General features: G+C 40.4%; 2 protein-coding genes and 1 pseudogene across 2 annotated transcripts; all 3 read left to right on the top strand.

Annotated features, from left to right (window-relative positions):
* The first annotated feature begins 11 nt into the window (after positions 1 to 11).
* On the top strand, positions 12 to 1,165 carry LOC119510582 (lactoylglutathione lyase-like). The gene has a single exon (XM_037804988.1). The coding sequence runs from the start codon at positions 15 to 17 to the stop codon at positions 564 to 566; it is 552 nt and encodes a 183-aa protein (XP_037660916.1). The 5' UTR covers positions 12 to 14; the 3' UTR covers positions 567 to 1,165.
* A 21,812-nt stretch (positions 1,166 to 22,977) lies between these two features.
* On the top strand, positions 22,978 to 43,019 carry LOC119509913 (annotated as a pseudogene).
* Positions 43,020 to 52,897: 9,878 nt separating this feature from the next.
* Positions 52,898 to 54,466, top strand: LOC119510339 (cytochrome b-c1 complex subunit 2, mitochondrial-like). Its single transcript, XM_037804620.1, has one exon. The coding sequence runs from the start codon at positions 52,922 to 52,924 to the stop codon at positions 54,281 to 54,283; it is 1,362 nt and encodes a 453-aa protein (XP_037660548.1). The 5' UTR covers positions 52,898 to 52,921; the 3' UTR covers positions 54,284 to 54,466.
* Positions 54,467 to 72,089: the final 17,623 nt, after the last annotated feature.

The raw sequence follows: 72,089 nt of genomic DNA, 5'->3' as shown, positions 1-72,089 counted from the left end.
ACAGCAGTGCGTCTATGGCAGAACCGCAGCCCGCAGCCGGCCTTACCGATGAGGCTGCCCTCAGTTGCTGCTCCGATGCGGACCCCAGCACCAAGGATTTTCTATTGCAGCAGACCATGCTACGAATTAAAGACCCTAAGAAGTCATTAGATTTTTATACAAGAATTCTTGGAATGACGCTACTTCAAAAATTAGATTTTCCCACTATGAAATTTTCACTCTATTTCTTGGCTTATGAGGATAAAAATGACATCCCTAACGATAAAGATGAAAAAACAGCATGGGTATTCTCCAGAAAAGCTACACTTGAGCTGACCCACAATTGGGGTACTGAAGATGATGCAACTCAGAATTACCAAAACGGCAATTCAGACCCTCGAGGATTTGGTCACATTGGAATTGCTGTTCCTGATGTACATGGTGCTTGTAAAAGATTTGAAGAACTGGGAATCAAATTTGTAAAGAAACCTGATGATGGTAAAATGAAAGGCCTGGCATTTATTCAAGATCCTGATGGCTACTGGATTGAAATTTTGAATCCTAACACAATGATAACTATTATTTAGTTCTATGAGACTACGTCTTTGTGATTTCAATGAAGACATTGTAGAGGACAAAAAGGAAACAATGTGGTTCAAGATAGTTATGTAACAAAAGCATTGAGGATCATTGTCCTAGTTCAAATTATTCTTAAATTCATTTCCTTTTCCTACTTCACCTAACTGTTCTGTAATTCTGGTTTTAAAATAGTGCTTTTATCTTATGCCCTTGAATGTAATTCTGTAACTTTACTTTTTGAAGTAATAATTAGAACAGTTCCCTTCAGACACTGCATTGGCCTTCATCTGTCTTCTAAATAAGACATCTTTTAAGCCTTTCTTTGAATCATCATTTTCAAAAAAACATTTAACATGTTTTTGTTGTGGATATCTTCTGAGGTTTCATTCCTCAGAAATAACTTTTCCCAATGAAAAGTAAGGAAAACACTGAACAAAAATGAAACCTCATGTGTACTTCAAACAGTATGAAGAATTGTGTTACAAAAGAAAGGTTCCTCTTGGAAGCAATTGAGAATCATGCTGACAAGGATGCTGATAGAAAAACCAATTTCTGTTCATTTATAAAGTACTTCCAAAGTTCAAGAACTAACTTCATTTTTTTAGGATGGAGAGGAGGAAGGGGATATTGTTTACTGGATACCCAGACACTGGACTTGGCTGTCACATGCTTTATCTCATTTAATCCTCACAACTATCCTATGAAAAAGGCTAAACATATAAAATAACTTTAATAAATTGAAGACAATATAAATAGGCTCAAGTCCTCAAGATCTCATCATCATGTTTAGTATTTAGATTGTGTCTCAAATATTAGTACCTCACAATACCTCCTTTGCTAATTTCCTGTAAAATCCTTGGACAAGTTTGAACATCATCCTCTCAGCTCTCAGGCCTGATTACCACAGTGAGGAGTAAGCAATGGAGGAGGTCTTTAGCACATAACTCTCCTGGGGACAGCCAGGTGACTCCTGCACAGGTGGTACTTACATTACTCCTGAAGAGTCTCTATCCCAAGGTCTGCATTATGCCATTAACCATTTATTATCAATTATATTCAGTGATAACATAACAGTTATCAGAAGTCAGCTAAATGATCTTCCCTGCTGTGACTCATATTTGATTGGTTTTAAAAATCAAAGTGATTTTGAAAATCTCTTATGGTCTTAGAATAAAAACATCTAGTTCATGGTTTAACTACATTTCAATTTTTTGCAAACTTTAATGAAAGATCTTTGGATAGGCCTTTCCAACTGTGCTAGCACTGCTAGAAGCTCTTTACATTTCCTTTCTAGATGGATTGGATTTATGAGACCAGTTCGAACAAATACCGGTACTTATAAAGTTAAATAAAATAAAATTGTAAATAAGTCTATGTTTAATTGCAAACTTCTGTCCAGCACATTCTTTCTAAAAAAGGCTGCTCTCAGGGAGTACTACAAGGATGTGAAAGGGCTTGCAGATTCATTCTGAACTGGGAATAATTTTAATTCTGTACTGCCTATAAAAAAGATAATTTCCGTGGATAAAGAAGTATAGACGAATGGGAAGAGGAAAGTAAATAAGGAATAAAGGATTGTGGTAGATAATGGGCAGAAGGAAGAAAGGCCAATTATGAAAAGGTGAGTTGTAGGAACTGAAGAAAACCAATTTCATGTATTGAGTACTAGAATTATCAAAATGGGGGGGGTGTAATTAGATTCATAAATTATCATATAAACCTTATTTCCAGCCTTCTCCCTTGCTTACTCCTTAAGTCCACTTGTATACCTCATGCATTGAAAAAAAAAAAAAAGGAGAGAGAATGTATTGTATTGTCAGGCCTTGCTAGGGATTGGAAACCTTATTTCCAAATTAACATACCTCACAAGTGGTGATATGAAAGGGTGAAATAAAGCACCAAAAATGTTTAAAAAAAAAAAAAAAAAGAATACCCAAAACATCCCATACCCTTACTATATATATATATATGGTGTGTGTGTTTATTTTATTACTCACCTACCCATACACTGGATAAAGAGAGTGTCCAACACAAGGTTTTCAAATCACACAGTCCCATGATAAAAGCTATATAGTTATACAATCATTATCAAGAATCAAGTCTACTGGATTACAGTTCAACAGATTCAGGAAATACCTTCTAGCTATTCTAATGCACTAGAAACTAAAATGGAATATCTATATAATGCATAAGAATAACCTCCACAATGACCTCGCAACTCTATTTGAAATCTCTCATCCACTGAAACTTTGTTTCATTTCCTTTCCCCTTTTTGGTCAAGAAGGCATTCTCAATCCCACAATGTCAGGGCCAGGATCATCCCTGGGAGTCATGTCCCACATAGTGGGAAAGGTAGTGAGTTTATTTGCAGAGTTGGCTGAGAGAGACAGGCCACATCCGAGCAACAAAAGAGGTTCTCTTGGGGTGACTCTAGTCATAATTATAAGTAGGCTTAGCTTCTCCTTTGCAGGGATAAGTTTCATAAGGGCAAGCCCCAAGATCGAGGGCTTGACTTATTAAATTGGGAGTCCCTAATGCTTGTGAGAATATCAGGAATTGGAAGATTAATATTTTCACATTTTTTCCAAGTCCCTCAAGTGAACTTTGCAAATACTTTATTTTCTGCCCAAAATACTCTGGGATGTATTGGGCTATTACATTAACCTGTACAAAATTACAAGATCTTATTCCCAATTCTAGGTTCCATGTAATTATGCTATTTAAATAAGCTGACCATACAGTTAAATTAGGTACTGTGCTACAGAAAATATAAATTTTATACCAAATGAACATCCCTTAAATAAGAGTTAAAACTCAGAAATAGATGTGGCTGCTGTAAGAGCTTACACTCTATGAACCTTTACAATAAGCCTTAATGAACATTCTGTACTCTTGCATCATCAATTGCCCAATCTTTGCCCATGTTCTATCCCCTGAAAACCGATACTCTTGATTTCAATTCTCAGCATCTGCTCATTATAGTTAGTTTATATTAGTAAGGCCTTACAATATTTGTCCTTTCATTTTTGGTGTATTTCACTCAACATAATGTCCTCAAGTTCATTCATCTAGCTACATGCCTCACAACTTCATTCCTTCTTGCAGCCACTCAATATTCCACTGTATGTATACATCAGAGTTCACCCTTCTGTTCCTCTCCCAATGTATCCTTTGGCCACCTCCATCCATTGCAAATCGTGAATATTGCCACCATAAACACCAGTGTGCAAATGCCTATTCACATCCCTTTTTTCAGTTCTTCCAAGTATATACCCAATAATGGGGTTGTAGGATCATATGGCAAACCCATACTTAGCCTCCTGTGGAACCACCACACTGTCCTCTAGAGAGGCTGCACTGTTCTACTTCCCCAACAGTGAATAGGTATCTCTCTCTTGCCACATCTTCTCCAGCACTTGTAGCTTTCTATTTTTTAAACAGTTTTATTCATACACCATACAATCCATCCTAAGTGAACAATCAATAGCTCCCAGTATAATCACTTAATTATGCATTCACCACCACAATCTATATGAGAACATTTCCATTTCTTCCACGAAGAAAGAAGGGGGAAAAAATTTTTTTTAAATAGAGAACAAAAAAAACAAAAAGGAAAGATAACCACATCAACAACAAGAATCCCATTCCCCTCCCTTATATTCCTCTCTATTGACATTTAGCTTTGGTATATAGCCTTTGTTACAATTAATGGAAGAATGTTACAATGTTACAGTTAACTGTAGATCCTACTTTGTATTGTCATGTGACTTTTGACCAGTTATTTACCCTTTCTGAGCCCCATTTCCTGAGCCAAAAAGTCAGAATTATAATATACACCTGTCAGGATTATAATAAGGTTAAGAAAATGGATATCCACTGCCTAGAAATTAAGAAGCCTTTCCCCTGTTATGCACCAGTAAAGTCAGTGTTATTTACAGTTTTCCTGTCAGTATAAATTGGTAAAAATATACATATATTCCACATGCTAATGTGATTTGAAAGGGTTAACATTTGAGTAAGTATTATTCTCAGAAAGACCAGTACTATTTAAATTCATCTAATTAAGACTGCCTTTGATTTTTTTTAAAGGACATCTATCCCCTGAAAACCTATACTCTTGATTTCAATTCTCAGCATTTGCTCATTATAGTTAGTTTATATTAGTAAGGCCTTACAATATTTGTCCTTTAATTTTTGGTGTATTTCACTCAACATAATGTCCTCAAGTTCATTCACCTAGCTACATGCCTCACAACAAAGGAAACAAAATAATCATCCCTGCTGATGGTAAATGCTAATTCTGAATATACTTCAAATCACAGTATATGCAGATCAATGGGACTTTAAAAACTGTCTGGTAACATGCTTTCTTTACAGATGATGAAAGTGAGTGATACAGGTAAAGTGACTTATACAATATCTAACATGTGACTGGCTCCTAGCAGAGCGAGTACTGATTCCTATTTCACTTCTCTTTCCTCTATATCATGATATCTCCTATGATTTTCCCAGGATCATGGGCTTAACAGTTTCCTGGAGCAATTATTTGTTTTAGAAATAACACTTATTTCATGTTTGAAGAGTTTCACAAGTAGCTGCTTTCCTATTTGGCTTCCTATTTCAACCAAAGTACAACTTAAGCTAAAACTTTCTCCTTTTTTAAAATCTGCAACATCATCTTGCAAAAGATTTTTTTAGAAGTCCTCACCAGTCTGGAGTCAAGAATCTCATTCCTCAAATAATACATTTTCCTATTTGAAACACATAGTATGTTTTAATCTAACAAAACAAGATTCATTGTATCTCAAATGATACAGTCCATGTGCACAATTTTATACTGGTATGTGCTGCAAATATTGCTTGAACAACAAGCAGTTCTCGAATAACCTTCTAAAATGCTCTGTAAATTCAACATCTGTCTTAGTTTGCCATGCTGCTAAAACAAATACTGCACAATGAATGGGTTGGATTCAACAATGGGAATTTATTGGCTCATCATTTTGAGGCTAGAAGTAGTCCAAAACTGAGGTGTCAGCAAAGTGTAACTTTCTCCCCAAAGTCCGTAACATTTTGGTGCTGGCTGCCAGTGATCCTTGGAGTGCCTTGGCTTGTATCCCTGCCACATGTCACACAGCGACATTCTCTCCTTTCATTTCCAGATTCTGCTGAATCCCAGCCCCAGCTCCTCCTCATGGCCTTCTCTGTCTATGCCTGAACTTCTTCAGCTTATAAAGGACTCCCACTTACCCAGATTAAGACCTACCCTTAATCAGTTGAGTTATGCCTTAACTAAGAAAACATCTTCAAGAGGTCATATTTACAATTGGTTCACACCCCCAGATATGCAGATTAAGATTAAGAACATGTCTAAATCAGGGTACATTATTCAATCTACCACAGTATTACGTGCATGTATGTTTTAATACTATTAAATAAAAGGAAGAAAAATTCAATTATAATTCATTTGGGGTGTCCTTAAGACAGCAATGCTCTAAGGAAAACATCTTTAAAGAGTCATATGCTGTAATAACTTTCTTCCAAAGTTTTTCCAATAAGAAATTAGCTCAGAAGTAACTTTATGCCTCAGGAGAAGCTACTGATAAGATCTAGTCAATCTCTTCCTCCCTTTTATGCTCTCCTCCAACAAAAAGGGTCAGGTCTCAAAAAGAGAACAAAAGCATCAAAATTTGATTTATTCTGACATAGAAGAAGCAGGAAGAACAGGAAGAGCACAGACTGTGGAGTTAAACAGAGCAGTGTGCAAATAGAGATTCCAGCCTATACTAGCCATGGGACCCAATCAGTAAAAACGGGAGATAACAGAAACTATCTGTAAATTGCAGTAAAGATTAAATGAGATAATGTATTTTTTAAAAAGACATGTAACTCTAGCACTTGACATGGAATATGCATTATTTCATGGAAGCAATTACTGATGAGATAATTAGGTTTCCAAACTGATTGAACTGTATGGTGGTCCAGAGGGAATTTTTATTACTGAATTTAGAAGAACAATAACTCAATCTTTCACCTTCAGCCTTGGAAAAAAAAAAAAAAAAAGCAGCTATCTTAAAGAAATAACAGCACACAATGCCCAGTTCCCATTTCATCCACCCTCTCTTGGATCTTCAGCTGGCCAAAGACACTTAAGTAAGTCCAAGGTGATTCACCTGCAGAAGGAGAAAGTACTTTCCTCCAAGTGCTTCATAGGAGACAAAGACCCACCTGTGTGTGAAATAAGGCAGACAGAAAAGAGATCCACTGACAGAGTGCATAGTAAGGGTCGGGAGCAGGGGCGGGGTTGTACAAGACAAATGGTGAAAGATACTCTGTCCTTATCCTCACACACCTTTTCTAGATTTCTGGTCTTGCCAGCCAGGTATTGACACTATGGAGCATCACACTGCTGATTACACAGCAAAACTCTTTTCTGTCCCTCTTTGCCTATAACAACATACTGGCTTTTGGGGGTCACTGAAGGTCAAAAGTTCCCCTAGTAAGGAACTGAACCTAAAAATGTAATCAGAACCTTGATGAGCTTCTTAACACCTCAAAACCTTGAGTTTTCCCAGCCACAAAAATAAGATATTATATAAAATACCTACTTGCACAAGATAAGTGCTGAATAAGTACTTAATAGTAGTATTACCACCCATACACAGCAGTTTTATGGGGATTATAGAAAAAAAAAAATCAGGAAAGTACCTAATAATACCTGGCACATAGTTGGCACAATTAATTGTCTCAGTTTTTGCAATAACTTAGTCATTAAGCTGTAAAGCTGTTCACTGAAAATATGGCTGCTTGCTGAATTAAGAATGGTTGAGGAGAGGATCTAAGATGGTGGCATAGAGAGGAGTGGAAGCTAAGTAGTCCCCCTGGAACAACTTAAAAAACTAGAAACAACTAGTTAATAATCCAGAATAACTGGGGGAGGGGGGACAAATGTGACTGTTCACTCATCATACACCAACCCGAATTGGGAGGAATGCCTGAGATCACATCCTAAAATCTGTAAGTAAAAACTGCAGATCCAAATTGGGAGATCCCTCCCCCACAGCCCAAGCTACGAAGCCTCGTGGTGCCAGAGAGAAGCCTTCTCCCAGCAAGCGAATATAGCTCAGCTGAGCTCCAGCTGGGGTTTTAATTAGCAAGTGTGAACTGCTCACTACGAGGTACAAATCCCCAACAAGCAGAGGCTTTGGGTGACGACTGACCTTGGAGAGCCAGAGGGTTGCCTCGGACTAGCTCTGAAGGGGACTCTCTGTTCCTTTTTGGGCTCAGTGGAGAAAGCCTCAGCCATTTTCAGTTTCCAGTTCTGTGACCCAGACCAGGGTGGAGACAGCACAGGCAGAGAGAGACCACTGAAATGCTAATAACCTCCCCCTAGGGGGTCTATATTCTCTAAGAGGAAAGGGGTGGGGCCCAGCTCTACTACTTGCCTTTCATTCAGAACTTGGGGAAAAAGAGCCACACCTCCTTACACCAGTCAAGAATTATAGGCTAACAGGCACCACCTGCTGGGCAGAAAAGCACAGTGACCGGAGGCATCAGAGGGTGTACCAATTTCTAAGACACACCCTCAAGGAAACCATATTTCTTCCTTCTGGGACCTAAGCCCATTCTGGCCTGGGGAGGCCTGATTGGGGTAACCAAGGAAACCATGCCTAGACAACAGAAAACTGCAGCCTACACCAAGAAAAATGAGGTTATGGCCTGGTCAGGGGAACAAACTTGCGGTTCAACTGTGATGCAGAAATTGAAACAACTAATAAGTCAATTCAAAAAGTTTAGGGAAGATATGGCAAAAGAGCTGAACCGTATAATGAAAACACAGGATGTACATAAGGTAGAAATTGAAAGTTCAAAAAACCAACTGGCAGAATCTATGGAAATGAAAGGCACAACACAAGAGATGAAAGACACAATGGAAACACACAACAGCAGATCTCAAGAGGCAGAAGAAAACACTCAGGAACTGGAGAACAAGGCACCTGAAAACCTACACACAAAAGAACAGATAGAGAAAAGAGTGGAAAAATATGAGCAACGTCTCCGGGAACTTAAAGACAAAATGAAAAGCAAGAATTTATGTGTCACTGGTGTCCCAGAAGGAGAAGAGAAGGGAAAAGGGGCAGAAGCAATAATAGAGGAAACAATCAATGAAAATTTCCCATCTCTTATGAAAGACATAAAATTACAGATCCAAGAAGCACAGTGTACCCCAAACAGAATAAATCTGAATAGGCCTCTGCTAAGACACTTAATAATCAGATTATCAAACATCAAAGATAAAGAGAGAATCCTGAAAGCAGCAAGAGAGAAGTGACCTATCACATGCAAAGGAAGCTTGATAAGACTACATGTGGATTTCTCAATAGAAACCATGGAGGCAAGAAGGAAGTGGGGTGATCTATTTAAGATACTGAAAGAGAAAAACCACCAACCAAGAATCCTATATCTGGCAAAACTATCCTTCAGATATGAGGGAAAGCTTAAAATATTCTCTGACAAACAGACAATGACAGAGTTTGTGAACAAGATACCTGCTCTACAGGAAACACTAAAGGAAGCACTGCAAACAGAAAGGAAAAGACAGGAGTGAGAGGTTTGAAAAACAATTTTGGAAGATAGTAGCACAGCAATGTAAGTACACTGAACAAAGATGACTGTGAATATGGTTGAAAGAGGAAGGCTGGGATCATGTGGGACACCAGAACAAAAGACAAATGATAATAACTGGGACTGTTTAACTCAGGGAAACCTAGGGTGCTCAATGATTGCAATAAAAGGTATAAATATGTTTTTTACATGAGGTAGAACAAATGAATGTCAACATTGCAAGGTGATAAAAATAGGGTGGGATTGGCGGGAAAATACAATCAATGCACACTAGAGGCTATAATTAACAGAAACATTGTATTATGGTTTCTTTAATGTAACAAAAGCAATATACCAAAGCTAAACGCATATGGGGGGGTGGGGAATAGGGAAAGGGTATGGGACTCCTGGCATTGATGATGTTGTCTGACTGTTTATTCAACTTTAGGTTAATGCTATCTTTCCTTTTGTCACTTTCTAGCTATCAAAGTTTTTTGTTTGTTTGTTTTTCTCTCTTTCTCTTGCCTTTTTCTTTTGCCTCTCTGCCTTCTTTGACTCTTCCTCCATCTTTATATAGAGAGAGTGGCGATGGTGCTCAGTACATAAATCGTGACTATAAAGGGAACCAACGATTGTTTACTTAGGACAGAATGTATACTGTTTGAACAAAACCATCTTAAAAGAAATGGGTTGATGAAGAAACCTTGAGGGCAGTATATAAAGTGAAAATAAGACAGACAAATAAAGGCAAATATTGCAGGGTCTCACTGATATGAACTAATTATAATATGTAAACTCATAGACATGAAATATAAGTTACCAGGATATAGAATGAGGCTAAAGAATGGGGAGCAGTTGCTTATTATGAGCAGAATGTTCAACTAGGGTGAACTTAAATATTTGGAAATGGACAGGGGTGATGGTAGAATGTAATGAGAATAACTAACAGTGCTAAAAGGTGTGTGAAAGTGGTGGAAAGGGTAAGCTGAGTCACACATGTCACCAGAAGGAAAGCTGGAGGTTAAAAGATGGGAATATATAAAACAGTGAATCTTGTGGTGGACAATGTCCGTGATTAACTATACAAATATTAGAAATCTCTCTCACAAACTAGAACAAATGTATGACACTATAACTAGAAGTTAATAATAGAGAGGCATATAGCAAAAAATATGTACCTATTGCTAACTATATACTACAGTTAGTAGTATTTTAACATGCTTTCATCAACAGCAACAAATGTACTATACCAAAACTATGAATCAATAATGGAGGGAGGGCGTTGTTGGGGTATGGGAGGATCTGAGTGTCCTTTTTTTTTGTCTTTATTTCTTTTCTGGAGTAGTGAAAATGTTCTAAAAATTGAAAAAAAAATAATTGTGTTGATGGAAGCACAGCTGTATGATGGTACTGTGGGCAACTGATTGTACACTTTGGATCTTTGGATAGTTCTATGGTATCTGAACAATCTCAATAAAATATATATATGTATATATAAAAATAAAAAAGAATGGTTGAGCAACATAAATCTCTCAGTTGCAGTACGAACTTCTTGGAGTGGTGCCATAAGGAATCTACTGAATAAAATGACCCTTGGGATATCAAGAACTCTCAGCAGAAACAAGAATCAACTATGCTGATTCAGGTCTTCAAATGGGTCTTCTAAAATGATTCTGCATTTCACCAACTTACTGTAGAGTCAGAATAATTAAATGTAAACAGACATTATACACAAAGGAAATGCTATTCCATTAATATTTCTATGCTTTAGTATGAATTTGATTACACAATACCAAATGTTTTCTTTTTTTTTATTTCTGAAGATAGAATTTCAAAACCATGACTTTATGATTCTGGGCAATGGGGAAACAGTTCAGTGCTGCAAAATTCTAATCAAGTCATCTGTATTAGAGTGCTTAAGCTTCAAATTTGAAGCCTTTAGCTCATCCCTTTCTCTTGTAACTTTATACAGCATATCTAAGAGCAACCAACCAACATCATTATACCTCTTAACTCTGCAAAACTCTGTTATGGTGTCAAAAACACTATCACCCAGAGCTTGCTTCGTGAAAGAGTATGATTAGGAGAATCAAATGGTGATATTTTGCACATCTCCATTGCCAACTCACGTCATGGACTGTCAGTGCCATCTTGATTACTGGAAATGGAGTCATTAGTGCCTTTGACTCTAATCAGAACAGAAAACTAATTGTAAAAGTCCATTTTAAGATTCTGTTTCTCAAGAACCATTCCCAGTACCAAGCTGTATTAGTTAGAGTTCTCTAGGGAAACAGAATCAACAAGAGATATCTATAAACATAAGATTTTATAAAAGTGTTTCCCACAACTGTGGGGATAGACGAGTCCAAATTCCATAGAGCAGCAAGCAAACTGGCAACTCCAATGAAGGTGTTCAATGAACTCCTCAGGCAGTGAATTGGCAACTCCAATGAAGGTGTTCAATGAACTCCTAGGAAATGCTTCGTTGGCTAACCGAAGAAGAAATGAAGGTCCTCTCTCTCTCTTCCTTAAAAGTCTTCAACTGATTGGATTAAATCCAGCTGATTGAATTCTCTCATTGCAGAAGACATGCCCTTCATTGATGTAATCAGTCACAGGTGCAGTCAATTGACTGATGATTTAATAAACCAGTCTTCTGGTTTATTAACCAGCAACAAATGTCCTTGCAGTAATGGTTAGGACAGTGCTTGCTTGACCAGACATCTGGACACCATCACCTAGCCAAGCTGACACATAAACCTAACTATCACATCATCTGATTTGGAATAAATTTTATTTTGAAAACTACAAAAGAAGAGATATTCTTACATATTTGGGAAGAAATGAGTGCTTTTATCTCTTTCAAAACAGAAAAAAAAATAGTGGCAGAAAATAACAATCTATTTCTGTGTCCTTGTCCTTTTTGCCTCCAGAATCATATCAAACTGGTTTTTAAGGTTAGTTTGGGAAAAGGGAGAGCTGCAGGATGATCTTTTAAAAGGAGTTGTATCATATTTGATCTGAATCCGTCTTTTTCACTGTTTGTCAGTGGTTAGCCTTCTGTCCCATTACACTGTCAAATCATTTTCTCAAGGTTCATGAAAACACCATGCACTGATTAACTAAGGAATGGGAATGCCCACCTCGCCTTCTTCTGTTTCATTTATTTAGAAGTGGATGGATTCTAGTTGTTGGGGAAGCTTTTTGATCATTCACAGACATTAGAAGTATTTGTTTGCTCCATACCCATTTTTTTCCCATTTTTTCTCACACTGCATCAGGCAGGAATGACCTCTATGCCTTTGCCAGCCACAAAAACTGAAGGCATCTCACACAAGAAATGCTCCCAATTTAGGAAGAGCAATGTTCCATCCCAACTCTCTCCGATCCAGCAGAAGTTTCCTCTTTTATTTCTCCTTACTGTGATGTAAGTCACCCAATGTATCAATAACCTCCAAGCAACAGTTTGATTACATGGTCTTAAAGGAATCTTATTGGAGGTAAGGTCATGAATAGGGTGTGAAGTAAGGTCATGAATAGGATGTGAGGGCTAGGAGTTGGGAAAGATATTGAACTGAGCATCAGACTCAGAATCATAATAACAAGGTTCCCCTCTCAGCCCTGGTCCAGATCTGCTGCGATCTCAAGTGAATTATTTACTTTTCTGTGTCTCTGGGTTCTCATCTGATGATTTTCATCTCTTCTGTACAGGTCTTAGAAATATAAGGAGGATCGATGAGGTCTTGCCAGCACTGCGTGTGATTTTTAATACACTAATCTAAACGAAGGTTCAATAAGTTATGATGCATCCATGAAAGAGAATACAATAGGACATCATTTTACATGACCTATACATTCCAAGACCCTTTGTGTAAGTTGAAAATTGTACATAATAGCAAACCCCATTATTTAATAAGTATTTCTTATACAAACACATCTATCACACATTTTTCTAGAAATAAGAACAATAAATGCTCTAGTAACAACAAACAAAATTAATCATAGTAATAATTTTTAAAAATTTTAATTCTCACTCTGTGCCTTTATTTTTTCAACTGCCAACCACATATACCTGAATCTGTGTGTTGAGTTCACATAAAACGAGGTTCTTCTGTATCATGTAGCCATATACAATGGTGTTATAGAAAGACACGAAAATTCTTAACAATGTAATAAAAGGGAAAAAATGAAAACAGAACCATTTTACCTTTATACAATAAATGTCTAAGGGGAAAGTACAAAAGTGTTAAATGTGGTTTTCTCTGGTCATTTGATTGTTTTCTTTATACTTTTCTATATTTTCTAAATCTTCCAAAATAAACAAGTAATTAAGGTGAAGAGTGGCTCCATCAAAAGTGAATGCAGAAGAAGGATTTTTCTTAGGCTGCTAGGCCATCTGCTCTCCAGCTTCATGCCTAGCAATAAACTCTTTCTCTCTTTGAAACCCTGTTTTCTCAGGAATTGGTAATTTGAGCAAATCAGGCAAAGAATCCATGGCCTTTGTCTGGCATCAGTTGGTGACTCTGGTGGGAGTAAGAAGCAAGGACGCCTACTGCCCGAGGTTCTGGGGCCCCAGTAGAACAGACTGTCCAAATACTAACCAGGCAATAATGAGGATGGAGAAGGAACCCAGATTCAAGTCTTGTCCACAATTTCCAGTCCCACCTATCATGTATACCCACAACTTCACTTGGAAGTACACCCCCAGCCCAACCAAGAGAAACAGGCAGTGTGCTCTAAGAGAAACAGAGAGTAGACTCTTATCTCCCAGACTCAAATGTAAGAAGGAATGTGATGCAGATTTGAGAACATCAATCTCACCAGGACCATGAGGAAACCACTTAGAGTGGCTCCTCCCACCTCTGACTCAGTTACTCTTTGATGGATGGCTCACTCAATAATTTGGTAGAGCAGAAGAAACCAACATGTTTCATCACACTTGTATTCCCTCTCCTGTCCCAATTCTATTTCTATGATTGAGGAGAAAAGGACTGAAGGGTCTTCACAGCTTTCCAGGATGGATCTCAGAGATGGTGAATGGAGCTTAATGACCATGCCCAATCAGGATCCCACAAAACCCCTGGTCATGAAGAGCTTTTTCCTGCAGTTTTAGGATCATTCCCTTTAGTGTTCAATGGGACCTACCATTTGATTCAACTATTTCAATGTGTTCTGGAAGGCTGCTAAGACTTGAAACCCAGAGTAGCTATCCAGGGTTCAAGTGTCCCAGCCTCATCAGCCTTCATCACTTTCCAGAAAAAGATATGGGCTAATAAGACAGTGTCCTGGCCCGCGGGACGATCAACGGAGGCTCTGATACCTGTAAGGGAGGAATGGTATGGGACAAGAGACACGAAGAATGACAGCAAGACAAGTGTTCTGATCAAGCTGCAAAACTTTATTGAGGAGGCTGAGCATATATACTCTAGGGTAGGACGGGGGTGGCTAGTAAGGACGGGTGGCGATCTAGGATTGGTTGCTGCTGTTGCTGGGGTGGATGGCCAATGGGCGGCTACTGTTTAGGCGCGAACTAGCTACTGCTTAGGCGGGAACTACTGTTACTTCCTTGAAGAAGGCTAATTATAGCTTAGGCTGTTCTTGCATCAGCCCTGGCGGCCATGTTGCATGTTACCGGTATCGCTGAAGGTGAATATTATATATGCTACCTTAATTGTCCCCAACATCTCCTCCCTTTGTTTTTCAAAAGGATGGAGGAAGAATGCTGATTGAGCATTCCTTTGGCATTAACCTGCTGGGGGAAATAGAGGCCTCATTCCCCAAGTTGTTTGTGGCTCTGTTTTTCTGGGGAGGGGATGTTTTGCAGAGCAAACCCCTATGCTAATGAGGCATATTTCTCAAGGAGCTCAAAAACGGCCTTTGATTGTTAAGGCCCTCCTTTGCAGTGCTTTGCCTCGCACCCAGCGGTACCAATCATAGCATAAGCTAGAAGCATATTTTTGAGTTATATGCTGCTCCCGTAGGAGGGGGATTCTTACCCGTCAGGGTGGGTAGCATTCAAGTAGTCTAGATTCACGCCTTGGTCAGCGAGGTGGAGCCAGTGATAATGCACTTGAATGGACTTGCCTAGGGCAGAATCAATTTGGTCTTTGACTAGTTGAATAACCTTTTTGATTGCCCAGGGTGCGAAGGAAACTATAAGGAGTATGGTTATTAAGGGGCCTAATATAGGGAGGATGTAAGGGAGGATTGCGCTGAATCCCCAGGAGGAGCTTCCTTGGGCTTCTCGTTGATGTTTGCGCTCTTGAAGCCCTTCCCTCAGTTTTGACATGGAATCTTTAACTATTCCGGAATGGTCAGTGTAGAAGCAACATTCCTCGCCCAATGCGGCACAAAGCCCTCCCTCTTTAAGGAAAAGTAGGTCTAAGCCTCTTCTATTTTGGAGAACAACTTCTGATAGAGATGTAAGGGATTTTTCAAGATGGGTGATAGAGGTTTCAATACGGGCTAAGTCTTCATCTATTGCAACTCTCAGGCTGGAGAAGCCTTGGTTGTGGAGGATAATAGAGGCAGCTCTGGTGCTTAGGCCAGCAATACCTAAAAGAAAAGCAATGGTGACAGCCGTGACAAGTTCCCTCTTTTTCCTTAGCATGGCTGGAGGTTGTGCGTCCCAGTGTTGATAAAGGTCCTCTTCTTTATGAAAGAGGACATGTGGTAATACAGTTACTAAGACGCCCTCTTCTTTATGAAAGAGGACATGTGGTAATACAGTTACTAAGACGCACATTTCACCTGTTTCAGTGAGGGCTTTTGCTGATACGCAAGGGGTAAGTCCTGTGGAAGAGCATAGCCATTTTGTTCCTATTGGGGGAATATAGAATTTACCAGGTAACGGAAAGGACGACTGTGCGCAGACATTTCTTAAGGGGGCAGAAATGTTACCAATGCAATGCCCAGAGTGAAGAACGGACTGCATGGTGAGGCCGATTTTTTTGCTATTCCATAGACATTGGGCGGGATGATCTTCATTAGACGTATTAAATGTGGTATTAATGGCTATGGCATCATAATAAGGGGGCTTAACAGGTAAGCATAGCCAACAACTACGAGTAAGGTTAGGCTGGGAGGAGTTTAGAGAAAGAAAAGTAGCTTGGAGCACTGGCCAGAGTGGGTTATTGGCTAGTTCGAACGCTATGGGAGAATTTGAAGGTGGTAATGTTGAAATCGGAGTAGAAGAAGTAGTTAAATGAGTTTTGTTTGGCATAGCGGGAGGCGGGGGCATAGGTATGCGAGAAGGGATAGCTCGAGGCGGGGGTGCGAGTACTACATTTGGCCCTATGGCGGATGGTTTTTGCTGTACTGCTTCTTTTTTTATTACGATAAGACTCCCTGGGTCGGTCCCTTTCAAGTAAATTCTAAAGCCCCAAGTTCGACCGATTAGCCAGGAAGGGTCAGTGGGGAGTTGCACGGTGAGATTAAGCTGTAAGCAGTTACCTGTAGGTCCAATGTGGTGGTGACCTCCATATATGCCCCACATAATGGGTTCATCAGGTGGTTTGCAGTTCCAGGGGGCCCAGCGTAGGGTAAGATAGTGATCAACGCTAGGCGGCTTCCAATTAGTAGCTAGTGTCTCGCAGCCCCAACAGGCACAATAATATTGATTGGGGGCGTTGCAATACTGTCTTCCGGGGTTGGAGGCTGGGCACATATAATATTGGGCTTGATTCCAACCAGTGGGGTGCACAGAAGGGGTGGGAAATAGATCAGTAGCGTTGACGACAAAGGAAGGTCGCCCTGCGGTGGTATGGGTTTGCACAATTTTGGAATCTTCCCATCGCGCTAGGGTCCATTTCCAAGGCTTGTGGGGGTTGTGATTAAAAAGGCCATGCGATACACAAGGTAAGAGAAAGTATAAAGCGGCAATCTTGAATGGCACTAGGCTTAACATGGTTGTATTGATAAAGGCTTATTAGGCCCTTTAGTTAAGGGAAGGAGGCCAACAGGGTAATGCACCCCACAATGCACAGGTATGTTATAGCAAGTAAGGCTTTTTCAAATGGATTCCAATCCTTTGGGGCAACAGTAGCTAATCCGGCCACAAACAGTAGGGCCAGGAGGCCAATTAGTAAGAGCCAATAGTTCATGTGGCCCTAGCGATGGGGCAAACCTGTAAGTTGGGCTTCTCTTGGTTGCCAGCTGCATGTAGGTTGGGCGTGTTCTGGGCAGGCTACAGCAAAGTTGGCGACGTGCTGGAAGAGAGAAAGAAAAATTTTTTCTCAGAGAGGGGTTTGTTCCCTGGAAAGGTTATTGTTAAAGGGAAGGGGGGATTTTGGGGCTTGTTCTGACAGTGGAGGATTAACATGTCTTATTAGTCTTTCTAGAAGCCAGCGAGGACCCTCTTTTTCTTGGTCATATATGCAAGCAGAGCCTCGTCCCCAAATAATAACGGGGTCAGGCCCATTCCACTTCGATGTCAAGGGGTCACGCCACATAACAGTGGCTTGCCGCGTTTGTGTTTTAGGATGCCAATGTCTATCGGCAGCCGATTGTCCATTAATATCTAGGGTTAAGAAGGACAAAAAGGGCATGGTGTAGAAGGTCTCGGGGACGTTACTTTGTGAGGTTGAGGGTACTCTCGGCTAGGCGGCATAGGGCGTTTTTTAGGGTGCGGTGTGCCCGTTCTACCATTCCCTGTCCCTGGGGGTTATAAGATATTCCCGTAATGTGCTTAATTTGCAATTGCTGACAGAATGTTTGAAAGTTTTTCCCAGTATACCCAGGTCCATTATCTGTTTTAATGGTTTTAGGCTGGCCTAATATGGTGAAACAATGTAGTAAATGAGAGATAACATGTTTTGAAGCTTCTCCTGATTGTAGGCTAGCTTGAATGAATCCACTATATGTGTCAACACAAACATGAATATATTTGAGTTGTCCAAAACTGGCAAAGTGGGTGACATCTATTTGCCAGATTTCATTTGGGATGAGTCCTTTTGGATTGACTCCCATATGGGGGACTGGCAGGTGAGTTACACAGTTTTTGCAGGTTTTAACAATTTCCCTTGCTTGTTCTCTTGTAATACTGAATTTTAGGCGGAGAGTGTTTGCATTTAGGTGGTGTTGAGCATGGGCTTGGGAAGCTAAGGTTAGAGAATTGCAGAGATTGGGGCATATTAACTGAGTGGCAGCGTCTGCTAGTGCATTGCCTTTTGCAAGAGGACCCGGTAGATTTTGATGGGCGCAGAGGTGCCCCACAAAGAAGGGGTGCTGTCGCTTGAGAATTAATTTTTGTAGCTTTGAGAATAAGGGGACTGCATTGGCGGACGGTTTGATAAATGGAGTTGTTTCTAATAGCGGTATAGACTGGGCTATGTATGCGCTATCAGTGTATAAATTAAAAGGTTGGTTTTGAAGGTGGGAAAAAACCTGCAGGACTGCATAGAGCTTGACAAGTTGAGCTGAAGTATAGGGAGAGCGCACGGAAAATGCATGACCCTGGATGACGTATGCTGCGGTCCCATTTGCTGAACCATCAGTAAAGACTAAGGTAGCAGAGTCTATGGGTTTTGCTTTAGTGACCTTTGGGAAGGTGAATTGATGGATTTTGGTGAACTGAATTAATGGATTGCCGGGGTAATGGTTATCAATATTGCCTGGAAATGAAGAGCATGCGATAGCCCACTCGTCGTCGGTTTGGGAGAGCCAATGGATTTGATCTTGAGTGTACGGGACGATAAGGGAATCGGGGTCTTTTCCAAACAATTGGCGACTAGTTTGTCGGCCTTTAATTATGAGGGCAGCTATAAGAGAAATGTATGGTGAGAGCACTTTTGATGGAGTAGCGGGGAGGTGAACCCAGAGCAATGGGTGGCCTCGCCCATTTGGCTGTTTTAAATTGGATTGCCAGGAAACTCCTGTAGGTGTGTGAGTTGTAGCAAGAATTATAAAGATTAAAGGTTGGTGGTAGTTTATTTCATAGCAAGTTTGACTTTGGATAGCTTGATTTACGATGGTAAGCGCTTGCATTGCCTCTGGAGTTACGCTTCGGGGAGAGGAGGGGTTTGCGTCTCCCTTTAAGATATTATTGAGCGGTAGAAGAGTTTCGGTGGGCAGTTTTAGGTAGGCGCGAAGCCATTGAATGTCCCCTAAAAGTTTTTGGAAATCATTGAGCATTAGTAGATGCAAGATTCGCAGCTGAATGCGAGGTGTTAAAACTTGTTGGTGCCAAAGTTCGAACCCTAGATAAGAAAAAGGGTCTGAGGTTTGTACCTTGTCGGGGGCTATATGAAGACCTTTCGCTGTTAAATTTTTATGAAGGTCTTGAAAGCAAGAATATAATTTGTATACGTCCTCACCTGCTAATAGGACATCATCCATGTAATGAAGAATGTAGATTTGTGGCCATAGCTGTCTGATAGGGTTAACGGCCTCAGCGACAAATTTTTGGCATAAGGTGGGACTATTGGCCATGCCTTGTGGTAAGACTTTCCATTGAAATCGGGGCATAGGGCCTTGAAAGTTGATTTGAGGAACACTAAAGGCGAAATATTGCCTGTCTTCTGGGTGAAGCGGTATGGAAAAAAAACAATCCTTTAAATCTATAACTATTTTGTGGAAACCGATAGGGATGGCAACTGGTGAAGGGAGACCAGGTTGTAGTGCCCCCATGGGCACCATTGCTTTGTTCACAGCTCGTAAATCCTGTAACAGTCTCCACTTGCCTGACCTTTTTTTTATTACAAAAATGGGAGTGTTCCAAGGGGACTGAGTAGGCTCAATATATCCGGCGTTAAGTTGTTCCTGTACTAACTCTATCGCCGCTAGGGTTTTTTCCTGAGTCAGGGGCCACTGATCAACCCATACTGGTTCTATGGATTTCCAGGAGATTTTTTCAGCATGGGGTACAGGGATGTCAACAGCCATCAGGCTAAATTTTGGGAGAGCCCGAGTCCTGTTCTAGCTGTATTAGGTGTTATAGAGATGGGCTGTCTTATTCCTTGATTAGCCTTGCCTAGGCCTTTGCCAGGGAGAAAGTTCATTTTGAGCATTTGAGCAGTAACTGTATCACTAGGGCTGCACATAAAAACTTTCATTTGAGTTAGGATATCTCTACCCCAGAGATTAACGGGGAGATGGGGGATAATATATGGTATAACTATACCAGCGTTTCCTTCCTCATCCTCCCATTTTAGGGCTTGTGAACTTTGTAGAGGATTTGTGGCTTCGCCTATTCCTTGTAAGTGGGTGGCAGCGGCCGTGAGGGGCCAGGATTTTGGCCAGTGGTTTGAGGATATAACTGTGGAATCGGCCCCTGTGTCTAAGATTCCTTCAAATAGCTTGCCATTAAGTTTTAGTTTTAAGGTGGGCCGATTATGGGATATTGGTTGTGCCCAAAAAATGTCGGAGGATCCAGGGCCCTCTGTGGGGCGCTGGAGTTTTTTGAAGTTTGAGTTGACATGCTGAATGGGGAGTATTATAAGTTGTGCTATTCGAGTGCCAGAGGGAATAGGGATAATATTGTTTGAGGTGGCTGTGATTATTTGTATTTCACCTTTAAAGTCATTATCTAGTACACCTGGGATGACTTGGACTCTGCACAGGGTGACACTAGCTCTCCCTAGAATGAGGCCAAAGGTATTTGGGGGTGAAGGTCCATAGACTCCTGTAGGTATGAGGAGAGGACTGTTTTCTGGGGTTAGTATTGATTCGGAGGTGGTACAGAGGTCCATCCCTGTGCTTCCTGCTGTTGCTCTCCATAAGTCTGCAACATGGCAGCATGGTTTATGGTGGGGAGAGCTGGTATTGTGACTGAGGATGGTCGAATGAACCGTACTGCCCCTGGGTTCGTTCTGGTTGGGGCCTGGGGCCGGCCCCATTGGGAGTTTCCCTGGGGCTTAGGCTTAAGGGGTTGGCCATTAATGTCTGCGTGAGAGTGGCACTCAGATGCCCAATGGAATCCTTTTCTACAGCGGGGACAAATAGAGGGTGGCAATGGGGGTTTTTTAGAGATGGGTGAAGAGGAACTGGTTCTTGGCACGGGGCAATTTTTTGAAAAAATGGCCAGGTTGCTTACAGTTATAGCATGTTGGAGGCTTAGTTTGTGCTGCAAAATTTTGAAGGGCGGTGCCAATGGCTATTCCAAGAGTTTGAGTGGGCCCGATGCCAGAACAGAGTTTTATGTAATTATTAAGATTGGTATTGCGAAAGGGGCGGATCGCTGCTTGGCAGGCAGCGTTGGCATTCTCATAGGCCAGTGCGGGACACTGATTACGTGCTTCAACTTGGCGGGCCTGGGCCTGGGGACCTGATCAGCCCCTGGGGAGGGTGGTGGGCACGGGCGACAGCGCCCTCCGCAGCCCCCCGGGCCTGGGAAAGTGAGGCCGGAGGCAGGCCCCATTTCCTCACCCAAAATACCACTGTTAGGGGAGGCTTGCCGGAGGGAACCGCCTTTTCCCCACCCCCTTATCTTGCCCGGACACTCCCCGTTGCCAGTGCAACTCCCATCACCACCAGTGCACATACATTGTTGCCAAACACCGTTACCGGAGCAACTCTCGCCCCTTTTCAATCAACCTCCGCGCCCTCTCAGAACCAATCCAAGCCTTTAACCTCTACAGCTACCCCGCCCTCTAAACGCCCGATATAAGCTTGTACTCTCCCCTAATAAACTCTCTTGGCTTCTTCACCCTAAAAGAACCGTGTCCCGCCTGTTCCTTTCTCGCCGCCCTCCATACTTTGCACGCCTACGCCGGGGACCGGGCCCAGTCCCCCGCCTCGCCCTCGCCTCCGGGAAAGAGCCCCCGCCGCCGGTACCCTCCAAGCAATCCTGAGAGCCTAGAATTTGGTAACCGGCCGCCACCTCCCCCCTCCCAGACAGTCAACTGCGACCGCAGGCCAGGTGTTTAATGAAATCACTCTCGCTTTCGCTGGCCCCAAACAGACGCTCAGCCATGTTTTGTAGGCGGCTGAGGAAATCGGTATATGGTTCATCGGGTCCCTGTCTTAATTTAGCGATAGAGGCAGTGGCAGCACCCTTTTGTGGAAGTTTTTTCCATGCTCTAAGCGCGGCCGCTTGTATTTGTGCTAGGAGGCCTAGGGGGAATTGAGCTTGCTTGTCATTTTGATGGTAGGGGCTTTGACCTAAAAATTTGTTTAATGTCCATTTTTTAGAGGTGGCTTTACGGGCATTACGGGTGGTGTACCTTTTACAGTGCTCTTCATAATCGGATTTCCATAACAGGAAATCGCCGCCGGACAAGGCAGCTCTGGCTAATTGGGACCAATCGTTAGGAGTGAGTTCCTTTTCACTGAGGCTTTCTAATAAGGTGAGCGTGAAGGGGGCGGTAGCGCCATAATCATTCACTGCCTTTTTTAATTTTTCTAAATATTTTAAACTGAGTTTTTTATATTTAGCTGTTGGGGTAGTACTAACTTCCTCTTGCCCCTCTTCATCAGAACTGGGGGGGTTTGATTGTTCCTCTTCCTCACTTTCGCTACTAGAAGCGCCATTTTGGGAGCTAGCAGCACCATTTTGGGTGTCAGCGGAAGGGTTTTGGGTTTGACTACGTGTAACTGGAAAGGCGTAGGTGTGGTGAGTGCAATGGGGACGTGGTGAGTGGGCATTTTCCGGGAGTGCAAGGGCAGCAATGCTTTGAGTTGCCGACCGGAGGTCGGCGAGCAAATTGGCGGCTCGCAGGCGCTCCTGATTAAAGGCCTCTTTAAAATGATCGGCGTGTAGCCGGAGATTTTCCGCAGCTTCCTCTTAAGCGTGGAACTGAGGCAGGGATGTGACTGGATAAAATTGAGGATGTGGTTGAGGATTTGGCTCTGAAAGACCAGGAGCATAAGGAGGTGGCCGAAATGGAGGAAGGGAATTATTCTCCACAGAAGGTAAGTTTTCAGACTTTGTTTCAACCTTATACTGATTGGCTAGCGGACAGACCTGACTGATAGGGGTGTTTGGTCTACCTTCTTCTTGGTCCTCGTTTAGAGGTTTTTCAGGCATGTCAATAATTACTGAGTTGGTTTCTGAGGCGGGGCGAGAGTGCTCTCTTAGAGCTTCTTCCCCTTGTTTACAGAGCTTTTGAATATCAGGGGCCAGAGAATGGACCTTTAGGATTTCATTAATTAGATTCCAGTAGGTGAAAGCAGTGACAGGGACCCTTTCAGGGCCGAAGGTACGGAAGTAGTCCTTTAGACAATCTCCAACCCGCCGCCAGCATTGGTGATCTATAGTACCTTCCTGAGGGAACCAAGGGCAAGTTTTTAGGAGAAAATCAAAAAAATGTGTGAGATCCTTTTTCTTAACTCTAGTTCCTCGTGCCTTGAGCGATTGTTTAACTTGACTAATATATAATTGGTGCTGGGAAGTTGCTTGTCCCATGGTGGGGGTGGGGGCTTACCTTTTTGCGGTCGGGGTTACTGCTTTTAGGGGGAGTGGCGGCCGGTAGCCGAGCCCTCAGCTCTCGGGGCTGCTTAAAGGGTACCGGCGGCGGGGGCTCTTTCCCGGAGGCGAGGGCGAGGCGGAGGACGTGGCCAAGGTCCTCGGCGAGAGGCGTGCAAGGTATGGAGGGCGGCGATAAGGACAAAAACACTCTTCATCCAGTAGGAGTATGCGCCAAAGAGATTTATTCAGGGGTGATTACAGGTTATATAGGCTGGTAAGAGGGGCAGGGCTGGAAAGGAGGTGAAGTAGCCTAAAATGGCAATACTGAAGGAAGAGGGGCTAGGATTGGTTCTGAGAGGACGCAGGAGCCGTTGCAGCGGGCGGGGGTTGTTCTGGCCACGGTGCATGCGCACTGGCGGTGGCAGGAGTGGCCTTGGCACAAGGGAGTATGTGGGTAAGATAAGGAAGTGGGGAAAGGGCAGTTGGGAGAAAGGCGGTTTCCTCCGGCAAGCCTCCCCTGCCAGTGGCATTTTGGGTGAGGAAAAGGGAGCTGCCTTGACCTCGCTCCTCAGGCTCGGGGGGGCTGCAGAGGGCACTCACGCCCGTACCTACTACCCTCCCCAGGGGGTGATCAGGTCCCCTGGCCCAGGCCTGGTAAGTCGAGGTACAAGCTCAGTCCCCGCAATTCCCCTTTCTTTTCTAATTAGAGGAAGAGGCTTTACCGGAGAGGCCCGCTAAGGGTGAGGGAAGGGGGAGGTCAGGGAAGGGAAAAAGGGGTTGACGGTGGCTCAGCGAGGCTGGAGCTCAGTGTTGGTGTGGTGCCCGGGCGCTCGACAAGGGCTTCGCTGCAGCGGGCTGGGCGAAGGTGAGGGGTTTAAAGTTCAGGGGTTTAAAGTTCAGGGGTTTAAAGTTCAGGGGTTCAGAGAAGCTGGAACTCGAGGTGAGAGCGATGTTCAGGTGATTGAGAAGGGCCTCGCGGTCGGCGGGTCAACCGGTGGCGTTGAGGTCGCGGAGGGTTGGCTGTCATCTTGGAGTGGGGGGTGTCAGAGGTGGCGAGTCGCTGATACTGGATTTGCACGAACGAGGAAAAAATGGCATCTGTTTGTTTTCTTACAAGCTGGACAATTTTGCGTATGATGCAGGGTCCTAAGATGAGAGCTAGAATAATTATTAATAGGGGGCCAAGAAAAGGAAGGATGTATGGGAGGATGGGAGTGAAAAAACTGGACCAATAACTGGTGGCTTCACGATCTCTTTTACGCTTTTCCAGTCCTTCTCGGACTCTTTTCAGGCTGTCCTTGACGAGACCTGTGGAATTGGCATAAACACAGCACTCTTCTCCTAGGGCGGCGCAGAGGCCCCCCTCCCCGAGGAGGAGAAGGTCAAGACCTCGGCGGTTTTGGAGCACGACTTCAGAGAGGGAATTGACAGAATTTTTTAGATGGTAAATAGCGTTTTGTAGGTGACGAATGTCCTCGTCAACAGCCGCCCTGAGGTGAGTTAGGGCGGAGCCTTGACTGGCTAGTGCAGCGATTCCGGTGCCAGTGCCGGCAAGACCTAGGAGGGAGGCAATTGTAAGGACGGTGATGGGCTCTCGCTTTTGCAGAAGGGCAGGAGCTGTAGTTCTTTCCAGACGGAGGAAGAAGTCTTCTTCGCTGTGGTATAAGACCCTAGGGATAAGGACAATTAGGAGGCAAGTTTCTTTATATTCGCTGATGATATTCGTGCTGAGACAGGGGGTAAGTCCTGTAGAGGAGCAGAGCCATTGGGAGGAGTTATGAGGAATGAGAAATTTTGTCGAGCTACTGGGAGATGAGTAGCTGGCACAGGCAGTGAGGTCGGGAGAGTTACTGGAGCGAGGGCGGACGCACTTTCCCGTATAGGAGACTGAATGAAAGGTCAGGGGGACGGCAGAGGTATTCCAATTGCACTCCGAGGGGCTGTCTTCTGTGCTTTCTGAAAAGGAGAGGTTGGAGGCAACGGGCTCGTACAGTGAGGAAGAGGTGGAGAGGCAGAGCCAGCAGGAGGAGGTAAAATTGGGGTTGGAGGAGTTCACTGAGGCAAAGGCGGCTTGGATGAGGCTGAGGAGGGGAGAGGAATAACGAGAAGGGGGCAGAGGAAGCTGGGGTGGTGGGGTTGGCGATGCGCTGTTGGTAGCTGAGGTGCGGCTGGTTGCTGCTGTGGAAAAAGGGGGTTAATGACTTGGTTGGAACCTATGCTAGAGGGTGTTTTTAAAGCAGTATTTTGGCATGGTTGGTTTGCAGCCTCTTTTTTTATGAGAATAAGTGATCCTCGGTCGCCTCCTTTTTTATAGATTTTGAAGCTTCAAGTTTGACCGAGTAACCAGGAGGGATCAGTGGGGAGCTGCACTGTAAGATTAAGATGTGTGCAGGATCCTTTACTTTCTTGGCCGAGCCAGTTAACAGTAGGGAGTTTGCACCCTGTAGGGGTCCATTTTAAGGTAAGGTAATGATTAGGAACAGGAGGCTTCCAATTAGTGGCTAATGTTTCACACCCCCAGTATGCACAGTAGTACTTGTTGGGGGAATTACAGCACGATTTTCCAGGATTTGAGGATGGGCACATGTAATATTGGGCCTGGGGATCACTTACCTTTTGAGCGCAGGTTTCTTCGACTCTGGAGACAAAGGTGGTGAAAGGCTTACTCGGCTCCTGGAAGAGCTTGGTGAATTTATTAGGCCAACAGGTAGAGCAGTTGGCAAACGCGCGCAAGGCGATGCCTCTGAGGACAGTCCAGAAGGTGGCAGGGACATTAATATAAGCAGACGCATTTAGAAACGCTCCAGTGCCCAAATAGGCTTCGGGGGGATGATAGGCTCCAATGGCTGCATCTTGCTCACTTTGCTTAGCTGCTTCTGCCTGGAAGTGAGCACGCCAGTCAACAAACTGACCGGGGTTAAGAATGGAACGGGCAAGCGAGGCCCAGTCTTGGGGGAAGCAATAGTTCATGGCGAGATCCTGTAGTATTTGGGAAGCATATGGGCTACCTAACCCGTCCTCCTTGACGGCCTTGCGAAGCTGCTTGATAGTATCTAAGTCAATGGGATACCAGTCATGCGGCCTCTGTGGGGTGGGGGCAAGGTTAAGAGGAAAACAGCGAAAGGCACGAGAGAAAGGAGGACACGCTTGCAGAGGACTTGGCGCGGGAGTGGGGGTAGGGGGAGCGTTGCCCCAAGGGTTGCCTTGAGGTGTAGAAGGCAGCCAGGGGTTGTTAGTCGGCAGGGTGGGAGGAGCGGCGGCAGCTGCCGGTAGCGGCTCCGAAGGGGAGCTCGCCGGAGGGAGAGGCGGGAGTGGGAGGCCCCAAGCGTCGCAAGATGGCGGCGCGGTGGGCGTGGCTAAGACACAAGATGGTGGATCAGCCCCGCCCTGTGAAAGGGTGGGGTTCAAGGCATAAGATGGTGGACTAGCTCCGCCCTGTGGAAGGGCGGGGTAAAGCGTATGCGGTTTCCGGCCCAACTTAGGGCTGATGTCATCGCCAGAGCATTTCCTCCCCTCGATGGAAGAAGAAGGAGGAAGTTCGCCATCTTGGCGTGGCGCAGTGTTATTTTGCTTTTTGGGAGTCACCTCGAGCGCGTTGTTAATCTGCTCGACTAAGGACTCCGTGTCCGAGTCATGATTTGAATTAGTATCGCTATCTGAATCTGTTGGCTGGGTTGATAGGGCCTCTTTGGATTTAACGGGGCCTCTATCAGGGGGGAGGGAGCCTTGAAGGCAGGAGCGGATGGTTATCAGGTGGGGAGCAAGCCGGGAGGGAAACGCTTGCTCTCATGTTCCATGGCATTAGTGACTCGATCAATAAGGCGATCATAAGTAACAGGGTCCCAAAGATGGCAAGTGGTGAGCCATGGGTTAAAGGGCAGCAGGAGATCCCAGTATATCTGCAGCTGCCGGACAGACACTTTACAGCTATGCGTGTCTAGGAGACCCGCCAGAGCACGAACTTGAGGTGCCTGACATGTAGATATACGATTACCCATAGCTGAGGGGAGAGGAGGGGGAGTTGTTCCCCAGCCGGGCCGGCCGGCTGGCGGGGAGGAGAAGGAGGAGTAGTTTACTGAGCAGAGAGAATGAGATAAACTGTGGCTGCAAGGCCGAAGGAGACGGCGAGAGCAGAAAGCAGTGCCCTTTGGTAACGGGAGCAGTCAGGGGGGGCAGTTGCAAAGAGGCACACGGCACCAAATGAGGAAATAAAGATACAAAGAACTACAGCAAAGTAATGGAGGGGAAGAGGGAGAGTGTTAGGAGGAACGGGGGTCATAGAAGTGCGCATACAAGAGGACGAAGAGAGCGTGGGGGAAGGGAAGAGTTCCTACTGGATGAAGAGAGCGTGGGGGAAGGGAGGAGCGGCTTCGGAGCAAGGAACCTCCCACGGCTCCGGAAGCAGCGAGGGAGAGGCGGCCCTTACCTTGCAGGCGAGGAAATGGGAAGCTGGAGGGGCGTCCGGGCGAGCGGGTGACCTGCCAAACTGTCGTGTGGAGACGTTCCTCACACGGGGCACCAGTTGCGGTCGGGGTTACTGCTTTTAGGGGGAGTGGCGGCCGGTAGCCGAGCCCTCAGCTCTCGGGGCTGCTTAAAGGGTACCGGCGGCGGGGGCTCTTTCCCGGAGGCGAGGGCGAGGCGGAGGACGTGGCCAAGGTCCTCGGCGAGAGGCGTGCAAGGTATGGAGGGCGGCGATAAGGACAAAAACACTCTTCATCCAGTAGGAGTATGCGCCAAAGAGATTTATTCAGGGGTGATTACAGGTTATATAGGCTGGTAAGAGGGGCAGGGCTGGAAAGGAGGTGAAGTAGCCTAAAATGGCAATACTGAAGGAAGAGGGGCTAGGATTGGTTCTGAGAGGACGCAGGAGCCGTTGCAGCGGGCGGGGGTTGTTCTGGCCACGGTGCATGCGCACTGGCGGTGGCAGGAGTGGCCTTGGCACAAGGGAGTATGTGGGTAAGATAAGGAAGTGGGGAAAGGGCAGTTGGGAGAAAGGCGGTTTCCTCCGGCAAGCCTCCCCTGCCAGTGGCATTTTGGGTGAGGAAAAGGGAGCTGCCTTGACCTCGCTCCTCAGGCTCGGGGGGGCTGCAGAGGGCACTCACGCCCGTACCTACTACCCTCCCCAGGGGGTGATCAGGTCCCCTGGCCCAGGCCTGGTAAGTCGAGGTACAAGCTCAGTCCCCGCACCTTTTGTTGTTTTCTTTCTTTTCTTTTCTTTTTTCCTTCTTTCGCTGACACTGATCAACTGCTGAACGGATCCGTCTCGCGAGCAAGTTACTTCGCGGCGATCCCGGGTGCGGTGAGTGTGAGAGGCCTCTCTCCTTGAGTGCGGCGTTCCGTCCCTCACAAGGCCCGAGCCCCACGTTGGGCGCCAGTTGTCCCGGCCTGCGGGATGATCAACGGAGGCTCTGATACCTGTAAGGGAGGAATGGTATGGGACAAGAGACACGAAGAATGACAGCAAGACAAGTGTTCTGATCAAGCTGCAAAACTTTGAGGAGGCTGAGCATATATACTCTAGGGTAGGACGGGGGTGGCTAGTAAGGACGGGTAGCGATCTAGGATTGGTTGCTGCTGTTGCTGGGGTGGATGGCCAATGGGCGGCTACTGTTTAGGCGTGAACTAGCTACTGCTTAGGCGGGAACTACTGTTACTTCCTTGAAGAAGGCTAATTATAGCTTAGGCTGTTCTTGCATCAGCCCTGGCGGCCATGTTGCATGTTACCGGTATCGCTGAAGGTGAATATTATATATGCTACCTTAATTGTCCCCAACAAGACAGTGGATGTATTTCTATGGTTTCTAAGAAAGACTGTGATTGATCACTCCAACATAATGTCTAGAGGGATGAGATTTCTGTGCACATCCTGAAGACTGAAATTGTCATGATGGATCTTTCAAGGTAGTGGTGATGTCGATGGTAGTGTAAATCAGATTTTCATTTTAAGTATAAGTGAAATCTATGGTCAATAAAATTTGAGAGGTTACCAAATGACTGGTCTCAGTAAGAAAGATCCAGATATTTCTATCTTTAATTATAGAGTTTTATTTATCAGTAATAAGAAGGGAAATTCCCTGAGCCCTACAATGTCAGTATCTGATCACAAACAAAGAAATAATACTGTCATCAGTATAAAATCAAGATTCTGGGATCTTTCAAAGAGGGAACTGTCAAAGGGAGATGGAAAGCAAGTGCCAGATGTGAAAAGAGACCTGAGGATCCGGGCACTGATGCCCTCAAAGCCTTTCTGGTCCAAACTTGGAAGCCACATAGTCTGCTTGAGAGTTGAGTGGATATATGACAGATTTTTGGTAATCTGGCCTTTCTTTGCTCCCATTTACTGATCTGAAATGTGTAATAGGAGTATTCATCTTTTATTTGATCAGGAAAAAACTACAGATTTTGATGCCTTCCTTAGGATGACTCTGAGCACCATCTTTTATTAGTTGTAAGAATTTGGTCATGTCTCTTACCCTTTCTGTGCCCAAGTTATCTCTTCAATCAATATGAGTAATAATATTAACTGCTCCTATTTAATATTTTGTCAGAATAAGTAATTTCATGCATTTAAAGTACATGGAATTTTGTCATCTGTGTAATAAGTTTTCATGTAAGATTTATTATGCCCAGATAACCTACTCATGTATTTAAACAATGGTTAAAACCTCCCCTGCAAAGAAGAAGCTAAGCTTACCTATAATTATGCCTAAGAGTCACCCCCAGAGAACCTCTTTTGCTGCTCAGATGTGGCCTCTCTCTCTAAACCAACTCTTCAGGTGAACTCACTGCCTTCTTCCCTATGTGGGACATGACTCCCAAAGTTATAAACCTTCCTGGCAATGTAGGACATGACTCCCTGGGATGAGCCTGGCCCTGGCATCATGGAACTGAGAAAAGCCTTCTTGGACCAAAATGGGGAAGAGAAATGAAACAAAAGTTTCAGGGGCCGAGAGATTTCAAATAAAGTTGAGAGGTCATTGTGGAGGTTATTTTTATGCATTATATAGCTATCCCTTTTTAGTTTTTAGTGTATTCGATGAGCTAGAAGAAATACCTGAAATTGTTGAACTGTAATCCAATAACCTTGATTCTTGAAGATGGTTGTATAACTATATAGCTTTTACAGTGTGACTGTAATTATGAAAACCTTGTGACTGACACTCCCTTTATCCAGTTTATGGACAGATAAATAAGAAAATAAAGACAGAAATAAATAAATAAATAACAAGGGGGATAAGGAGTATAGAATGTTTTGGTTGTTCTTTTTTATTTTTACTCTTATTTTTGTTTTTGTTTTTGTTTTTGAGTAATGAAAATGTTCAGAAACTGATTGTGGTGATGAATGCAAGACCATATGAGGATACTGTGAACCACTGATTGTACACTTTGTATGATTATCTAGTATGTCAATATAATCTTAATAAAACTGCATTAAAAAGTGAATGCATTCCTGCCTCCCTACATACTTACAACAGCCAGGCCTCTCATCTGTCTCTAAATTTGCCCCCTTTCCTGTACTACTTCTCTTCTAAATTGATAATTTGAATATTTCAAAACATGTGCTCTCAAAAAAAAAACTTCTTGAGCAATTTCTGTTCAAGAAATTCAGATTCTGAGAACCTGAATTTGACCAGGATTACTAAAAAAAAAACAGATTAATCTCAGCTTTCATGGAAACTAAGGGAAGACAGACCACCATGATACCCACTTGGGGTAGATATACTTGGTTAGATATACATTGCATCTTAGACTCTATATCCAACCAGGGAAAATACATCCCTCAGGAGAATGCATGACTTAAATCATTATGTCAAAATATGTTTTCCTTTCTCTGTCAACTAGCTATTCTTGAAAGATAACTAAATGGTGGTAAAATTAATCCTTTCTCACCTACTGCCAAAGCTGCCAAAACAACCAAAATAATATATTTATATCAAGTGACTCTCATTCAGATATGGATTTATGACCAAAATAATAAATAGTAACTAATCTCCAAGCACCTTTCTGTGTAGTACTTCCTAGAATATCATCACACCCAAGTACCACTAGATTTTCACAGGTGATCCTCTAAAATGCAAGGCAGAATTCTTAGGGTAAGTCTTCCAGGTCCAATTAGTTAGGGAAATAACAAAACTAAATAGGTTTTATTGTAAGTCTTCCCAGGGACATTAATTTGCTAAATATGCACTGATAATAAGAAGGCGGGGGGTAAAAATAGCCTGTAACATTTCCTCCCAAGTATGTAATCAAAACTTCTACCCACAGAAAATTTTTATTCTCCTTATGGAGTCTAGTTTTCTGAGGAACATAGTTGGGAATTTCTATTCTAAGACACAAGATTGAATTGCTTTACTTGCTGATCATACTGTCTGTAGGTGCCCATAACAAAGGCCTGCTCCTTGATGATATCAACCAGAACCAAGTGGCTGATCAAACTTGACTCCATATTTCTGATATAGAGACTACCACTGCATGCTGGACATGAGACTCCTAAAAAAAGTTGACCTGTTTGTCTCACAGTGAGGGAGGCCACATCATACAGGGTGTTACCTCCTACTGCTCTTAGAAGATTGACTACATAGGACAGTCAAACCCCTCTCAGGGCTATCAGTAGTACCTCACCAATGACAACATGTTTTCAAGTTACTGATCAGTTTTCTCCAACCATATCACTGGGGCCCTTTCAATGTACCTGTGCCATATGTTTTTGGACTACTTGAAGTTTTACAATAATACAAAAGGTTACAGCAAAAGTTATTCAATAATGGACTCACAGTCTAACTCTACCTCCTAATGTCTTTCCTGGTCCACACACCTTGGTAAGGCAGTTTGGTCACTGAATGTGGCTGCTCAGAAAGAGATCATCTCCTCTTAACTGTTTTCTGGGTAAAGACCAGGAAGAAAACATAGATTATACAGACATATTTTCAAAAGTCAGTGTTCCATCCTGAACATTTCTAGGAATGATGCCCTAGGAATGATCCCCTAACAGCAACTTCAAGCCAGTATGGTTTAGCAGCTTAAGCAAAATGGAACCCAGGGTATTACCATTTATTTCTGGTAACGTTTTACAAAGAATGCCATGCCTCTCTTGTACCTGATCCTTCCTTTTGAAAAATCTGGGTACAAGTAAGGGATCATTGGAAAAAGGGTGATTTAACCAGCTACTGTAATCAGTCATCTTCGTAGAGGGAGAACAACATGGCCCTTGGGGACAGAATGATTTAGATCCTGGGAAATATTGGGGAAGGAATAGCATTAATGATCATTTATCTTTTAGAATTGCCCCTAGATCCTTGCTCCAGGAGGAAAATGTCCTGGTGTGGCTCTCAAAAACTATTGAAAGCACCTTTAATTTCACTGACACTGGGTCTGCAATCTTCTACCAGACAGCTCTTACCACAATTTGATCACCATTCCTCTTAACTTTATTGAGAAGTCTATTGGAGACATCAGGAGAGGGCCCCCGTTCCTATCACTCCCATGTAAACACTTCTAGATTCTGCCCACCCTCATTCTCATTCAATAAGAATTTCCTGCAATTAATTCTCCAGTCTACCACAATTAAAGCATTCCAAATACAAATACAGCCATGAAAGAACAAACTTCAAAACTTTTGATTGGGGCCCCATTTCTTATATGAGAATATCCAGACACCTTAGTAAAGAATGTAAGCAAAACAAAATGAAATTAAATTAAAAACTTTATCCATAAAGTAGTGAGAACTTGAATTTGTATGTAGCCTTATTTCCAAAATAAACTCCCCAATATCACTGTGAAAATCTTGAGAATAGCAGCCACAGTGCTTTAAACATCTAGTATAGAAGAGACCTTTGGATGATCTTCAGTACAACTGACCTAAAGAACCTATGATCTTTGAAATGAGAAAATCTGAATTTTTTGCTTTTCACTGATGACCCTATTAACTGGCAATAGGAATTTTATTGAACAGTGATTCTCAAACTTTAATGCACAAACAATCACCCAGGAATCTTGCTAAAAAAGCAGATTCTAATTCAGCAGGAATGAGGTGGAGCCTGAGATTCTGCTTTTTTAATAAGCCAATGCTGCTTGTCTAAGGACTATTCTTGGTTTAACAAGACTATTGAAAATAATCTAGCACTAAATGAGAAGTTAGGCTGAAAACCACAGAATCCATGATTCTGCTTACTATGAAATCTTCAAAAATTTGATCTCAAATGTAAAAAAAAAAATTGTTCCTCACTTTTGGTTAATTCTTCCAAATTTGCTAGTGGTAAACATACCCAAATACTCTAAGTGTCATGATAGGACATTCAGTCACAAAGTGTTCACTGTGTAAATACAGGAAATAGAGCATGAATAAAGTATGTGGAGTTACTCATTTGGGAATAAGTAATAAAGCAATCTGCCCTTGCTGAGCAGACCATCCAATTGGGACAGGAGAGATCTTTGTAGCTTAGCAGAGTCACAAGAGTGCAACCAGATCAAAAACAACCTAGAAAGTGGAGTTTGTTCTGGAACCAACCCATGATGCTGATTTCCACCCTGGGACACGTCCACAGTGATCACCAGAATCTTAAGCAATAAAATCCTTGATTACGACCACAAATAAACATGTACTTCCAAAGCACCATGTGAATAAGCCCAGGCACAAGGGACTTAGTCCAAACTTTCTGACCCACTCCAGATCACAAGAAAAAGTCCTGACATGGCCTAGCTTAAAACGGCATTTCCCAGGCAATGCCAGAACCTGCTGGAATGGGGAAGGGGCAGCGGGGAAAGGGGTGAGTGACAGAAACAGAAGAGGTTAGTGAAAAAGGAAAGAAAACAAAGGAATGTGTTTACACGAGGTATATAACCACTAAATCCAGCCATGACGTAGTATCAAAAAACATTAATGTCAAAATTAATTACAACTCAGTTTAACAATTTAGAAATTATTCTCATCCAAGCACTGGACTCTAATCAACGTCTAACAAAGCAACAAACAATCCAGGTACAGATGAGAAAATATCAAGTACTAGGTTCCATCACACAAGGAAAAAACAAATATGAAAAGATACAATTGCGAAGAGAAAATAAATTAACAAGTAAACACTGTCACAAAAGAATGTTTTTCAGAGGATTTACCACATGCTGCCTTTTAAAATATAATCTCATATAAAATTATAAAAATCAAAGTGTTATATAGTTTATTTAAATTATATAAATTTATCCTGTAAAATCATATATTATATATGCATAAACATATTTTGTATATTTATTCTATAAATGTACATTGTATAAATTTATATGCATTTATATATTAAATTATCTATATATATTCTTTAATTTATGTGAGTATGCATAGGTAATAAATGAATAGGATGTCACAATCAAATTCAGCTCTACTTCTCAGATATATTTCATCACATATACCATTGTTATAGACATTTGGAATTGAAGAGATCAAGTCTGCCCATTCATTTTTTATCTCCTTTGAATGCTTTATATGCCTCTTTCCACATGTCCAATCACAGTTTCTTGCTGAAAGGCCATCAACTACCTTCAACCTGCACTTCCAAAAGAGAATCCTTTTCCAGGCGTATCTGAACCACCACCACCTCTCTGACTTGAGAGGCTGACTGTCAGAAAACTATCACAATTGACAATGCCTCTTGTCAGCAAAGTACATTCTCAGATCCTACGATCAAAGGTATTGAGAACCCAGGAAAATCAAAAGGAAATCCCTAAACTGAAAGAGTTGGGGATTCCTCCTCTACAATCCGCTGTGCCACCCTACTAGGTGTTTGTGAGAGGGCTCCTCTCTTTCTGCTCACTGCCACCCCGCTAATGTCGCCCCTGTACAAACTGCAAAAGAGAGAGTTACAAGTTTCATTTCCGTTTACCCACTAAGTCCTTTTCTTCCTTGAGGACACGTGCACTAAAAATTTCAAGAGAAAAGATTTTCTGAAAAGTGCTTTGCACTAAGGGCAAAATTATCCACAGTTATTAACTGTAAAGTGAATTTTATGACCGTGTCTGAAAATAAAAACTCTGCTCTGCTTAATACTGGCAGTTTTATTTTGAGTGAGAAATGCATCAGACAGCTCAATTGCTGATGTCCTACAATCCTTTAGTGTTCAGTTCTATTCAAGATAATTGCCCTTGTCCATTACACAGATATTTCCATCTCAAAAACCAGACATCCCTTTTTTATTAAGCACTGCTCTGGTATGTGCCCAATGAATTCTGTCCAATTTTAGTCCTAACAGGGTCATCTTTTTTTCTAGTCTAACAGTTAAATCCACCATTTTCTTTTCTGACTTGTTGTAATGAACTGATATTACAATTTTGGCATATTGATTTATTTCGCTTGGCTTTCGTTTATTTTCATTCAAACTGCTTTTCTGCAAGTAGGTGTGAATAGCAGAGCATTAACATTCAAATTCACACAGCTAAGAAAATGATGTTATATGAGAATACTTGTGGGCCTTCATCCTTCCATATGTGATCTAATAGGTTATGAACAACATTGTATTTTTAAATGAAAGGATAAGATTACAGAGAAATGGCTGTAGGATCACTGTACGTATCCTAACTGACCTCCTTGAGGCCTCGGTCTACATCTCGTCCCACTCTGACCTCTGCATCCCTAAGGCCCAGGACACAGTTGGCCCTCAGTGAATGCCTGTGCTCTAATTCACTTGATTGGCATAATTTGTACTTGTCAATAATAGTTAACCATAATAAGTTACATGAACTAAGATGTTTTTGCAATCATGATGCTAGCTTACATAAAATGAGAGAAATTTCTAACAGGAAAAATTGGTGATTCTTTAATATAAATTGAACCTCTAGAACAAACAAAACAAAATACAAACAAGTATCTTTAACTTTACTAAAAAAGATAAGTGATTGCTGCCCACCACAGAGTTAGCAGAAAAGCAAAGACTAGAACCCAGGGCTGCTGGTACACAATCTCCTACTACTTCCACCACCAGTGCTTCCCCCAAACTAACTGCACTTCTTTGCTCAAAGAACTTTCAATTACTATAAGAAAATGATAACAATAACACTAACAATAATAACAGTGACAACAGATTAATATTTATCAAGCATTTACTCATACAGAATACCAGATAATCTGTTACATGTAATTTTTGAAATATCAATATGAGATAGGTACAAGTATTATCCCCATTTTACTGATGAGGAAATTTAGGCTTATAGAGGTTAAGAGATGTACTTAAGGTCACACATAAAGAAAATGCCTGCTAACTGTATTTAGAGGGCAATCTGTGCCTCTCATTGTAATGTCATCATTTTCATGCTTTTCTTGATGAAAATATCTATTCTCTCTTTACCTTTCATCTACAATAGCTAACATACCCACTAACAGAATATATCCTAATTACTTCTCCAGAACTGTGCTATTTACACCAGCAAGTAATATCTTCATTCCCTTGGGATCATTCCCAAATGTCAACAGATGGAATTTTTAAGTCATAAAAATTTTTTACATGACTATATTACTTACATGTCCAAAGGAATACAGCACTGTGTCACGCAAGGTATCTGACACCCCAGCAGACAGCCACGAACTGTTTCATAAAGCAATTATGTATGTATTATTATACTTGAATCTGAAACAAAAATAATTCCCCTAAAATTCCTAACAATGATGAGGGCCAACATTCAATAATGCTGAATTCATTTCCTTGGGAATGCTATTCAATAATGCAAGATTCATTTTCTTGGGTGTGCCAATTCACATTTATTTTTAGACTCAAATAAAACAAGCCACAAAAAAAAAAGGTCAGAGGAGGGAAGATGCAACAATTCCTCTGGGTTACAGGGGGGCATGCTGCCAAATCATTGCCTCATGCTAAAGATAATTCACAGGGAATTGCTCTTATGAATATCAAGAGGCATGATCTAGTGGCCTGGATATACGATTCAGAAAATATGGTATTCTGATGCTTGAACTGTTATTGAGTCACATCCGTTAATAAAGACTGTTCATCATGTGCTACCTGGAACTTTCTTGAATAATTCAATTCCACTCCACTTCTGCATAGACCAGTTATGCACAAATTTGTTACCTTTAAAATTGAGACTTTTACTTACACAGCCTATATTAAAAAGTAGTGTCAAAAAAGGTTCTAGAATTTCTTATTAACATCTATTTATATGCATTAGATAAAAAGCTCTGCTGTCAGTGATAAATTTATTTGCAGATGGAATTTTTAAGTCATAAAAATTTTTTACATGACTATATTACTTAGTGAGAGGAAGTCCACATTTGAGCAACAAAAGAGGTTCTCTGGAGGTGACTCCTAGGCATAATTATAGGTGAGCTTAGTCTCCCCTTTACAACCAAGAGCAAACCTCAAGATTGAGGGCTTTACTTAAAAAGTAGGGGGTTCCTAAGTTCACATAGCATATGTTATATTCACAATAATCCATCCATATCTCACATTATCATCAGTTAATTGTACAATCCTCATCACTCTCCATTTTAAACAATTCTCATGACCCAAAACACCTCGTAGCTCTTTTCAGCACTTATTTCTCCCTAGTATTTGTGTGGTACTAGTATGGTATGCCTATTAATTATGGTCCCTAGTATGTAACAGATTTTTCCCATATACCATTCTGTTGTCAACTCTCTATACTAGTGTCATACCTTAGAAATTTATCAGGCAAGCACCTATCTATATTTGTAGTGCTGATCTGTGGGATAATACCTTTAAACAACACCTTTCAATCTGATTCACCTTCAATACAACTCTGATACTTATAATCCCATTAATAAACAATCATCACCCCTATCTGAATTAAAATGGTAGAACTGTAACCCATAGCATCCTTTGAAATTTGTTCTATAGCTACTTGTTATATTGTAATTTGAAAGTTATCACCTTTTTGTATATGTGCTATATTTCATCATAAGGAAATAACTGAAACTATGGTACTGTAACTCATAACATTTTTGGAAATTTCCTATATAACTGCTTGCTAAATCATACTTTGAAAGATATTACCTTTTTGCATATATGTTACATATCACAATAAGGAAATAATTGAAACTGTGGAACTGCAAAGCATAACATTCTTTGAAATTTGCTAACTAAAAAAAATTTAAATTTAAACTAAAAAAAAAACTCTGCTGTCAATTGCTAATAATAAAATGTGCCTGAAAAAAATAAAAGGAACTAGACACTTTTTTGCGAAGACACTCAGCTTTCGAATGGAACTTTTATGTTATCAAGTCCAGTCTCCTAGTTGGTGCCAGAATTCCTTACATATAATCATCAGTTGACTATCTCTAGCCATGGGAAGACCCCTTGTTCATTTAATTGCTTACTGGCACTAACTGTTAGAAATTTCTTTCTTATTATGGTGGGAAATCCTTGGGAGATCATTGATAGCTACTAACAGTTTTCACTACCATGGGAACCAACTAAGTTTACTACCTAGGGTTTAAACAAGACACACAAAAATCAATGTGTCCCTCCCCAGAGCACAGGGTACCATATACAACTAGAGACAGGAGTCTGAAAACTTCATGCTTCAAGCCCCTTTGTCTAGAAATCATGTGTCTTTATAAGTATATTTCCATGTACCAAATGATGAATGGGAGTTAAGCTTAGATATGGCCACAATTTCTTTCCTGAGAGAAGCAATACAAGGATTCATTGCCTTTCACCCCACACTTCTCTTGGACTGATTGACTGACCAATGCTGACAAGGGCCCAGCTGCAGGTAGCAAACACCCAGCAAGTTATCTATCTCTACCTATTGATGACTGAGCTATACCCCTGAGGCCTAGGTCAGGTTAGACAATTAATGAGTGACACCCTCAGGCAGTGAGCATGATAAGAGTAAGTGACACCTATATGTTCCCGGGCACAAGATTTGATTAAAAAAAAGTAAACAATGAAGTATTTGGCCCATCCTTTTCTTAGTGTCTTGAAATGTGTTACAACAACTAAAATAATCCAAAGATTGTCTTTTGTAGCAAGCAGAAGCTGTTGTCCACAAAAATAAAGAATGCTGCAATAATAAAATAAACCCCAGATATAGTAAGACTTAAATATATAATGAAATATAGATCAGCATAGTTACACAGGGACCCAACGTAATGGAGAACTCCCCAACTTAAACTGTACCATCTTGAAAATGTTGCCTCCTTGACACACATGGTAAGGGAAAAGAGCACTGGTGTGTCTCACAGCAGCAGTCAGTCATAGCCCAGAAATAAGGTATCCCCATTCTACTCAAGTCCCACTGGCCAGAACTAATGCAATCTTCCACGTGCCAGGAGGAGAGGCAAACTTAATAGAGTAAGCACTGGTAAGGTCTATCAAATTACAACACAGGTCCCTGAGACCTTTTATTTTATAATGTAAATATTCCTAATTCTGTCACATGTTTTTCATATGGCATGGTTTCCACTACCCTTCTCAACCAGGCTTCCTTTCACCTGGTAGTCTACTTTAAAGATTTTTATCCTGGGTACGTGATCCCCCAAAATCCATAGAAAGGATTTTGTGACCATATTTATTTTGTAAAGGGAAAAAAACATAGAGTTTTCAAAAGATTCTCGAAGGAGTACTCCTAAAAAAACTAGGAACCACTATTCAGGTCTCTACTCACTCTCTTTCTAGTATGATGTCCAACTGACACAATAGTCTGGCAAAAGTCTAAATGGCATTTTTCTATTTACTATTCTGATATTTAAAGACAATTATCAAGTTAACCAACACCTGTGTTCAATTTTTGACAGACTGTTGGCCTATACTGAATTTATGGACAACCAAAAAAAAAAAAAAGAAAAGAAAAGAAAAGAAACAAAAGTGTATATTACTTGCACAGCTGACAAATTTTGCCTTCATTTATGCTAATGCTTTCAAGTTTTTTTTTTCATTGTCCTTCTAGCTGACATCCAAAACTACCCATTTTATTGTCAAAGGTTCAGATAGCACATCTTTTTGATTACCAATTCTAACATAAAGCATATTAGCTATCCTACCCACCAAGCTTTGAGTCTTCTACATACCATTTATATATTCATATAAATAATTGCACAAGCATTGGAGAGTCCAGTGCAAAGGGACAAGCCATAAAACATAGCACATGAAAGTTCCCTCCAAAATGATGTAACTGCACTCCAACATATTTTGGGTATTCTCCCCTTTGTATTTCTGCTCCCATATATGTAGCTATTCTTGTTTACCCTCCTAGTATGGTGCCTTTCCTCCTCTCTTTCTGTTAGTGGCTCTTTCCTTAGAATAAACTCTTTAAAAGTCCCATCCCCTAAAGTCTGTGTGATACTTCCAAGATCACTGACCTCTATCCCGTAGGGGCTTTCATTAGATCTTGATTTTTTTCCTGACTTCCAACAACTAAAGCATGTTTTAGTATTAATGATTTTGCTACAGCTGTATCACCAAATAGGATGTCAAGCAAGATACTCATTTTCTTCACCTAAAAAATGGAGACATTGGCTACATAATCTTAAAGTTCCTTACTCTAGAACTGTATGAGTCTCTGGCCTTCACTAGCCCTTTTCTTTCAAGGAGTTCAAAGAATTCCATTGATAGAATTGTACTCATCTTCCGTAGATGAAGAAACTAAGGTCTGAACAGATCATGAGGTTTTCTACATAGATATCCAATGTAAAACCAAGAAGATTACTCCCTCTGAAAAAATAGCCAACCTCCCCTTGCCAGGTTTTAAAATGTTCCATGTGCTACATAACAGAAATAACTATTTAACCTCAGCTAATACTTCCTAACAATTCATTACATTGGCTGCTGGCTGTAAAAGGGTAAATGGGTCCAAAAATTTACCAAGGTTAATTGAACAATGTTTCAGTGAAATTTGTTACACTATAGCACTGAAGAAAACGCTGACGTCATATACTTGTACACTGGAAAATATATTTAACCAGATAGATATAGCTGTAACCTACTGGCTACACAAGTATTAAGTACAGTACGTCCTCATTTTACATGACCAATGTGTTCCAAGACCCTTCATATAAGTTGACAACTGCACAATAGCAAATACCATTATTTAATAAGTATTTCTCATACAAACATACCTATCACATTTTTTATAAACAAGGCAAACACTCAAGTGTTTTGTAACAGTAAGCAAACAAAATTAATTACAGTAATAATTTTTAAAAATTTCAATTCTCTCTCTGCCTTTATTTTTTCCTATTGCCAATTGCATATACCTGAATTCCCAAGTGTTGAATTTTTTTTGTAAAAGGAGGTTCTACTGTATTCACCCCAGGCAACCACTGCCTTTGAGGTAGTGAGTCCGCAAACTTCCAGTTCAGCCTCGTTGCAAAAAGTTTTCAGTGTTACCCCTCTTCCCTCATAAGGGTCATGACTAATGAAACAGTGTAACAGAATGGCCCCCTATTTAAAGTATCCAGAAATCATTTTACAGTTAGGCTTTTACAGAAGAAAAGCCATTAATTTTATTTTGCTTTATTAAAAAGCAAAGAATATACAACATGAGTAGGAAGAAGCAAATGGCTTTAAATATATTTTGCAATAAGTTCTTTATTAAGGACTCATTAAAAGCTATAAATTAGCCCTAGTCCAGTTCAGTCATTGGTGCCCCCAGATAAAATGGGAGCTGTTCCCAGAAGAAACCTGAATTGATCATTCTTTTTATTTCTCCTTGCCTCACCTTACCCTAACCTTGTTTGTAACGATAATTTCTAAGAGAAATCCATAGATTTCAAACAGTTTTCATTTAAAAATAAGTATAAATAAGAACCAGATCAGAGGGCTCAAAGCTCCGACCAGCTTATGCTAATTCCCTGGCTGTGCTCTGTTCCAGAACTTTCCAGAAAGTGCCTGCGCTCCCTGCCGGTCAATAGTCAAGTTGCGTCATTTCTGGGAAGGAACAAAGGGATAGTTCTTTCACCTCGGTTAGCGACTTAGAAAAATCTAGAAGGAGCTCCTTTTTTCTTCGACCTGCCGTTCTTCACATCAGCGGTCGGCTCCGCAACCTCCAGACGAGTCTCGCCGGGCGCAGACTCAAGAGCCTCCCGGGTCTGGGCGAGAGCGCGTGCGCACTAGGCGGCATTTTCGCTTTTCGCGTCTCTGAAGGTCTGGGTTGCAGGTTTCTCGTAGCAGAGCAGAATACAAGTTAAGGGATCTAGAGTCGTGGCAGGATAGGCATTTAGAAAGTTTATTTCCCTCTTTGACCAAGTATTGGTTTAAAGGACTGCAGAGAAAACTGTAACCAAAGTAAGCATTATGCTTCCAGAAAAATCTTAAGGAAAAAGATTGAAGGAACAATGATAGCTGATGGATCAGAATATAGAGGAACGGGTGGAAAGATCCAACCAATTACGAATTGCGAATGAAGTTCTTCTGCCAGAATATGGAGGAACCAAATGGCTCCAGATGACAAGGGTTATTTCTTATTTAGATGTAGTGACATTCTTGAGAAGTACATAGACCTAAATAAACCACTGTTGAAATGGCATCACTTGAAGCTTCCCATTCCACTGAAGTCCTGAGATCTTCCATTAAGTAATTTCCGTGTCTCTCTTCTTTAATAAACTAATGATACCCAAACTAATTATATCCTAAGTCCTTAAAATTTAATTTTGCTATATTGATAAACATTTTCAAATAAAAATATGTAAAAGAGAAGTAAGTATAAATAAGGTCGTCATTGGGGTATGCTTCATGGGAAGAATCCCCAAGAAGCAAGCTTGAGCTGATTGATGAAACTGAGTTTTGCTTTTTTTTTTTTTGATATTGTTGTTTGTTTTTGTTCTTGTATTTGTTTTGAGCAGGGTTTCTTTGATCCTCTCTAGTTTAGAAACCTAAGATACAGTAGAGCAAGTCCATCATTATAAAGACCTATATGAGCTAATTAGCTGTTTGGGGGTGGGGGTGGGAGGGCTTCTGCTTTTTTCCAAATGAGGCTCCTTACCCATTAATATGAATAAAAATCTTTAGTTATTATTTTTAACTATTATAGCATAAGTGAATTACCCATGATAGGTCCTCAACAAATAGCTGTAGATATGTTGGCTTACCAGAATTAGGATTTATATTGAATTTTTATGGTAGAAGTGATATAGATTGTTAAAAATCAAATCATGGACCTGAAGTAATATCCTTGATCCCTGAGTTGGGGGGAAGAGACCCCTGTTACTAGGGATATTGTAATACCTGTTTCTATGACTGAGAAAATACATACATTTTGCAGCATTCTTCCCAGCATTCCTCCATTCGGTTTACCCTGCTACAACATTTCCCAAACAATATCCCAGAGAATATTAGTTTTTACATTAAATGTCACAAAAGAAAAAAGTGATGAAGGAGATGAGGATGGTAGCACAACATTGTAAATGTAATTAACAGCACTGAAATATATAGTTGAATGTGGTTAAAGGAGAAATTCTGGATTGTATAAATGGTACTAGAATAAAAATTAAAAAAAGAAAATCCACAGGACTGTACAACACAGTGACCCTTAAGGTGAACCATAGACTGTAGTACAATTATAAAAATGTTGGATCAATTGCAACAAATGTACCATACTAATGCAAGATGTTAGTAATAGAGTGGTATATAGGAACTCGGTATTTTATTCATGATTGTTCTGTAAACCTACAACTTCTCTAACAAAAAAAAAATGCAAAAAAAAATTGTGAAATGCTGTGTAGTGGATCCTTCCCTCAAAGAATGATTTGCTAGCTCTGTAACCTTGGCAAGTTATGCAATCTCTCTGGCCTTGATTCTTCATGTGAAAAAATGAGGATAATAATAGCACCTACCCTATAGAGTCCTTGTGAGTATTAAGTTGATGTATTTGGTAAGTATTGACTATTGTTTTTATGATTATTACATTAGAATTTAAAGGCTGTAAAAAACTCTGCCATAAACAAACATGTTTGGCTCTGTTCAGTCTGCTTTCTTCAAATAATTTGCCACTAGAACAATTTTTTTCACCAATAATCTTGCACTTTGGGAAATGCTATATGGTTCCTTTTATCGAAATGCCAGAATCAAAAAATGTAACCTGTCCAAATGCAATGTCAAGCATTATAAATATCTCTGTCTTCCATGAGGTAGTAGAAGTTAAAAATAAATCCATCTATTTCTGATCTTCCACATTCCTCTTATTATACCAAGAGATAATTTTTCTATGTACATCTTTGAATAACAAATAACCTTTGGTGGAATATTTCAAGGAAAGGAGGTCAGTTCTTCCTCTTGTTATACTCTTCGTGCAAAATCAGATGCAGATATCTATTTTCCAAGAGTACAGTGTGACTTCCCTATATTTAGAATCAAGGGTAGGATTAAATGAAACACTTATTTCCTTGATATTAATAGCTACTTTGTGGTACTTCTTATATAGTATATAAAATTGTCCTCCCCTGTTGCTATTGCTGATATCACTTAACAGTGTTAGTCTAATAAAGAGTAAACGAGGTCTGTCCGTAACAAAAATAAAAGCACCTCACAACCCCCTTGGAAGGAGTAGTAGAGCAGAGTCCTAGTGCTTTCTTATAAAGCTCACCTGAAACTCAAGAGACCTCCCACTGCTCACTGTAATAGAGAGTATTAAATACTTGATGCTTTGGGCAAAACTGTTACCCAGAGGAGATAAATAGAAAAACTGCATTTTGTATTTTATCAGAAAACACGTGAAATACAAATTAATTTAGTAAAGGAATTTAATCTAGCAACACTAGAAAAAAAGGGGTCAAGTGAATTTCTTAATCTGAATTGTTAATGGTAAATGAAGACTCAGTAAGTGATACAAATATTACAACCCATAAAACTCTGCTTAATAGCTCTGAATATCCCTAAGAGGTAAAGATGTCCTGATTATAACATTGATGATTGTCTATTTCAAAAGCATAGATTGTAGTAGTATTAATTTGAAGGCAGACTGTTATCACTTCATGGGGAAAAATGAATTTTACTTTAAAGAGAATATGTACAGCATTGATAGTTAAGAAATCACACTTTCTTCAGTTTTCTAGGATATTGATGGGAAAGGCCAGGTTTTCCATGTAGACCACATGTGCTGCCTTTTCTCCTTCCTTAATGGTGACTCCTTTTCCTCTTCTCCATCCTGACACTACTGCCTGCATTCAGGCATTGCTCAGATCTCACCGACCAAGTGATCTCTGGCTTGTCTGCCATTCCCAACTCCCCATCAGTACCACTTATCCACAACTCCTGAAAGAGCTTTCTAAAATATGGCAGTCTGCTTTAAAACTCCCAATGTTTCCCCATTACTTTCTGGCTAAAATTCCAACTCATTTTTCATACAAGGCCTTTTGTGACCACTTGGACCTTGCCTAACTCCTTAGCCTCATCTCTCAGCACCTTCCTCTAGCATTTTCCGTTCCTTGCCTCTGTGCTTTGCCTGCAATGTTATCTCTCCTACTTCTTCCTGTGGCTAATTCCCCCTTACCTTTAAGGATTCAGCTCATATCCCCTTCTCCAGAAGGACCTCCCTCTCTCTCTCCTCTCTCCCTCCCCTCCCCCCCCCCACACACAGACAACCCAGGTTTGGGTGCCCATACCTTAAGCTCCCATAGGCCTCATACGAATGTGAATCTTGGTAATAATCATTAAGCATTTCAATTACCTGCCACTTCCTACCACCCCTACTAGACAATCAACTTCTGCACATTGGAGACCAAATCATTTGAGCCCACACTTCTGGCAAAGCTTTGGGCAGTAATGGCTTATTTCCTGAATTAATGAGATTTATTCTGAGCACTGGTTTAGTCAACATTTATTTATCCTTTTTATGCCTAATGTGATGTATAGTATATAAACAAATTAATTAAATAACAAATAAGCAAGAAATTAACTAACCTCTAAGTGAATGACCCTTTCTTTCATTTAAACCATTAAGCCAAGTGGTCCTCCAAATCCATGCAATAGGCAAATATATGTACTCAGGGACCAAAATACCATGAACTGTAAACCATGCCTTTCTTCTCTTAGCTATTATACTCTTCTTAATAACTGGGAATAAATCTGGGCTGCATCAGCATTGCGCTACTGGTAGCTATTGTAATTGCATAAAAAGCACAAGTGCTTTTTTCATTTCGTGGTCCTCATGAGTCTTCCAAAGGTTTTTTGAGAAATGAAAGCTTGATAGGCTTTCAGTGTTTCTAATGTTCAATAAGTCACACTGCTGAGAACGCTTTCAGAGATGACCCTCTTGGTGATCCATATGCGCCTGCATTGCACTTCTTATGTCACACAGCAGCTCTGTGACCATTTCTTTTCTCTGTGGCATTGGCCATAATGCTGAAATTTTAGAGGAAGCTCAGGAAGCAATGATGAGAAAAATATCTTCATGGTGATGGTATTCATATCTACCAGGGAAGAGAGATAACATATGACTTCAAATTAAAGAAATCAGCAGTTAATTTATTAAAAGCTGGAAAGATGGATGTAGAAAAAGAAAAGAAATGATAATGTCCACCAGAACGAATACAAGACTCAGAAAAAATAAGATGGGCTACACTCCTCAGCGTTGGTGAAGGAGAGTATTAATTCTTACTAAAAGAGAAGCTCCATGAACATAAGGACCTTGTCCTGTTGACTGTTTTAACCCAAATGCCCAGAAAATATTTGACACATGGTTAACACTCAAAACATACTTGATAAGTAAACCAATGCATGAACAAATGATAGTGTTATTTATTGGACAAATAAAATATGAACTGGATAATAAAAGAGAAACGGAGAGCCCACGTTTTTATAAGAGACATTAAATTTAGCTAAGGTAAAACAATAGGTCTCAGACAGAGCCTGCAGGTTTGCCCCTTTTGTAAAAGAGTCACCTAAGACTACTTGTTATCAAAATTATTTCAGTGTCCTTCATGAACATTTGCATCATGATCTGAATTTCCTCCCTTGCTCTAGAAATGCTTTTAACTTGGAAGTAAAAGGAAGAGGAGAATCTTCAGATGCCTCAACCATATGGTCTCCCAGAGCTGAGCTAAGATCAGGACAGAAGTAATGTGATTCTTTTTTTTTTTTTTTTAGGTTTACAGAACAATCATGCATAAAATACAGTATTCCCATATACCACCCTATCATTAACACCTTGCAATGGTGTGGTACATTTGTTACAATTGATAAAAGCACATTTTTCATAAATATACTAGTAACTATAGTCCATGGTATAATTTAGGGTTCACTGTATAGTGAAGTTGTTTGGATTTTTTTTAATTTGTATTCTATTACCATTTATACGATCTAACATTTTCCTTTTAGCACATTCAGAAATACATTTCAGTGCTGTTAATTACATTCACAATGTTGTGCTACCATCTCCACCGTCCATTACCAAAACATTTCCATAATTCTATAAAGGAACTCTGCATTTTAAGCCTTAACTCCTTATTCCCCATCCCTACTGCATCCCCTGGTAAACTATACTCTAGATTTTGACTCTGTGAGTTTGCTTATTCTAATTATTTCTTATCAGTGAGATCATACAGTCTTTGTCCTTTTGTGTCTGGCTTATTTCACTCAACACAGTGTCCTTAAGGTTCATCCATGTTGTGACATGTGCATCAGTTTAATTCTTAGTACTAATTGCTGACTGGGAGACCCAACAGCTTCTTCCTCAACATCCAACTATGCAGATCAAGCTGAGTTCTGTCTCCTCATGCCCCATAAACTCTCAGATCATTGCACACCCTCCAAATCCCATTTTGGGCATGTGGACAATAGTAGTTTTTAAAGCATAAGCTTTTAGACTTGTATCTGAATATACACCATTGGCTAACTGTGGAGCCTTAAGCAATCTACTTAGAATCTCATGGTCTCAGTAGTTACATATATAAGTGGGGAAGGTTGCTAACACCTGCCTCATATTGGTGTGAGGTTTATATAAATATTTAGTGGGATTTCTTCAGTACAGCATTTCTAGCACAAAGTAAGTGTTCACTAATTAGTAGCTAATATTGTCTTTTAAATTAGCTCAAATTTCTTAAAGAAGGAAGCCAGAAAAGCAAGTGAAAGAAACAGTGAAAACATTCCTATTAGTGTTCTATTGCTGCATAACAGATCACCACAAATGTAATGGCTAGAAACAACACAGAAGTTTATCTCAGAGTTTGCCTGGGTCAGAGGTTGACTGAATTGCTTCCTCATCCAGAATTAAGTCCTTTTCCAAGCTCATTGAGGTTGTTAGCAGAATTCACTTCCTTGTTAGTTGTAGAGCAAGTTCCTTGCTAGCTACTGGCCAGGGGTTGTTCTTAGTCCTAGAGGCTGCCCTCAGCACCTAGTCACTTGGCCCTCTCGCAAGATGTCAGCTTACTTAAAAGCTATCATGGGAAGCTCACTCCAATCTGCTGTAATAGAATCTTATTTATTGTAACATAATCACAGGAATAGCTATCCCCTCATCTTTGCCATATAATGTAACCTAATCAAAGGAAGGATTATCCCATCATTTCCACAGGTCCTGTACACACTGAAGGGATGGGGATTAAAAATGACATGTACTCCAGGGCAGGAATATTGTGGGCCACCTTAGAATTCTGTCTACCACATCATTTTTCCATTGTTGCTAGTGCCAAGTTCATGGTTAAAAGCAAAGTTGTTATCTTGAAGCAGTAGTCACTAGTATTGCCAGAAAATTATCTTTTCTCTACCCTTGAAGAATGGTACAGAAATCTTCAGGGATGAAGGTGACTGGAAGTAAATCTAGTTATTGGCCCTGGTGTACATTCTGTCCACAATGATGTCCTTTCTAGGTTTCAAGCTCAGATTTGCCCACTTGTAAATCTGTAACATATTCCACACTGACAAGGGGGTGGAGAGTAGGAGGGGAACATATCAAGATCCTCTTGCAGCCATGATTTCCAGATTCTGTTTTTGAAACAAGAAAAAAATACCCATTTTTGAATTTGAATTTATTTATACTACCCTAGGAATTCTAATTCTTAGAGGCTGAATTCAACTAAAACACATGTAATTTTTGAAATCTCTACATTCATACATTCAAGAAAAATATATTGTATATTCATAATCAATAATAAAATGTGATCACATGTTATTTATTTAATACCTTACTAGACTGTAAGCTCCACAGACACAGGGATCATATCTTTCTCCTTCACCAGTATCCTAAGTAACAAGCATACTACCTGGTCCATCATAGAGGCCTATAGGTATTGAATGAAATAATGAATCAATAAACTTTTGTAACATTCCTGGAAAAAGTTGTAAATAATTAATAAAAGCATACTACATATGAATTTTCATAGGTCTTTAGATCATTTGATAAACAAAAGAATCCTTAAAGACTTCAATCACTCTCCTATTAGTATGCTTAAAGATAAAAGTGGATAAATTGATTTAGATGGTATTTGTATTATTATTCTATTCATTTCTACTCTGAATCTACTCTGAAGTTATGTCTATTCCACAATACTCTCAAACACACATGGGCCCTATTTAAGCCATCATTTTTGTTTTTTGCTAACTATAAAATTCAGGTTGACTGAATAATGAGCAAATATTTGACTTGCATTGTTAGAGACATAATATCAAAGGTCCAGATTCATTTCCACAAAAATTATGTTAAGATTTCCTTAAACATTTAGTATCAATCATCTAACTTCACATACTGAAAGATAAACATTCTTTTCTCATGTTCATAAAGCATAGAGTCTTGCCAACATTTTAAGAATTATTTCTGAAGTTGATAAAGAGGGGAGCATTCAAACAAAAAACACTTGTGAGAAAATTATTCAGCATTAAAATGCCAATAAATTTTATCCTGAGTTATAAAAATAAATGCTTGTGGCATCAAGAAAGATGAAGATAATCATAATACAAATGGATAGCTCTGCAATGTGTGCCAATTTAAATTCAATAATGTGAAAAAGAAGGGTTGCTTAAAGTGAAATATATTTCCATGCTAGAGTTTGAAAAAACACTTGAGAAAATAAATATTTACATTATGAAAATAAATTTATGAGCAAGTGAAGTGAGGCTGAAAAAATAATAGATACATGATTGGTACACGGGTTGCCTATGGAGTGCATATTTTATTTCTTTGTTATCTGATTACAACTCTTCCTATCAAGCAATAAAAATTTGTATCACTGATTCAGAACTGGTGATAATTCATAAAAGCCTAGCCAATATTTACCTTTGTATTTGTTATGAACAAAAATAAGTAAATTAATATTGCAAGCATGATTAAAAACAGTATTTACAGTTAAAAGAACAAATTATTTCAATAATCTTCAACAAACATTTACTGAGCACTTTCTGAGAGTCAGAGCTGTGCTACAAGCTGGAGATTGGAAAACAGAATAAAATGAAGTCGCCAGCAGTGAAGTCACAGTCCACTGGGAGAAATGAACCTTTAAACAAATAAATAGAATACTGTGTAAATAGGGGTGGTGCTGCACATTATGTAAAACAGAGGGAAGGCTTGGTGAAGAAGAACAAATCCTGAGTCTTGACATGTGCATGAGAAGTGGGTCTGGCAGACAGAAGAGGAAATAGCATATCATGTGCAAGTGGCAACTTCTAAAGTCCAGGGGTAGCCTCCAAGCTCCCAGAGGGCAGGGTTTTATCTTACTCATGGCTGAATTCCCTGCCTCTGCACAGTACTTGGTACACAGCACCTTCCCTCTTCTCTCTCAGGCTGTCAACTACTAAACAGGAAGGAAGGTCCCTGCTCCTGTCAAAGGCCTTTGGATATCCTTGTTCTCTCCATCGTATCCCCTGTAGCCTTCTCAAGGCTTTGTGCCTTCAGTTATCTCCTCTCTCTATTTTGTCATTAATTTCTCTCTCTCTGCTGGATCAATCCCATCAGAATACAGATACGCTCTATTGTCTCCAATGTTTAAAAGCTAAGAAAAACAAAAACTCTCCCTTATACCTCCATCTCCCCCAGCCATCCCATTTTTGCTCTCTACAGAAGAACCTCTAAGAGAGTTGATTACACTTACTGTCTCCACTTCATCAACTCTTATTTGCTATTTTAATTTTCAGTGAATTTCTGAAACATGAAAGTACCAAAAATACTCTAACAACCTCTTATAACTGTACCCAGATGAGTCAAACAATACTTAGCCACATTTGCTTCCATCTCTTTCTGGTATAAATAAAATAATACAAATATTTCATTCATCTTCTCTTCCCAGAGTTAAATGTTTCCCTGATAAGAGTGTGGATCTTCCACATGCAGGCTTTCATGTCTTTATTGCATACTCAGTCATAAAAAGCATATTTTCCTTTTGTTAATGCACATGAATATTATCATGTTGTACCTGCCCTTTTCAACTTGCCTTTTTAATTCACACTGCTTAAAAGATTCCACAATGCCAAAATCCAGATAGGATCATTTTAATTACTATACAGTATTGCACTATATAATTTTATCACAGCTTCTTTACTAATTCCTGTATAAACATTTAAGTTATAACTTGTCCTTCAATAGAATAAAGAATGATATCTTAACCACACTTCATGAACGCCTGTGCGCATGAGCAAAAGTTTCTCTAGGTTAAAATCCAAGATACAGAATTGTGGTAATGTCATAAATATTTTTTTCTTCAACTTAACTAAATAATTCAAAATCATTTTACAAAATGGTTACTATTTTACAAATCCATCGCTAGTGTATAGCAGTTCCCGTTTGCACACTACTTACCAACATATGATATAACCTGATACTTAAATTAAATGTGAAATTTTATCTCATTTTTTTATTCTACATCTCTCTGATTATAAGCAAGATTGAGAAATATTTATCTGCCTCTGGCTTTCTAATTCCCTCTTTTGTGACTTACTTATTCATATCCTTTACCAAATTTTCTAATTTTTTTTTCTTGTTTTTTTGCTTTGCAAGCATTCCTTTTTTTTTTTTTTTCCCCCCTGGGGCAGGCAGCTAATAATTATTTGATGATTATATTCTGTATCATTTATGATACTTTCAATTGCAAATAAATAAAAGCCTATTTTTTAAAAAATATTAAGAAATGTGTCAGCTTCTATAGCTGCAAGTTACAGGTAGGTGGGGTTCCAGGCACAGCACTGACAGGCTCATGGCTCAGTTCTCTTCCATAAGTGACCTTTGTGCTCAGGCTGACTTCCTATATGAACACAAAGACAGCTGAAAGGAGCAACTAGGTTCCTTTTCCCCACCTCTTCCCCACCATGAACTGAAAATTCTTGTCTTCAATGTGATTGGAGCAGGTCCACCCCCCCCATACACATAGAAGCTAAATAATGGGGAGGAGTGGAATAAAAGTAGGGAAATCAACCACAGTCCTACTGCATATCCATTGCAGATATTTTCTTGCATAACTTTTGTTTGTGGTGTTTCTGTCACATATAATTTTTTATTTAAAATTGGGTGAGGAGTAACCGTGGGTCAGAAAAATCTTGAGCCATGAAGCTGCTAACCAGAGCTGGCTCCTTTTTGAGGTTTTATTCCCTCAAAGTTGCTCCCAAAGTTAAAGCCACAGCTGCCCCTCCCAGAGCGCCTCCACATCCTCAGGATCTTGAGTTTACCAGATTACCAAATGGCTTAGTGATTGCGTCTCTGGAAAACTATGCTCCTACATCAAGAATTGGGTTGTTCATTAAAGCAGGCAGTAGATATGAGGACTCCAACAATTTGGGAACGTCTCATTTGCTGCGTCTTTCATCCAGTTTGACTACAAAAGGTGCTTCATCTTTCAAGATAACCCGTGGAATTGAAGCAGTTGGTGGTAAATTAAGTGTGACTGCAACAAGGGAAAACCTGGCTTACACTGTAGAATGCCGGCGGGATGATATTGAGATTCTCATGGAGCTCCTGCTCAATGTCGCCACAGCACCAGAATTTCGTCATTGGGAAGTCTCTGCCCTTCAGCCTCAGCTGAAAATTGACAAAGCTGTGGCTTTTCAGAATCCACAAGCTTGTATCATTGAAAATTTACATGCTGCAGCTTACCAGAATGCCTTGGCTAATTCCTTATATTGTCCTGATTATAGGATTGGAAAAGTGACACCAGAAGAGTTACATTACTATGTTCAGAACTATTTTACAAGTGCAAGAATGGCTTTGATTGGACTTGGTGTGAGTCATCCTGTTCTAAAGCAAGTTGCTGAACAGTTTCTCAACATGAGGGGTGGGCTTGGTTTAGCTGGCGCAAAGGCCAGGTACCGTGGAGGTGATATTCGAGAACAGAATGGAGACAGTCTTGTCCATGCTGCTCTTGTAGCAGAAAGTTCTGCCATAGGAAGTACAGAAGCCAATGCATTTAGTGTTCTCCAGCACGTCCTTGGTGCTGGACCACATGTCAAGAGGGGCAGCAACTCCACCAGCTCTTTATACCAGGCTGTTGCCAAGGGAGTTAACCAGCCATTTGACGTTTCTGCTTTTAATGCCAGTTATTCGGATTCCGGACTGTTTGGGATTTATACTATCTCGCAGGCTGCAGCTGCTGGAGATGTTATCAAGGCCGCCTATAACCAAGTAAAATCAGTTGCGCAGGGAAACCTTTCCAGTACAGATGTCCAGGTTGCCAAGAACAAGCTGAAAGCTGGATATCTAATGTCGGTACAGTCTTCTGAAGGTTTCCTGGATGAAGTCGGGTCCCAGGCTCTAGTTGCTGGTTCATATGTACCACCAACCACAGTCCTTCAGCAGATTGACTCGGTGGCTGCCACTGATATCATAAATGCAGCAAAGAAGTTTGTTTCTGGCAAGAAGTCAATGGCAGCAAGTGGAAATTTGGGGCATACACCTTTTGTTGACGAGTTGTAATACTGAAGTACATATTACAGGAGAAAGCTGAACATTTTCTCAATCCAGAGCAGCAAACACTTGAAAGTTAAAAGTCTCTAATAAAACATTTATCTTTTTTTCTCAATGAGGTGAGCTATCTTAGAATAGAAATGCAGATAATTACTCCCAGCTGACCTAAAGTAAATAAAATATTCTCTTTAAGTGTTAAAAAAAAAAAAAAAAAAAAAAAAAAAATTGGGTGAGTTTTCAGTATTTTCTTAGCTCTGCTTCTTGTGTCTTATTTAAGAAATCTTCCCCTACCCAAAAGTAATAATGATATTCTCCTATATTTTCTTAAAACATTTTAAATTTTATTTTGAAATGTACATATCTGATCCACCAAAAATGTGACTATGTCATTCACTCTGAGGTAGTGATATAATTTACCCTCTCTGGATAATTGTCTTCTAACATCTACTGAGTGATGGGTCCTTTCCCTGCCTTTCCAAACTATGTAAGTCTGTTCTTGTCTCACCAATCTATTCCACCTGTATATTTTTTATCCCTATGCTAATACCATGCTGTTTTAATTATTACAATGGCTGTAGAATTAGTCTTGATATCTCTTAGGGTAAGGTCCCACAATCATTCTTTTTCTCTATACTTGTCTCACCTATTCATGGGTTTCTAACTCCTCCACATTAAGTTTCGCATTCATAATCATGTACCATTTTTAAAAAGTAACAGTCTGCCGCAGACATTTTGCTTGGAATTGAATTCACCAAATGAATTGGAGGATATAACATAGTTATACTGATTCTTCCCATCAATGACCATAGCATATATGACCTTTATTTTTGTCTTCTTTTGTCCTTCCAAAAAGCTTGAGTCTTTTATCTGAAGAATTTGCATATCTCTTTTCAGATGTATTTCTGGATACTATATAAAGCTTTTGCTGCCTTTAAGAATATGAATATTTTTGTATTTTTCTTTCTGTTTGTTACTGAGCTTCAGTAATCTTATTAATTTGGGTATATGGACCTTATATTCAACAAGCTTCATGAACTTTGTGTTTAGATTTAATAGTTTGTAATTTCTCATGAATTTTCTAAGCAGGCAATCTATCTTCTGCAAATAATGAAGTTTTAGTTCTTTCACTCAAACTTTTAAGCTTCTAGTTTTATCTCTTTTTCATTATGCTTATCTTTTTCTCATTCCTCTCTCTCCCTCAATGTTTTCTCACATTTTTACATTTTGTTAGAATTTTTAAATAATTCATTTTTAATTTTGTAGACTTTTGAGTCTTTTTCATATACTTATTAATGTCTGTTCTTATTACAGTTTTTTTTTTTCCTTCAGTTTTCTTGGTGTTCACTCTGTGGCTCATTTTCCAACTTATTAAGTTAGATATTTACCTAACTAATTTCCAGTAATATTTTTTTCTCATGTGTGTTTAGGATCATAAATCATTCTCTGAGTACCATTTCATTTGCACTCCCAAGTTTTGATTAGGAATGTTTTATTATAATTTCTTCATCAATCTGTGATCCATTTCAAAGCATAGTTTTACATTTTCAAATATATGGGGTGGTAATTTGGAACTTTATAGCTATATTTATAGAGGAGATGATCTATATATTCTTTAATATTTGCAGAAAATGGTTTTAACCTCTAGGACATAGCCAATTTTTATGTGTTAATAAATACTTGAAATAAATGTCATATGTACATATATATTTATTAGATCATCCTTATTCCAATCTTTTTAATGTTTCCTACTTTTATGTCTGTTTGACTCATCAGTTTCTGTTAAAATTTCCTCTGAAATTGCATATTTTCCTATTTCTATTTATAGTCCTTTCAATTTCTGTTGTATCTTTTTAAGTCTATGTTGTTAGGTGCATAAAAGCTAATTACTGTAGTATCTTATTAGTGAGGTATTCATTTTTATCATTATTTAATAACTCTTTAGCTTTTAAGTATCTATTCTGATTATTGACATTGTTATAGCAGCTTTCTTTTATTTAGTTTTTGCCTGTTATGTATTTTTCCATCTATATACTTTCATATTTTCTATGTCATTGTATTTTAGGTATGTCTTATATAAATTACCTATAGCTGGATTTTAATCTGATTTTAGAGTCTCTTTTACTGTGCATAAAAATCTGTTATATTTTTATATTCATGAAGCTATGTAGACTTATTTCTACTAAGGTATTTTATATTTTATATTTTCTCTGCCTTCTTAACTTTGTTTCCCTTTATTGTTTTATTTTGGGTTAATCCAAGTTTTCTTGGTTTCCTTTATTTCCTTCTACTGGTTTTGAAAGAAAGCAATATCTTGTTTTCCTTCTATTTTTGCATGTTTATTTGATTTAATAAAAATCTCAAGTTAATGAATGTCTCTACTCACCTTCTAAATATGACCTTAGATCACTTTTATTTGATCACTGACTGCTTTCACATCCCGTGTTATTGTTTCGTATTATAGTTGCAACAGGAGTAAAATAATAATCTGTAACCATTAGTATTATTTGTAGTTAATAACATATTTAGACTTATCTAATACTTAACAATTTCCTTGCTCACCTTTATTTCTCACATTCCATTCCTTCATTCTATGTTCAGTTTCTTTTGTAACAAAATACATTCTTTAGTTGTTTCATTTACAGAAAATGCCTTTATTTCACCTTCACTCTTGAAAGACAGTTACCAGTTATAAAATGATATAAGACAGCACTTATTTTCTTTCAGCACTTTGAGAATCAAAGTGAATTTGAGAAACATTGTGAATTCTGGCCTTTTATTGCTTATGAGAAATCTGCCCTCAGTCTAACTTATTTCTTTGTGAGTAATTTATCTTTTCTCTCTGGTCACTTTTAAATTTCTCTCTTTCTTTGGAATTGTGCAGTGTCTCCATGATGTGCCAAGGTATGGATTTATTTCATGAATCTTTGCACTTAGTATGGCTTTTCAACTTGAGAATTCGTGTCCTTTCATCAGTTCTGGAAAATTCTCAGTTATTCCAAAAAATATTCCTGTCTCTCTTTCTTTTCTCTCCTTCTGGAACTCATTTTAGACAATTTTGCACTTCTTCATTCTGTCACCCATCTCTTCATACCATTTTTACATATTCTCCCTCCTCATCTATGTGTCCTGCATGCTAAGTAATTTCTCTTTATTCTCTCATTTATTCTCTCTTCCTGTGTATACTAAGAAATCTTCCCCTACCCAAAAGTAGTAATGACATTCTCCTATATTTTCTTTAAAATATTTTAAATTTTGATTTTAATATTTATTTATCTAATCTACCAAAAATTTGAGCTATAGCATTGTATTTAACTCTTTTAACCCCTCCGGGACATTGATAACCCCTCCATTGCTACTCACTGTGCCCCCGTCCCTATTGCTCTAAAAAATCCTTCCACGTACCCTGCAATCCCCCAATACCCCATATCTATCACACCTTTGCAGCCTCAAACCAATTATACAAAACCTCTTCACCCGAAACCTCTTAAAATTAACCCTCTCTCCATGTAACACCTTCATTCTACCCGTCCGCAAGCCCAACAGCACCTACCGCCTAGGTCCAAGACCTCAGGGCCATCAACCAAGCTGTAATCCCCATATACCCTATAGTCCCCAATCCATATACCCTCCTATCCCAAATTCTACCCACCACCACACATTTCTCAGTCCTAGACCTTAAAGACGCGTTTTTCACCATACCCCTCCACCCTGACTCCCAACACCTCTTTGCCTTTACCTGGACTGATCCAGACACCAACAAATCAGCCCAACTCACTTGGACAGTTCTTCCCCAGGGATTTCATGGTTCCCCCCACCTTTTCGGACAAGCCCTAGCACATGATCTTGCTATGTTTTCACACCCCTGTCACCATACTCCAATATGTAGATGATCTCCTTATTTGTGCACCTGCCCAGGAAACTTGCACCCAGGCCACTGTTAACCTCCTGAACTTTTTAGCCTCTAGGGGTACTGCGTCTCCCACACCAGAGCCCAGTCAGCCCTACCCCATGTTACATATTTAGGATTAACACTAACTCCCACCTCAAAGGCCATTACCCTTCAGCGAAAAACTCTCATCACCAACCTCCCATCCCCATTCACAAAACAAGAAATCTTATCCTTCTTGGGGCTAGCAGGGTTTTCCCACCTTTGGATTCCCAACTTCGCCCTATAAGCCCACCCACTATACCAAGCTGCAAAAGGAAACCTCCACGAGCCCCTTAATCCATATACCCCAATAACACAGCCCTTCTCCAAGCTAAAACAAGCCCTACTCTCCACTCCCACTCTCACCTTGCCCAACTTCAATCATCCATTCACCCTCTTTGTTAACAAAAACAAAACACCACCCTCGGACTCTTAGCCCGAAACAAAAACTCTTCTCACCAACCCATTGCCTACCTCTCAAAACAGCTCCCCACCACCGCTTGCAGCTGGCCTACCTGTTCAAAAACCCTAGCAGTAGCAGCCCTCCTTACACAAGCTGACAAGCTTTTAATTCGTCACCATTCCCTCACCATACATGCTCTGCATAACCTTAAAAGATCTAACCTCTCCTAGAATCCTAAACCTTCTACCACCTTCCAAAGCTCAAGAATTCCAACTCACAGCAAATTACATGACCAAATACACACCTTAGTAACCCAACCAAGCTCAACCCGGACACCTTCCTTCCCATCAGAAACCAAATAACACACAACTGTGAAGAAATCATCAACCAAACCCAAACTCCTTTCCCCAACATCTCCTCAAAACCCCCTACCCTCCCCTGCCTGAAACTGGTTCACTGACGGCAGTTCCTACATCACACAAGGTCACAGAGTACCGGTTACACCATAGTACAAGCCCTCAACACAATAATCAAGCAAGGGAGTCTCCCCTTAGGGTCATCGTCACAAAAAGCAGAACTAGTCGCTCTCACTCAAGCCCTTAAAGTGGCCAGCAGTCCTCCCACCAATATATATACTTACTCCAAATACGCCTTCCACATCATCCACAACCACGCTGCCATCTGGGTCGAACGCGGACTGCTCAATGCAAACAGAAACCCCTTCAAAAACAGGCCCCACATCCTAAAACTCCCTCAAGTAGCTCAGCTACCTACACAGGTAGCTCTTCTACACTACAAGGCCCACCACTCTCCTCCCCCATCTTGCAAAGAAACAACCTAACAGACAAAGTAGCAAAACAAGCAGCCCAGGCCGCCCTTTCCTCCCCGAGTCCCCCAATCCTTGCTCCTCTTTTTCCTTCCATCGCCACGCCCCCCCCAATACTCCCCCGAGGAAGTTACACAATATACAACACAGCAGCTCCCAAATGCCCAAGGCTTACAATCAGCAATCACCTAATCCTCCCCCATCTCCAAGCAAAGCATATCCTTACCCACCTCCACAATCTCTTTCACGCCAGCCCAAAGCCTCTACCTGCCTTCCTCCGTCCACTTTTACACCATCTACACCTCACCACCCTTCTAAAAAAAGTCTCATCTTCTTGTCCCACCTGCCTCATCACCTCTAACCAGGGAGCACTCACTGCAGCCAGGGGAGCCCTCCATCAAGCACAAGGCCACCTACCAGGAGAAGTCGAGCAGATAAACTACACCCACATGCCTTCCATCAAATGCACAAAATTCCTTCTCACCCTTGTAGACACATTCGCAGGGTAAATAGAAGCCTTCCCCTTATCATCAAAAGAAAGCACAAGATCCTGTATCCACACTTCTAACCAACATTATTCCTCATTTTAGACTCCCCCACTCTCTACAACCAGAAAATGGCCCTGCCTTTATCTCCCAAATAACACAAATAGAGTACACCCACATGCCTCCCATCAAACGCACAAAAATCCTTCTCACCATTGTAAACACATTCTCAGGGTGGATAGAAGCCTTCCCCTTATTTTTTACCTGAGGAGACTGAAGTTTAGAGACAAGAAATAATTTAGATAACATTGAACAGCTGGGAAGTAACCAACAGATTTGCTTCCATGTTAGCAGTGCAGTTCATGTAATTATTCCTAGTCTTGGGATTTCTGCCTACAAACCTAAATTCAACAATTTTTAGGTTTTTGACTTCAATCAGTTTATATTTTTTAAGAATGATCTATGTGAATTGTCAAAGCAGTTAGTACTCGCTCCACATATCCATTTCAGCCGGCAATCAGTTATCCCAGGATCAGTATTTCTTTAAGCACCTAAACGTCCAAGAGCCAACTGGGAAGACAGTGATCTTCTCCCAATACATCTCAATAGCCTTAAGCTGTGCCAGCAGGGCACAAATGTACCCCAGCTGCATTAAATCCAACCCCAGAGGGTTATGGCCGACATGATGCCGAATAACCAGTACGATTGTCTCTTCACAGCACCCCTCTCTCAAAAGGAAGTGTCTCACTCTTGTAACTTCAAATAAATGTAATCCTTATGGGTTTGGAAATTGACCTTATATGCAAAGAGGCTCTGTAAATCATAGAACATGTAGCCAGCCCTCTGTAGAATGAATAGCATGTAAACAAATGCCAAAAAACAAAGTATTCGTATAATTTCAGTAGAAATGATCTGTGGAGGATGAGTAATGGTGGACAATTTAGATGTATGTAAGTGTCTCTTGTGATGGGCTACTCAGTGGAAGAACGGTAGCTCACAACAGTGCTCTAGGAAGTCATTGCCAGTTATCCAAACAAGCATGTGAGATAAAATTTACTTGCTAACCAGGATCCAGACTCTAAATTTATAGAGACAGAGCAAGCATAATTAGCTGCAGATGGTTACCACTAAAAAAATCAAAGAAAAGAAAAGTTAGGGTCATTTGGGAAGGTAGATTTATTAAAGATACCATTATCTCTTATGTGTTTACTATACTTTCATGGCTGCAAAACCATATACCTTACATTTTCTCATTTGATCCTCCCAACTAATTTGAGAGTTAGGTGTAAGAGTTGTTATTATCCCATTCACCCCTATGTAAACTAAAGCTGAGAAAGCTCCAGTGACAGAGTGCATATTGTGTTGGACATAGTAACTGGCTGGGAAGAAAAGGCAACCATCAAGGGTGATAAGGTTTTATATTAAATGTTCCTGACAAGTTTATTAGCAAAGAAAGGAAGAGATTGTAACTAATATTTACTTATTATTCTCCCAGTTTATTAAGGTCTCTGCCCAATTGTTACCTCATTAGAAGCACCCCAGCTGAAATGACACCCAATAACCATCTCCATAGATGTCCTTATTGTGCCATCTTTATCTTCATTGCCCTTAAAACTTTCTGCATGTACTTTTTCTAACTTGCTTAACTTATGTATCCTTCACTAGAAACTAAACTGCATGAAAGCAGTGATATTGTCCATTTTGTTTACTGCAATATCCCCAGTGCCTAGGAGATATAATATGAGAGTAATAGACATTTGTGAATGTATAAAAGAATGATGAATGAATGAATTGGGGGCTCTTGTGTGTTAGACATTTTATAAATCATCTCATTTATAAGAACTAGATCTTTGAAATACCAAAAATGATGCCTCACTTAAGAAGTCATCACTGAATTGCTGAGACAATTCAATTTCTACTTACAGAAAAAGGATTTGTATGTATTTAATTGAGGATGACTGGTGGGGGGGAGGGGGAGTGCAGTGGGTTAATTTTTGATATTTTTCAGGGTAAGGTTCTTCAAGGAAAACTGTTTTGAAAATGAGCCCAAACTACCCCATTTATCCAATAAATGAAAGTAATCAAGAGGGAGGTAATGCTGACTGAATTTTTATTTGAACCTATCATGAGACTATCTTGGCTTCAAAAAGTAGAAGCCCTAATTTATGGGAATTGACAGCTAAATTTTTGTATCTCTATACCAGGAGACTATCCGCTGAAAAGTCACCATGGTATTGTAGAGCATGGATTTGGAAAAAGAGGGACTGTGGGAACCTGAGATTCCAACCTCATGTCCCCCACTTTTTACTGTCCCTGTGACTTTGGGCAACTCACGTCACTGAGCCTCCATTCTTCCTCTGGAAAATAAATGACAATATGAAGACCTACTCACAGAGATGCTATAACTGCTAAATAAAATCTCTTTGTGAAAATCAAGTAATTCCTAAAAATTGATTACACCAGTGAAATTTATGCTTATTCGGTTGTTATCCAAAAACATAAATCAATTTATTTGCTATTATCGAAGAAAGTTAAGTGAATTTCATTCAAAAGGAAGAAGGAAAATAATTTGGAAGACTTTAGACCCCCTCCCCCAAAAAATGTAAATCTAATATTCTTCATTCTTTTCCTTCCATCAAAAAGAGCCAAACACTCATACATTGCCTTCAAACTCAGGATCTCTCTCAGGCAGATTCAGAGCCTCTGTCTTGGCCTGAGTTCAACTGTGGCCTCTCATAGGCCCTTCTGTCTTCCCCTCAGATTCATGTTTCAGTACAACATGGGAAGCTTCTAGTCCTCAGTTTCAGACACACTTGATTCCGAGAAAATTCCTTTGAAAGAAATCAAAGCAGACATTCAATTAACAACGAGAAGCATGGTTAGGAGCATCGTTTCTACAAAGTCAGCAGCTCTTTTCACTCATTGTTTAAGAATAGTTAAGAACAGTCCCTCCCCTTAAGTCCAAGACTGAACAACAGAGACGAGGCTACACCAGGCCCTGACTGGATATGGGAAGATGGGAGCATGTACAAGAGTCAGGCTGGCTTTGGAGAGCAAGCAGAGCAGCCACACCCGCCCAGTGTTCCGCTGTCACAGCCTTGAAATTCTTGATTTTTTAACAAGGGGCCCTATGCTTTCATTTCTCACTGGATCCCTCAAATTAAATAGTTGGCACTGCCGAGAAGAGACGCTCTCTCGGCACGCCGGACTCCAGAAGAAAAACTAGGGACGGTTGTGACTCTTTCTCCACCCCTACTTCTCGGTGCCAACACAACCGACGGGTTTGATGTATCCTAAAAGCGCTCTCGGCTGCACAGTGAGTGCGCGCTCACCCACCCAGCCAGGAAGTCTGTGAGCGTGCGACGCACAGGAGCTGCGGCACCCGGGAGGCCTTCGCGGTTCTCCCTCGCGTCCGCCACGGCGGGGTGGGAGGGGGCGCCGCGTCCCAGGGCGGAGGACCCCGGGTGATGGGCTCCTCCTCTGAGTCCTGCCCTCGGCTCTCCGATCCCTAATCCGCGAGATCGTAAGGATACCCCTCACTAAGTGTACACAACCTCAACCCTCCTTCAGCCGGTTCCCTAAACCAGCTGCGCCATCGCCGCCCGCTCTCCTGGGACCACCCTATGACATCCTTTAAAGTCTGAACTCGCAAAAACTCAGCTTCAGAAGGAAGAGGAGGCATTTGGTAAAAGGTACGACTTTGGATGAAGCTTTCAAGATGTTGGACTCTTCCCAAACACCGAAACTTCAAGACAGACGCTCGCCCCCCGCCCCCAGCCCCCGGCTACGCACACAGACGCCTAAAGGAGTCGAACCCCAGAAATTCCCTTGCTCCTGGCTCCGCCATCTCACCCCTTTCCCCAGCCACATACATGACGTGAATCCCCGGGTGTTCCTACATTCTCAAACAGCAGACATTTCAAACTATTTCTCTGAGAGAATCCAGCTCCTTCAGAAGTTTTCCATTTTGTTTTTTTTAAGCTACAGTTTTGTCCCTTAAAAAAAAAAAAGAATTAGAAAAAAGAAAGAAAAAAGGACAGAAAATTCTGTCGATTTTAGACCACGCTGATGAAGGGTTTAGCTTGAAATAACTGCACTATCTGGGCCCTATAGAAATTACAACCCAGGCAGAAACTTGTAGTGGTTCCACATTGCCATCTAGCGTCTATTAAGTGAAACGACAGCCTCCTGATCACTTTCCTAATGACCTTTGTTATCTGAAAAATACATCGAGTCACAAGACACACTTTTACACTCTTTTCTCAGATCAGATGATCTCAGGATCCACATTCATGGCTAACCTAAAAGGGATGGGAGAGATTTGGAGGTTTCAGATAGAAAAGTGGAATGATTTGGTTAGGCATATATTTTTGTTTTCTAGTTGCTAAAGCAAATACTGTGCAGTGGGTTATGCTAAACAATGGGAATTTATTGAGTCTCAGTTTGAAGCTAGGAGAGGTACAAAATTGAGGCATCAGTAAGACCATGCTTTTTCCCCAAAACACTGGCATTTTGGGGCTGGCTGCCTGCAGTCCTTGATCCTTGGCTTTTCAGTCATACGGCAATGCACATAGGGTGTCTTCTCCTTTCTCTTCCAGGACCCATTGATTTTTCCACTTCTTGCTTCTCCTGGCTTTTTCTCTATCTGTCTGAATTTTATTCTGCTTATAAAGGACTCGAGTAATAGGATTAAGACCCATCCTGATAGAGTTTGGCTACACCTTAACTGAAGTAACCTTATCAATACCCACAGGAATGGATTAGATTTAAGAACATGTTTTTCTAAGGTACAGAGCTTTCAAACCACCACAGAATATTAAAAGGATCCCTCTGTATACTTTCTGGAGAGTAGCTTAGGGTGGAGGGTAGAAGATGCAGGGAGAGCAATTGGGAAACTCCTCCACCCATTCAGGTAGGAGATGATGGTCACTCAGACTAGGGTGCAATTAGTGAGAAATGGATGGATGTGGAACTATTTGGATATAGGGAATGAAAAAAGAATCAAGAATGACTCCAAAGTTTTTTGTCTGAACAACTTAAACAACCAAGTTGTCATTTACTGAGTTAGGCAAGACCAGAGAAAATTCAGTCCAAGGGAATCCCATACCTACATACAATTAAAGTGCCAAGAAAGCATCATATGAGGAAAGAGAAAAGAAGCCAACCACACCCCTTTCTCTGACTGCAGCTATCCCCCTCCTGTCAGGCCTGAGCCCTAGGAGAAGTTGTTTCAACGTTTAAAACAAGTTCAAACTTAATACTGTAATATGTGAATAGAGATGTTCATTATAACTCAGTACATTGTCTTACCAAATTATGGTCAAAAAAAGGACATGGGACAGGTGAAGAAATACACCTACAAATAGGATTTGAAAGGGATGGTGGTAGATGATAAAACTGTTTGATGGCTTCCTCCCATAAGTCAAGTTTATTCAAGGTTAGTTATATACAAATTCAAGTATTCTTAACTATTTTTACTATCTCTACACCTCATTGTGTTTTATATTGACTCATTCATTGGCGGTGTCCTTTTATTCATTTGTTCATTCACGTATTTAATGAGCAACTTCTATGAGCCCATCGATTTGAGAGGAGCTTTGGGGACAGAGATGAACAGAGATGAATATGGGCTGTCTCCTCAAGGACACATAAACCTGATGGATCCTGTAACAGGTAGAAGAACTACAATGTACTATTTGAGTGACACCAAAACTCAGGAAGGATTGACCATCTGGGGAAACTGGGAAAGGACCACAGTAAAAGAGATATTTGAGCCACTCAAGAAATATGTGTTAACTTTAAATGATGTAACTTTTGTTAACTTATAAACACATTTCAATTTGGAAGTGGCAACAATTTTAGATTGTGCATGCCAGAGAAATCCCCATGGACAAAAGGAAGTTTTTCTTCTTTCTTCTATCTTCTTCATTAATGCTCAGAGGGTGTGGGTGTTCCACCCGACATGAATCAAATAATGGGGGGCCCAAGGAAGGAGCCCCTGGACTCCTGGCCCCCAGGAGACTGGCTATAGGGTGGTACTCTTCCCAGGCTTCCCTATAAACCTCCCATCTTAGTTCACTGTTCCTTGAATTCTATAGTGAGTAATTCATGTTTTAATCTCAAAGGTTTAGCACCAATTAAAATGCAAATATCTCTAAAGAAAGTATACTACTAGTCATTCACACATTAGAATAATGGAATTTTACAAGCCATTTTTTGAGGGCAATTTCTCATAGAGAAAAGGAGAGTTGCGTGACTTCCTGGGTACCAAGGGGCAGTAAAGGGCATCACTGAAGCTGGGTACCAATCAGAGGAGACTGGGGCCAATGGCTCAGCACAGCTTCTCCTATTCCATTATTTTGCCTTGCTCTATTAAATTATTTCTGAACTCACTTAAACTTTTTCCAACTCTTGACATCTGTCTGTCTTTCCTCCAGTTCCTGAATACCGAAGCCCTCTCTTCAAAAAACAAGAAATTATGTTTACAGATCTAAGAAGCTACTCTGACTCAGTTTCCTCATGAGATCAGTGTTTTAGTGGTCAAAGACGAAATGACTCAGACACCACATATCAAAGTAAGCATGATGGTTTCTATCCCCTTTTGAGGACTATCCTATGACATACCAGGAGAATATTTTTGGCTCAAAGAAGTTGCTCTCATTCACACGTGTGTTAGATCACCATTGTACTTGGAAGTAATTATGTCTAGACCTTTGGGTACATGAGATTTGCTCAGGATTTCATGAGCCAGAAATTCTCATTTTACATTTTATGACTTTCCAGTGCCAGGGAATTTGCAGTCACCCTTCTGAATCCACATCCAAAAAAACTTTGTATTCAAAGCCCCCTTCCTGGGCAAACACTGTCTGCATCCATTCATCCATACAGTCAACACTTATTCAGTACCAGGAAATGTGCTCATACCTGAGTATAAAGAAATAAATAAGACACAGTTCCTGTCTTCTAGGAGCTCAAAATATTCTCATACCAAAGGATGAATAGGACAAAATATTATCAATCAGTAAAGTCCCAACTTGCTGGACAAGAAACCATTCACCCTCTCAAGCAATCTGTTCTAAGAATTTCCAGAATCCTGCTGATCCATGCAAACATCTCCTGCCAAACTAACAAAAGAAATTGTCATTAATCAGCAATTCAATACTCTGAAATAGAGTAATGTTTAAAGGCCTCTAGATAAGCAGGCAATTCATGAATCCAAAAATGGCTGTGCTATGATTTTTCTATTGTCATCACTGCAAGGAAACTTATGCTCACATGGCGAGCCTTGCTATCCAAGGCCAGGAGTCTCCTCCTTTCCCTGAGAGCATGGAGAGTTGTCCAGCCATTTTCAGGAACACTGCTGCTATGTTACAAACACAAACTCTCACAAGTCCAATCAGATCATGTAGCTTCCTGCTCACATCCCAAATTTTCACATAACAATTGATCTGTAACTCCAAACAAACCATTTACTGTAGACCCCAGGAAAACTTTCTATTATACCTACTCAAATCACCTAATGAATCCCCTAATCTGTGGAGAATTTTTGAAGTTTTTTTTTTTTTTTTCTCTTTGGTTCTTTCATTAAGAAACATACGATTTATACTTTGTTTGGCTTATCAGTGATTCAGTTGCTCAAGAATTGAAGACTTCTCTGTGTAGACACGTGGTAGGAAATATGAGTGGATAATTAGGATGAAGCCAGATCATAGAAGGTTTTGAGAGCTGAGATGTGGATGTTGAATTTGATTCTTTAGACAGCGAGGACTCACTGTGGCTTTCTTAGCAAACCAGAGGCTTTGTGTGGTAGATTGAGTCATGTACCCCAAGAAAAGACATGTTCTTAATCTTAATCCATATCCCTGTGGCTGTGAACCCATTTTTGCCAGTTTGAAACTGTTATGGACCCTAGAATAGCTGTGATCTTTTAATTCAATCTTGTTGGCTGGAACCTTTTGATTGAGTGTTTCCATGGAGATGTGACCCACCCAACTGTTGGTGAGACCTTTTGATTAGATCATTTCCATGGAGGTGTGACCCTGCCCATCCTGGATGGGTCTTAATTAGGTCACTGGAATCTTTTAAGAGAGCTCACAGAGAGAAGGAGCTCAGAGAAGCTGAGAGAGACATTTTGGAGAGAAGCTAATAGCTGACACAGACCCAGACACTTGGAGATGCTGGGAGATGCAGACAGAAGGACATTGGGAGATGAAACTGAGTTTGCCCTGAAGAAGCCAAGAGAGGTCCTCCAGACAAATAGGGAGAAGCACCCTGGGAGAACAAGCAAGGATGCACAGAGGCTGAGAGAGAGAAAGTAAGAGAGACAGAAGCCCAGAGACCTTTTGGAGAAAGCCATTTTGAAATCAGAACCCAGAAGCAAAGGACCAGCAGATGCCAGCCACGTGCCTTCCCAGCTGACAAAGGTGTTCTGGACACCATCAGCCTTTCCTCAGTGAAGGTATCCTCTTTTTGGTGCCTTAGTTTAGACACTTTTATGGCCTTAGAACTGTAAATTTGTAACCTAATAAATCCCCTTTATAAAAGCCAATCCATTTCTGGTATTTTGCATAATGGCAGCTTTAGCAAACTGGAACACCATTGTAAACAGGGCCTTTTAAAAATGTTAATTTTGGTTAAGGTGTGGCCCAACTGAAACAGGGTGGGTCTTAATCCATAGTACAAGAGGCCTTATAAAGAGAAGAAAGAGGAAGCTAAGTCTCGGAAAAGGCAGCACAGTAAGAAGCCAAAAGACAGCAGGACCAGAAGAGAGACATACCAGGAGTGAGAATTCACCATGGAAGAGGAGGCAGAGGCACAAGCCAAGGAACCCCAAGGACTGTGGCAAGCCAGTGCCAGAATGCTACAGATATGGGGGAGAAAATGTTGCCTTGCCAATGCCTTGATTTTGGACTTCCAGCCTCCCAAATTATGAGCGAATAAATTCTTATCGCTTAAGACAATCCTTTGTGTGGTATTGGTCACAGCAGCCTAGCAGATTAAGATATCTGATAACAGTGAAATTTTAGAAAGGCTGAACGATAGACCAGGTACAGGATGAACTGAAGTAGAGGCTGAGTGTGGAGTCCAATGTGGGCACCCCTTGCTCCCAGGCCAAGCAGGTGGAATTTAAAGGGGGAAGACAAATCAGAAGGAAGACACAAGAAGCATTTCCAAGAAAGAAATCCAAGATATTTAGATTTCTGTTTTCTTCTGAAAGTTTTCTTGAGTTTTAAGTCAATATTTAAAACCCTGCTCTGCCAATATTAGCTGAGTGACCTTCAGTACATGACTTAGCCTCTCTTGGCCTTAGTTGCTTTATCTGTAAAATGGGGGTGATAATAGTAGTCACATCATAGGGTTGTCTTAGGTACTAAATCTGGTACCATAGGTTCAGAACTTGGCAGAATTTCTGCTACATAGCAAAGACAGCTATTATTACTCAAATTATGATTGCTAATATTTTCACTAGTTATAAATAAATAAATTTAATTTACACTTATAGGTAATATTCTTCAATTTTTATTCAAAATATATGTAAAAATTCTAGGTGGGTGATCTAAATCAATACATTTCTACTCATATCTCTGAAAAGCATTAGAGAAATGGAATAATGGTCACTTTTGGGGAGGGAGACTTACTTCTAATTATATATACTTAGTTTTGGGTGAGTTTTTACCATGTGAACTTCTTACCTACTCAAGAAAAACATTATTAAAAAATATAAAGCATAATTTTGGCCATATAGAAAAAAATTATAGATGATAGCCATATGCTTATATGAACCTTAGAATAACTATTGTAATAATACAATTTAACATTCATTGAGAGGTTCTTATATGCCTGGTACTTTTTAAAGCTATTTTACATGTACTCACTTGTTTACTCCTCACAAACAGTGAGGGAGGAATTATCAATTTCTGCAAATTAAAGAGAGACATAAGGAGTTTTAATAAATATCCAAGATGACTCAGCTAGTAGGTGGCATAACTGAGATTTAGATTCAGACATTCTGGCTGTGTGTGTGTGTGTGTGTAATTAAACCAACTCTGTACGATCGCAGTTGGATGTGCCTGCAGCAATATCCAGGGCAGACTCAAAGGAAATGCTCTGTTGTTATCCTTTACTTTGCCCAAGTCTATGGTCCAGTAACTGGCTACGTTTAACAACCTATTGATATCCATGGCATTTAATGGACTCCATGGATTGAAGTCATTTCACAGAATAAAGAAAAATACAAATTAAAGAAATTTTTAAAAAATCTCTGGTGCCTCTGCACATCCTGGAACCAGAGTCATCCTCATTACAAATTAAATGTCAGGATCCAAAATCAAACAAAAAAAATCAGTGTATCTTTTTTCCTGGCTCTTCCAAGAATCTTCATATTTTTTGAGATGTCTACTTTGCACCTGCCAAATGAATTACTAAATTTATGAGGGTTAAGCTAAGCCAGAACTACTGATCAGTGAAATTGGTTGCAACTGGGTGGAAGAGCTGCACTGCTAAGAACTCCAGCAAATGGCAACATCACTCAAAGCGTGGAGGAGTCTGCTGTGATAATATTACGAAGTCACATGCACTTGGATGCCTAGATGCCAGAGGCTCAGGGCATTTTATGAGTCTTGTGAAACTTCTGTAAGACGCTAAGCCAACTTCTCCACAATGTAATAAAAATTAAAGTTTAGAAGAAGTCAAGCTCAACTCTGGAACTGGCCTTTGTTTATCAAGATATTCTGCCATCAAAACCCACTTTCTAGAAAACACCTTATTACACTAGCTTTTATTTACATTTTGAGAACTAGCTAATTTCCTAAACTTAATTTTAACCAAAGTCATAGGCAGAATTTAGGTGTCACAAAGAGGTGAAACTTCCTAACCTTGAAGTGGCAAATGGTTCTGTAACATTCAGCTAGGAGCTAGTGAACCTGGGATGGTAGAGTTTAATCCCCAGGAGACTGGGGCCTAGGTCCCCTGTAGCACTCAGCAGTCCCTTTGAAACATTTCCAATTTGTTGCTCATTTTCTTTTCAAATTGAGAGTTAAAGGACTATACAGTATTGAAGAGTATCAGGGATCCTGTGAGTTTTCTACAGCAAATCACCAGGTTTTAATTTTTTGTCGAAGTTACAGGCTACTTGTTTGCAACCTGAAAAATGAATTAAGAAATGTAATTAAAATTTTGTATTTATAAACTTCAATTTACAAAAGTGTACTGGAGAATATAAATTAGCATTCTACTGATAATCCTTGATAAGACAGCAAAACTCTTACTAGGAACATTCATCAAGTTAGAATTCCCAAAATTTCTAGGAAGGATGCCTTCTTACCAGTATGCTATGAGTGCTGAGCTGACATTTCTTGGTTTTCTCTTACTTCTATTTTTTTAAATATAAATTATGGCCACTTTAGCCTCAATATTATGAATTCAGTTTGTAGTTAGTTGTTTGTTCAACACTGTACTGTATAGAGATCAACCATATTTTGGTCTGTAATTTTCCAAAAATTCAACTTTTACAAATCATTAATACATATGAATTACTATGACTCTTGCTAAAATACATGTATGTATAATCTTCCAAAATTGTTTACACAAAAGCATTTAGCTGTCATCTTTTCACCCACTACAATGTGGAAGTAGGTGGGATGCATGGAGCACAAGGTCTTTTATGCTTCAAGGTTTGAAAGCGATTCCTCAAGGGCATCATCGTGAGAGCCTCAATCCAAAGACTATGGTTTCACCTTCCACATGTTGTTTTCTCATCTTCCCCATGAGGTGACAGGCCAGGAGGAATGGGTCTAGGGTAAGCCTAAGAGATTCATCCCCTGGGGCAATTTCCAAGGCCTGATGGGGGGTGAGCTGGGAAGGAGGAAGGGAAGAGAGAACAGCTGTGTGGATAGGGCCACCTGTTAGGAAGTCTGCCCTTCAGAAATACAGTAAAGACCTTCAGAAGACTGAGGTTTTCAATCATTCAGAATGTGTGAGTGTTCATCTACTGTTCAGTTTTTTGGTGAGGGAGAAGAGTTGGGGGCTAAATTTGGTGGAGCCAATTTGCTACTCATGAAGAGATACAATCTGCTTTGAGGAAGCATTGATTCTTCACACTTCACATTTTAGCCTGGCATGAACCAATTCCATGTGCCAATACCTTGATCTCTGAACAACATTCTTGTTCCTAA

Source organism: Choloepus didactylus, chromosome 15, assembly GCF_015220235.1.
Source record: "Choloepus didactylus isolate mChoDid1 chromosome 15, mChoDid1.pri, whole genome shotgun sequence".
Lineage (NCBI taxonomy): Eukaryota > Metazoa > Chordata > Mammalia > Pilosa > Megalonychidae > Choloepus > Choloepus didactylus.
The sequence above is the reverse complement of the archived record's forward strand: the minus strand, read 5'-3'. Positions and strand labels throughout refer to the sequence as shown.

Bases quoted from the DNA above. Each gene is read 5' to 3' on its own strand.
- LOC119510582 (XM_037804988.1), top strand. From the start codon at position 15: ATGGCAGAACCGCAGCCCGCAGCCGGCCTTACCGATGAGGCTGCCCTC.
- LOC119510339 (XM_037804620.1), top strand. From the start codon at position 52,922: ATGAAGCTGCTAACCAGAGCTGGCTCCTTTTTGAGGTTTTATTCCCTC.